Raw genomic sequence first — 72,089 nt, 5'->3', positions numbered from 1 at the left:
ACATCCAGTCCCTACAACCTCATCTGCTTACCCAGATAGCACCGTACCTTTATGTGGTGTAACAGTAGGGGGAGGTACTAGTGCTCTGAGAGGAAGATCACTAGGAATGGCTAGCTCACATGAACCCATATTCACTCACAACACCGAACCACCTATTCCAAACATTCCTAGTAATCTGGTCAGACCTGATTTCATGGAGAGAGGCAGACATAACCAGCACTTTGATCCTTATGGGCTTGAATCAAACCTTCATGCTGGGACTGGTGGTACCTTCATGGACACTGGCCAGATGATCACTCACACCTTAGATAGGAGCTACCACTTGTATGCAGGGAATGGTTCACAACCTTATGCTAAAGAAGTTATTAAGGGGCCAAAACTGGAGTTGCGGTTATTCAATGGGGATCAACCCTTAAGTTGGCTAAAGCACTGTGAAAAATTCTTTGAATTATCTGGGACTCCTTCCTCACAATGGGTCAACCTGGCAACAACACATTTTATAGGGAGAGCTGAATTGTGGTTTGGTGGTATGGGAATCCCATGGCAACATATCAACTGGGGTCAACTGTGCAGAATGATGCTTGATAGGTTCTCTGAAATGGGAACTCATGAAGCAGTCTCAAGGTCTCAGAGTTTGCAGCAGTTGGGCTTTGTGAATCAATATATCGACAAGTTTGAGGAATGCATGGCGTATCTAAAGAGAGATCATCCTTATCTACAGGAGGCATTTTTTTAGCTGCTTTATTGGCGGTCTGAAAACTTCTATTAAACATCAAGTCACTTGTTATCAGCCAAGAAATCTCCTGGAAGCTTTTTGGTACTCCAAACACCTAGAACAATCCATGGCGGCAAAGAGGGTATACCCCACTAATCAGACAAATACATATGGGAGGGGAATTAGCAAAGATTCTCCTACAAAAGAAAAGTCTAACCAGCCTGCTAACAAACACAAGAACAAGTGTTGGTTCTGTCAGGAGCCATGGAGCCCCCAACATAACTGTAGGGTAAGGAAAAGGTTAATGGCATTGGCTTTAGATGAAGGTAGTGATGCTACTGTCAGAGACAAACTGATGTCCCTTGCTCTAGAAGAAGAAAAATGGGATAAAGAGAGTAATCCTAGAGAAGATACACCAGAAGCTGGATATATCACAACACCTGATAGTCCACATAAGCAAGGAGATGCTTCAGCCCAGCTAATGCAAATCTCCCTAAATGTTGTTAATGGGACATCTGATTCTATGACCTTTTCACTAATACTGAAGATTGGGGACAAAAGAGTAGTAACACTAGTTGATGGTGGTAGCACAGATTCCTTTATGGATTATGAGTATGCTTTGAGAAATAATTTCAAACTAAGCTATATTACAGCAAGGAAGGTTACAGTCGCAAGTGGTGGAGAACTTATGACCGATGCGGTAGTATCCAACCTAACTTATGCAGTGGGGGATGTAACTTTTTGCAATACCTTCAGGTTACTAAAACTTAGAAGCTATGACCTTATCTTGGGAGGCGATTGGATATATGAACATAGCCCAATTGGATTAGATTTATAGAAGAAGCTGCTTTCCATCACTAAGGAAGGTAATGTCTATAACTTCCCAGATTTTACTATTCCTAATGGACAGTGTGTAGTGGATGCAAGGAAGCTATCTAAGATGTGTAGGAAAGGAGTTATGGGCTATGTAATTCAAGTCAAGCTAATACAAGATTCTGATGTGGGAAGTAATACATCCCTATCAGCTAAAATTGAAGAACTACTTCAGTAGTATCCTGACTTTTTGAAGAGCCAAAGGGTCTACCACCTAGGAGAAATTGTGACCATGCTATACACTTAAAGTCAGGAGCTGTACCCCCAAACATCAAGCCCTACAGAGTCCCACATCAACAAAGGCAAGCCATGGAAGATATCATTCAGCAGATGCTGAAAACTGAAGAAATTAGGCCCAATCTCAGCCCATATTCTTCACCTTCTGTTTGAGGAAAAAGGATGGATCATGGAGGATGTGTATAGATTATAGGAACTTGAACTCATTGACCATCAAAAATAGGTTCCCTATGCCTGTTATAGATGATATCTTGAATGAGCTACATAGTGCTGCTGTCTTTTCTAAGCTTGATATGAGGTCAGGGTTTCACCAAATCAGGATCTTGGAGGAGGACATACCTAAAACTTCCTTCATGACCCATTTGGGTCACTATGAGTATTTAGTGATGCCGTTTGGGCTCACTAATGCCCCAGCCACATTTCAGTTACTCATGAATCAGGTACTATCTTAATTTATAGGCAAGTACGTCTTAGTATTCTTTGATGATATCCTGGTGTATAGCAAGAATATACATGAGCATGTTGATCATCTGAAAACTATCTTGGATGTCCTAAGGAAAGAGAAGTTGTATATCAAATATAGCAAGTGTGCCTTTGCACAGCCACAAGTGGAGTATCTTAGACATGTCATAGACCAACATGGGGTCTCTACTGATCCTAAGAAAATCTGTGATGTACTGAATTGGCTGAAACCTAAGGATGTCTCACAGCTTAGAGGATTTCTTGGTCTAACATGATACTATAGGAGATTTGTGAAGGACTATGGAAACATTTGCAGGCCACTCTTTGATCTTCTTAAAAAGGATGCATTCAGTTGGGAGGAAATTCATACAAACACTTTTGAGAATCTGAAAAAACTCATGACCACATGCCCCGTGCTTGCATTACCAGATTTCACACAACCATTTGTCTTGAAGACTGATGCAAGTGGTTTAGGACTGGGTGCAGTACTTATGCAAGCTGAAAGACCATTGCTTACCACAGCAAAACTCTCAGCAATAGGGCTATGGCTCAATCAACATATGAGAAAGAGGCAATGGCTATCATTGAAGCCTTAAAGAAGTGGAGACATTATCTTATAGGGAGTCCTATAATTATAAGAACCGACCAAGAGAGTTTGAAGTATATTTCTACTCAAAGGCTGACAGAAAGCATTCAACATAAACTTCTGCTCAAACTGATGGAGTATGATTATAGGGTGGAGTGCAGGAAGGGGAAGGAGAATGTAGCTGCAGATGCCTTATCAAGGATAATCAAGGAAGGGCAAGAGGGAACTTGTATGAACATCACTGCAGTTCAACCTGAGTGGGTACATGATATTGCTAAAAGTTATGAAGGTGACAATCATTTTCAGCATATTTCTGAGGAACTTAATGGAGATCCTGACCCCCTTGGAGTGTATTCCATTGTGGCTGGACTAATGAAGTACAAAGAAAGAATTTATGTAGGACAAGGAAACAATATGAGAGCCAATATACTCACTTCTTTTCACTCATCCCCTATTGGTGGTCATTCTGAGAAAAGAGCCACCTATCACATAATTAAGAAGCTTTTCTACTGGCCCAGGCTGAAATAAGAGGTTGACCAAATGGTTGAAGAGTGCCCTACTTGCCAGGTAACTAAATCTGAAAACATACACATTCCTGGTCTATTGAATCCTTTAGAAGTTCTTGACATGGCCTGGACACACATAAGTACGGACTTTATTGAGGGGCTGCCCAGGGTGAAAGGGAAAGATGTGATCTTGGTTGTTGTGGATAGATTGACCAAATACAGCCACTTTATAGCACTATCACATCCTTACACAATCCAGCAGGTAGTTGAAGTATATATGGACCAGGTGTTCAAGCTACATGGTTTTCCCTTGGTGATTATAATCGATAGGGATATGGTATTTACAAGCAAGCTGTTCCAAGAAGTATTCAAGACAGTGGGAGTTTCATTAAGATTCAGTACTGCTTACCACCCACAAACCAACGAGCAAACTAAAAGAGTTAACCAGTGCTTGGAGAATTACTTGAGAATTATGGTTTTCCAAGAACCCAGAGAATGGCTGAAATGGTTATCCATGGCTGAGTGGTGGTATAATACTTCATATCATACCTCACTTAAAACTTCACCATTCCAGGCCTTGTATGGATACCCACCACCTCAAGGGAACTATCCATTCCCTGTAACATCTCAGAAGAGTCTAGAGTCACTGTTGAGGAGAAAGATAAGATGCTGCAGGAATTGAAGGCCAACCTGTCTCAAGCTCAAGGCAGGATCAAGTACTTTGCTGATAAGAAGAGAACTGAAAGGGTGTTCAAGGAAGGAGATATGGTATATCTTAAGATGCAACCATATAGACTGAATGCCTTTGGATTAAGGGGATTCATCAAGTTGAGATCAAAATTCTATGGACCCTTTAGGGTTTTGCAAAAAATAGGACAAGTGGCATACAAGTTACTATTGCCAGAAGGAGCAGACATACATCCTGTATTCCATGTGAGTCAATTGAAGAAGCATCATGGAACTAATGCATTACCCCTCCCAAACCTACCACTGATAACAGCTGGAGGAAAAATCAAAATGGGGCCTCTGGAGATATTGGAAAGGAGAGTTGTGCCGAGGAACAGTGAAGCAGTGGTACAATGGTTAATTCACTGGGAAAATCTCACAGAGAATGAAGCCACGTGGGAGGATGTTACCTTTATTCAAAAGATATTTTCGAAATTTAATCCTTGTGGACAAGGATTGTCTCAAGGAGGGAAGGTTGTTAGGAATGTGAATATGCAGTTTCATTAGCTAAGTTCAGCTGTTGGAAGACATTCAGAGTTCAGACAGGAGCTCAGTTGCCGAATTGGTATGGAGTGATCTCAGCCGTCTATGCGCCATCCAACGGTGATCTGGGAGGTGGGAGAGTTTCACTGTCAAGGTTTTTGCTGTAGCTCAGCTTTACTCACATGAGCTGTAACTTTTCTTTTCAGTTAATTTTGTAAGAACTTAAGTAACCGGAGTGGTTGAGAAAGGGAAAGAACAGAATCATTTCCAACTTAGCCAGTTAGTTTGAGGGTCTAAATTCTTGCTCTGTCGAAATCCTGCCTCGAGGATTCCTGACATGGAGTCAAGTGTTTGGTCTTCGGAATGCACTCGTCACTTCTGGAGTAATCGCTGCTCGCTCGTAGATGAAGGGCGGCGGGCCACAGGCGTGACGGAGCCGCGGAGTCGAGCGGGCCGAGCGGCTCGATGAGTCGCTGATCAGTGATCAACGAGCTGAAACTGCTTAAAACCAAAAAGTTTGAGCTCACACCAAGCCATCCCAATCCGTTTCCATTGGAAACCCAAACCGAACCAATCCATTAACAACCTCAACCCATTATCAACCAAACCAAAGCTGGCTCAAAATGAAACCAAAAACTTTAAAATCATTTAGGCCCAAACCATTAGCAGGCTTACATACAAGAGACAATGGTTAGATGTATGTATGTATGTATCGTGATATCATAAAATGTATGTAAACGCGTAAACAGTTCGGACAAGATTAAGCATCATGGGTAGGATAAGCTCTATATTTTGAGAGCTCAAGCATATATATACTTTAACATCCCTTTATTGTTTTCTTTGATTTTCTGGTGGGTACGTTTGAGACTTGAGACTACCACCCGGCACTTTGAGTGGAATGGATGATGAGCAGTCTAGCTGGCATGAGTAGCTTAGGTCAATTAGTTAGTAACAAAAAGCATCTCAATCATGTACAATGCATACATATTTCGGTCGGTGCATGCACGCACGTGTGCGCCATTTGTTTTTTCTTTTCTTTCTGTTGGCGTACGAAAGCCCGTGGAAAGAGCAGACAACCATGCTGGCCGGCCGGAGAGCTGGACAGAGAGAGACCCAGAGCATGCGACACCTAGCTCGCTTCAACCTCTTGCTGGTAGTAGTTCCTTCTTGATCCAGCCTCAAGCCAACTGGAGCCTGCAGGCCCGCGTGTAGAACAAAAGAAAGGGTTGTGCTAATTTTCGGTCATCTGAAAATAAGTATCGATTTGATCTTTATTGGATAACTGCCGACCTCCTGGCTGCTGCAGCACTCGTTTCTATGTGCTTTAGCCCCGTTTTCTCGTCGTCCTGCATCCATCATACTAATCTCTCCGTTTTAGAGTTTCCTTACTCTGACCCACTAGCTATCTGTTGTAAGCCTGTGGCCGACGACATCTTCACTGCTTTACCTCTCCGCTCTCATGCTCGCCTCCTTCATCGAGTTATCCTATCTCCTGCAGAACTCTTCTAAATATAAAATGCCTTACCTAAAACTCTAACCTCGCGTGATTAAAATCGAGAAATCAGATGCTGAAGAATAAGAAGGACAGAAAAGAAATGATCTATTTCAACATGTACAATTTTATTCGTAAAGAGACCATACTACACCTCTACGATCACTCTATCGTACTACATCATATATAGAAGGACAACTTGCTCACCAAAAGTCACAACACCACTTGGGCGCTGATGTGTCGAAATCACGTGTATAGTGACATGCCAGATCCAGCGACCGGAGATAACATACGGAAGAAAATTTTATAAGATCCGACCTTTCAAAAATCCACTCTCCTCGCACGACACGTATCCCTTACTCTCTCTTGTATACAGGTGTCAATCATTAGATTAAAAAAAATATTATGAATAAAAATTTCACAAAGATCTTCGTAGTTGTGAGCATCTTATAAAATTTTCTTCACAGCGTACAGCAGCAGGGGCTGCGACAGTGGACGCAGGCAAGGGCAGGCGCCATTAACTGCGGCTGTACGAACAACGCCCCTGCACCGAGACCTCTGACGCGTGGGCCCCACGTGATCGCCGCAGGTCCGCCGCTGTCTCACCATCCCGGGACACCGCCCCTGATCCCGTCGGTGACCCGGCCCTATCGCGCGGCAAGCCAGCGGTGCACCGGGGCCCACGGCCCACGTGTGCGCTGCGCAGCTCGCGAGGAAGCTTCACTGCCGGGTGCGTGCGTGCGCGCGCGCGGCGTCCACCCATCCAGCGAAGGACGACGCTTCCTCCCGCTTTCGCGAGGCGCCGATCGGGTCGTCCATCTCGACTCCGACGGCCCGGGCGAGTCCGTACGCTAGCTTCCGGCTGCAGCTACCCTGCGCAGCCTTCACGGGAGAGCGCGAGCGCCGCGGCCACGTGGCGCGCGGGACTAGCCTGCGCCGGCCTCTATAAAGGCTCGAGTTGGGGTGGACTAGGACGCGTCGATCGTCGCAGTCTCCATCTCTCACATCACGAGCTATCTCGAGCTCGAATTAATCCACCACCTAGCTACTCAAGTTCCAGCTCTAGTCTCGCTTGCCGCTCAGAGAGAGATGGAAGCGTACGCGGCAATGCCGTCGCCACAGACGATAGCCATGGGCGTCGACAAGCTCAGCTACAAGATCTTCTCCCTGCTGGAGAGCAAGTTTCTATTCCGCGCTGGTGGCGGGGGTCTGTCGGGCCCCGGGACTCCGGCACGGGGGTTTCTTGGTGATGGTGGCCGCGTGCGGGTGCTGGCCATCGACGGCTGCGGCGCGGGCGCTGAGGATGCGCTCCTGGCCGCGGCGGCGCTCGCAAGGCTCGAGGCCAGGCTGCGCGAGTGTACGGGTGATCCCGAGGCGCGCGTCGCGGACTTCTTCGACTTGGCGGCCGGCGCCGGTGCTGGAGGCGTGCTCGCAGCGATGCTGTTCCTGAGGGGACCCGAAGGGCGGCCGCGGTACACGGCCGAGGAGGCGCTCGCGTTCGTGGCCGGGAGCGTCGGGAAGGGGAGGGACTGGGGCGGTCGGCGCGGGCGGTGGGCAAAGCTGTTCCGCGGCGCGCGGAGCGGGGAGCGGTCTCTCCGGCGGGTGTTCGGCGACGCAACGCTCAGGGACACCGTCGCGCCGCTGCTCGTGGCGTGCTACGACCTCACCACGGCCGCGCCCTTCATGTTCTCGCGCGCCGACGCCGTCGAGAGCGACAGCTTCAACTTCCGCCTCCGCGACGTCTGCGCCGCCTCCTGCGCCGCGAGCGGCGCGCCCTCAGACGTCAGGTCCGTCGACGGACTCACTACCATCGCGGCGGCGTCCGGGGGAGTGGCGGCCATGGGCAACCCGGCCGCCGCGGCCATCACGCACGTTCTCTACAACAAGCAGGAGTTCCCCCTCGCCACTGGTGTCGACGACATCCTGGTCCTCTCAATTGGCACCGGCACCTCCGCCACCGTCTCCAGCGGGTTGAATACGCCGATGGCCACAAGGTCACCGTCGCCGCGGGACCTGGCACGCGTTACCGCCGAGGGCGTGGCAGACATGGTGGGCGAAGCGGTGGCCATGGCTTTCGGGTACACGTGCGGAAGCAACTACGTCCGCATCCAGGCCGGCAAGGCACCGACCCTCCTCCACGCGGAGTCGGCGGCCGCGGCCGCCGGAGCGATGCTGGCACAGCGGAACGTGGAGTCGGTGCTGTTCCGCGGGCGGAGGCTGTCCGAGCGGACGAACGCCGAGAAGGTGGACGCGCTCGCTGCGGAGCTGGTGAAGGAGCAGGAGCGACGAAGGCGCAGCCCGCTCCCGAACGTGGCCATGAAGCAGGTTGCCACGCCGCGGCTATCGTCTGCGACCACCGCGTCGTCGGTCACGGCCACGGCGAGGACCACGTCGACGATGCCATCGCCGGTGTCATGCGATTCTTCCCGGTAGTTGAGTTTATTAGGATCTTGTGTACATGCATGTCTCTGACATGCAGGCTAGGAGTGATGTGTTCTTTACTTCTTTCCGATAACGAGCCACTGACGCGTGGAGCGCAAGTATGGAAATGGAATTTCGTTTTACGGGAATTGAGCGAGCGTGACTCTTTTCGAACACGAATGCTTCTTTCTCAGTCGACATCCGATATACCCTGCTGTAATTCATGTTACCAGAGGTCAGGACCTCTCCGTCTCTCTCGATAAGGCCGACTTCGGCATCCGCCGGTGTGCCGGCCGCATTTGCGGATCGGCTACCGTATCCTTGAGCAGCTACCGTATATACTGTTATAGTGTTGCGGATAGAGTGATGCAGCTACTTCAAATTTATTAATTATCTTTTCTATATGTATCACTGTATATAGAAAATGGCTATGAATTTAAAGTGAGAGAAAGAGTAATAGAATATAGGAAATATAGTAGCGGTTGGAGATAGAAAAAAAATAAAAATATTGTAATAGTGTTAATGAATGTTATAATAGTATTATTTATAGATAAATTTTTAATGCTAGAGATAACTACAGATACTTAAAAATTCATCTCATATAACATTATTACAGTATCTCTTATTATTATTAAGATACTATCTATATTTTCTATTTTCAGCAGCTATCTATTTCCTACGTTTCATTATTTTTACTCTCCCTTTAATCCCACAATTATCCTTTATAAATAGTGTTACGGAAGCTTCATATTTTCTTACAAATTTGCCGTTATTCCCTCGTCTTGATTCGCGCTTTCAGTAGAAGCCGACTCCACTAGAGCGTTTTTGCGGACCCACGGAGGCGTATTGAGTACTGTAGCACTCAAAAACTGCTTCACTGAAGATGGTCCAAGTGGGTGTGTCTTTCACGTTACACTTTTGTGCAATCTTCATGCCTATGAAATATCTAGTGCTTTCTAAATCTTTCATTTTGAATTCATTATTTAGCTAATAACTAGCTCCTTCAATGTCCTATATAATTCTAATGATATTCAGATCATCCATATAAATAAATATTATGCAAAACCCTTTATCTGATTTTCTAATAACCTTGCTTTATATGGTACCACTTTATATTTATATCGAATTGCTAAGGTACAACTTCCTAGATACTAGAGGGGTCCAGGCCTTTGTAATAATATCCCTGTATGTTGCAGATGGATGGATTTGATCAAACAGTGAATGTGAAGGTTATAAGGGCAACTGACTGGGCAGATACTCTAGATCCTGTCCTGTTGTGTCCAGGTAGACTTGACAAAAAAAAAAAGTGTTCCCTCTTCGTGACCGCCGGTAGAAGAGACTTGTGTTCCAAGTAAGTTCTGTTTTGTGAAAGCTTGTGTGGTATAGAACTGACTGATAGGTATTTTTTTGTTAATAATTTGTCAAGTAACACAGCTTGCGTATTAATTTGATGTAGTAGATTATATTGCAAGTCTGGTATTTGATTCTTATTCATTGACATGTTGTCATTATCAATCTTCAAATGAGTCGCTTCAGCTTAATAAGGCACAACAGAATGTACCATTCCTTCAACAACAACAACAACAATAAAAAAACCCAACAGAATGTACCAATTCTGAGCATTGCATTGCAATTAAGACTTGTGCATAGCTATTAAAGTGCACGATTTTCTTTATTTAGGATTAATTAACCTTTAGAATCATGTCATATACCAAATGCCAACTTGTTCTTCACATATGCACATGCTCACCTTTAGGCTGTCTTCCTCTCTTACACCGTAAAGTAACCGTTGATATATATATATAGACCATATTGTTATATGATCTATCTACGATTTACAATCAGTTCCAATCACTACTACAGAACATGTTTTCACTGCCAGTTTTAGAACTAGCAATACGCAAGCGACAATAATAGTCGATTTGCAATCACTGCCAGCAATTATCGACCGACAGTAATGCTATTTTCTGGAGAGAAAAAAAAACACTGCATCCTCTTGCCCCCGCGCTCGCCACCTTCTCGTCCGACGATTACCACTACGCTACCACCACTGCCGAAGAGATTCACATCCACAGAGAGATTCAAACATTCACATACACGAAGAAATTTACATCCATAGAGAGATTCAAACATTCACATTCAAAGAGAGATTCACATCCATAGAGAGATTCAAACATTCACATTCAAAGAGAGATTCACATCCACAATGAGATTCACATGCATCCACAGAGAAAGAAATCAAATATTCTTGAGGTGCTGTCGTGCCGCCTGGAGCAGCTCATCGAACCTCGATCTTGATGTCACCCGGAACAGCACGGAGGCCATGGCAATGGTCGAGGCCAGCGCGGCATGGCCCCCTCCAATCTGCCTCCCCATGATGCTCCACCCCTTCATGCCCACCTCCCCATGCAGCCTCCTCCTCCTCCTCCCAGATCTGGATCGGAGGATAGATGAGAGAGAGGAGAGATCAAAGAAATGAGAGGAGAGAGCGCGAGAGAGACAAACCGGACATGGAGAGGTAGCAGTCGCGGGACTCAGCGCTCGTGGCCCCACCGTCGCTACCCCCATCGCGGAGCACGCGAATGCGGAGCTAAACGAAGGCGGACGGCGGGAGAGAGGACACAGGCGAGGAGGCCGGCAGTGGGCGGCCATCAGAGGTGAGGTAGTAGAACGAGGACAAGAGGAGAGATTGAGAGAGAGGCAGAGAGATCGAGAAATGAGAGGTTGAGCGTTGTGTGTGAAGAGATAAGGTTTTGAGGATGAACCGCGTGAGGCAAGGCGAATTGGATAAAAATTCTAGATCCGATACTTATATTCACTGCCGGTTGAAAATATGAATCGGCAGTGATAATATCACTGCTAGTTCATAGTTTTCAACCGGCAGTGATGTCCCTATTCTTATGAACTGGTAGTGATACTATTATTATTATCGGATCTATCTGAACCGGCAGTGATGAATCGATATATAAGATATATTTTGTAGTAGTGAATATAATTGTTTTCTTCGTTGCAACTTGCCTTTGTCATATCCATCTATCAGCCATGGTGTTCGATACGGAATTTCTTCATTGCTAGACTTTTTTTTTGCTGGGAATTATACTTTTTTCTCAATTGGTAATTGGCTGCTCATTCACTTCAGGTCTGTACTGCCAAAATGAACTTGAGTGACGAGGTTGATTAGGAAGATTATGTTTCCAGACCGGATAAGATCAGTGCTGCACTGCTGCTGATGTGAGTATCTGCATTTACATTTACGCTATTGGAATGTTGCATTGGCTCATTAGTTGTATGTTCCCTCAGTACCTCTTATCTGTAATATGTTGTTTATGCGGTTTCTGCTGCGTAGCCTAACACACGTTAGAATATAGCTCAACACACTAAACACTTAGGGAATCCTTCTTTTGGGACATAGAAAAGTAAAAACCTATGCTCCTTATGACCTTCTGGTCATGCAATGCAATTGTTGGGATAATTCTTGATAATAAATTCGGGTGTATCGAACGACGGATACGTGCTATAAGTTTCTTGTGGTAAGATTGTTTGGACACAAGAACACTGAGATTTTATTCAGATTCAGGCATCCCATGAAATAATAGCCCTACGTCATGTCTATTTTTTTATAAGTTGGATGCACTTGTTACAGAATGTGTTCCCTTCTCTCTTCTCGAACTCCCCTTCTCTCTTTATATAGTAGGGAAAAGAGAAATATATACAAACATACTGTGCCAAATACCGCGACAGACCTATCACTGACAAAGCCAACTACCTCTAGCCTATCATGACATTGGATTAGCATGTCTGCTCTGCTCTGATCGTCATGCACGTCCTATCCCATCATCGAATGCCGTCAAACTCATCGGCTAGGCCATAAATGCTACGAGATGTATTACTACTTCACCACGTCTGCACACGACTTCGCTCGCCGAAAGGGAGTGCTTGGGGAAGGAAAACACTCGAGTGGATAGTATTAAATGCATCCTGACACATTAGGTGAATATCTGTCATGTGACCAGGGTGTAGAGTTTCCATCTGCGACCAGGCGCTAATCGCACGAGCCCCACCCTGTTCGCATGATGCATTCGTGGTCTTAAAAATATCTACTACCAGCTGACATTTGATAGTGTGGAGCCTGCCTTGTGGGGCATCCCCTTATCTATTACACCGATAGTAGCCCCCAAGCTCCATCACGGATGGGACGAATTGAGTGGTTTACAATAGTAGAACGCGGTCGCTGCACGATTAGTGGTCGTGGTCGGGCCTGGTCACGTCACCTGGATCCTAGGTGAACACATGTTCTTCCTGGGAAGTGGTCGTTGATGCAGCTCGCTTTCATGGTTGACTTAGAAAATTTCATCCCGATGGGAGGTTAAATGTCCGATAAGAGAGAGAGAGAGAGAGAGAGAGAGAGAGAGAGAGAGAGAGAGAGAGAGAGATTAATTGCCACCGGACATAAGGGAATTTCAATTCCCCACGCATAGCCGCGAATTTCAAGCGAACCGGACTCCACGGCGGTTGAGATACCATGGCAGCCCCTTAAATTGAAGCGTCTATGGTTCCCCACGAGAACTCGAAGGACCCAGGTCCGCAGAGGAAGGTTGCATCGACCCACTGTTGGCGTAGAAGTGGTCACCGACACCAATAAAGGTTGGCTGGACACTGTGATGCCATAGCGGGGGGTCACTTGTTCTGGAAAAGGAATGCCTATCCCAGGTGCCACTATAGTGCGGGTCACTGGCCCTGGAGAAGCATTGCCTCGTCGATGCGCCATGGTAGTAGGGGTCAGAAGTCAGGGTGGAAGACGGACTCGACGGCTCGGTGATGAAGGTCGGACATACCGGTGGGTGCGGCAGCTTGGTGAACGTGGGCGATGGGCGTGGCTAGAAAGGAGCTGATACTCGTGGTCCCATTGTAACGTCTGATGATGACTTGTAGCTGAGCGACCTGATGACCTTGTTCACCTGTTGAATAATTTGACCTAACGCGGAGCTCACCTCGACCCTGAGGACCTCAAGTCCAATGTCGATCCGCACCTTGATTGCATGTGTCTCAACCTTAACCTGGTGCAGCATGTCCCTCTATAAAGAAAAGTTTTATTTGATAGATAATTTTTGTACCAACAATTGTAGTAAATGAGGAGACATGTACTGCTCTACGTACCTCAAGCAAACGCGCCTAGTCCCTGTGCGTCGGATACGTGTCGCGCATGTTCGGCACGTGCCACGAAGCTCGATCGGTGTGTACGTGACCCAGATCCGCGTCTGAGCCATGAACCAGGACATGTACTCCGCATACGCCTCCTCATAGTAGGCCGATCCTTGTCCACGACGTCCTTAACAGATTTATCTTATTTCTTAACCCATGTGTGCACAAATGTGCTTGTGATATAAGCTTCCTTGCGTGTCAACCTAGAAAAACATAAGCACATGAAAAAGGTGCAGCAATGTCTCCAATGAAAAGGTAATTACAATGTTACACACATGTGTATGTTACTAGGCACCATCCTAGTGAGAGGGAGCGGGAACGTCTGCAACTTCCCGAACTGCTGCATCACGCGGTGGAGAGTACTCCTTGATGTAGATGTCACACACAAGGGTGCATTGCGTGAGCCAGTACTCCCAGTCCCGTAAGAACAACACCAAAAGTCCAAGCGGAGTGCGTTGAAGTACCTCCTCCTCCGTGTACGACCTCTAGCGGACGTCATTCACCGTCAGCTCATCGAACTGGTGAACGAAGTCCAGGTAAGCACGGTGTGTCTACACACTAGACCAAGTCTGCTATGCAACTAAACTAAGTTAGAGAAACAAAAAAGAAGGTAATGAACAAATACATGCTAAGTTCATAGCTCTACCCTACGTTTGCACCATAAATTCCGAAACCATAGACCTTATGGTTCTATGTGTTGAACATAGCTTTCTATTTGAAGTAGTCAGAGACGTACCTCCGAGTCCTCATCCCCATCACAACACACATGATAATCACATGTGAGTATGGCCTGTCCAGTAGCATCTGGTTGTAGTATCTACAAATGCACCTATCATCGAAGATGGTGCACTATTGGATAATTCTCTCACACTTGCCCCGCTCCTTCCTTTGTCCTTGCATAGAAATTTATATCTATGCCATGTAGTTCCCTGTGCATCTTTGCTTTCTCCATCTTGTCTTCCATGTACTTGGTCATCTTCGTCCTATAAATCAAACGAGCATCATCTAGAATCAGGTTGTGCCATTGCATAGCACTCCCTAAAATACTTACAGATCCCTTGAAATATGAACTCTACAATCCCCACTAATGTTAACCTCCTCACACCTTTCATTATCTAGTTGCAAACCTCTTCTAAATTATCTAGTCCCGTTTATGTCGCAGAGCAGAGCCCACTTCTTCTTTAGTTCATTCTCAATCCACTCGATGATGCTACTAGAAAAGTGTACGTGTCTGTTGATTTGTGTACTATAATTTGTTCGAAACATTGTAATCTTGGTCGGTTTGTTATTAAAAGGCAAAGAAAAATTTGCTTTGCGGGTCCCTAAACTTGCACCGAAATTTAAGGTACACCGAAATTCAAGAATTCCCATAATGCTATCGTCTGTTCCATTCTACAGATCCTGAATGGCCTCAGGATCTGTAGTAGGTCTTGTACATATATCTTCCAATAATGCTATCGTCAGCTCATCCAATATCTTCCAAAGAGTATCAGAATTCTGCTGCTAGTTCTGATCGCACAACATCTTGAACATGCTCGTGAGGTTCTTGTTCTTGATTTGGCAGAAGAAGTTTGCACCCAAATACCTCATGCATCACCTACTTTGCAGATCTGGCCACACAGGTCCCATAATGCTATCGTCTATTCCATTCTACAGATCCTGAATGGCCTTGAGCAACCTTGCATGCCAGTCATATATAAGGCGCACATTCATTCGAGCATCCATAATTATCATCCTGATATGGTACAAGAACCAATGCATAAATTAGTATGTAGAAAACAAACACTCTTGTGCATAGTATCTATATGTGTTGTTTATATGACTTCTCATGACTAATTGTTAAATAAAAAGGACACACTTTTAGGACACTAGCTTCCCACTAGTTCATATTTGTTGGTTTAGCTCTTAAATATCGTGCCTAGCTTTTTTCTTTATGAAGAAACTAACTCATTCTCTATCTTTTTTAACTACCCTGTCATCTCGTCTCTTTTGCCCTACTGCCAACTACTACCTCATCTTTTTTTCTACTTGAACATCTAATTAATAGATAAGAAATTAACACTGAGAGTGTCCTTATTTTAGTTGTGTGACCGGAAGTTTGTTTATGGATCATTATTACAGGAGATATTATGACCAAGGTGCAATTGTTTAGAGTTGTGTCTTCTTCAAGGAATATTCAGAAAAATAGAAACAAGTAATTAAGAAAGGTATTTTCTACATCTAAAGTAAGGAAATAGATCACTCAGAAGATCCAACACATTAGACGAATAGGAATCGAAGCCAAAATAATCTCCCCGACATACGAGGAGCATAAAAGGCAGGAAATCAATTTGTAAACCAAAAAGAAACTGAGAAACATGGAGCGGGGTAGTTCGTCCAATGCCAAGGCGCTCCTGCCGCATCCTGCGTCTGATACTTGTCCCCTTAAAAACCTCACTATTGCAAACAACCCCACTGACGTATGGGTCCCATAACTCTCTGGACCCCACAGTCTATGTCCGGGGTGAGAGACGCGTGTGGTGCGCCGTGCATTTTTTTATTTTTGGTCTAAGTTGCAACGGCTACTAAAGCCGGGGCGACCTAAAAGATGTGCTGGGGTCGGCGACACTACCCGTTGGGCTCGCCCGGCGCCGTCTTCCCCTCCCTCTCCGCCACACCCCCCTCCTCTCAACCCACGAACACAGCAGAGCATAAAAAGGGCAGCTTTCGCACGCGCCGCACCCTCTCTCTCCATCACCAAATCTGCAACGCGAGAGAGCACAGGGAGGCGTGATCTACTCTGGTCCCCGTCGCGAGCGGTTCGTCTCCCGTGCGACCCGGCAGCCATGAACATGTTCAAGAAGAAGGTCGACCCCAAAGGTGCGCATAGCCCCGGGCCCGGTTCTTGGATTCGTTGTTGCGGGCGGGTGGCGCTCTAGCGGGTTCGAGAAATATGGGCGGTTTTCGCCGTCGATTTGGTGCGATCCTCTGTTCGGCTTGGTGATTTGGGTTGGCTGTCTCGTGCCGGTCGTTCGGGGGTGAGATCTTCCATGGATTTCTGCCTCCTCGGACCGGGAGGGAGGGTTTCTTGGTGGGGGTAGGGTTTTAGGACGACTTGTGCATTTTTGGAGGGGGGAGGAATCGATCAATCGGGAGTTCCTCTGGACTTTGCAGTCGTTCTCCCTAAATTCGTGGGTGAACATGTGGCAGATCACAAGTTTGGTGTGTTGAACTTATAATGATGCTGTGATGTTGTCATTTGCAGAGGCTCTCAGGACTAGCAAACGAGAGATGGCGGTCGCCACGCGGGGTGAGAACAGTTCTTCCCTCCACTTTCTGTTTACATTGTTCTCGAATAGTTTTTACCGTAGCAGCCCTTTAGTTAGTATTGCTCTCCAAGGATGCTAAAAAATTCTGAATTGTCGCCACATTTTCTATTCTACCTATGTTATATCGAATCAAACCATCACAAGTTCACGAATTTGGGAAATCGTTGGTTATTTTATAATTTCTCTTGTTACAGAATTGCACAAATTAGCTTACAGCAGACCTTCAATTTCAAATAGAGTGAAGCTTAGGCAGCAGCCATTCGACAAAATGGAGTTGGCAACGTGCTAAATTTTCTGACATTAATTCTCCATTTTTCATATTTTAGGAGTTGAGCGGGAGATTGGCTCCCTGCAAATGGAGGTATGGCGTTCTTGAAACATTTAGAAAATTAAAGTACAATATGAATAAAGGCAAAACAGCGGCCACATTTCGTTTGCAAATTTGCTTGTCTTTGTTAAATCTACCTTTCTTGAAAACCATGAGTACTTTTGTGTTAGTTCAAGATACAACTTTACTACCATATGCCGTGCTCTTGGAATGAATATTGCCATTAACTCTGGTCTGACACAATATAACGGTTGCCAAGTTCTAGCCACACTCTAGAGGCAAGTCCGAATTGATATTATTTGGTAGCGCTCCAAGTGTGTGAAGAAGATGAGATCACTCTATCATGGTTTTGGCATGAGATGCAATGGCTAGAGGTGTTCCAAGTTAAAGTTAATAGTATGCTCTGATTCTTTGTGTAGCAGGCCTGATTTGCCGTCCCAGCAGAAAGTGCAATAATATTGTGATTTATGTTGAAACATGCCTGATATTTTTTTAGATTTTGTTAAACCACTATTCATTATCCCATTTTGAACTCTTATAGAATCAAAAGGTTAGATTTTTTACTGATTTATGAATCTTTTCAAACCTAGCTGGGATCTTTTTATTGAATTGCACTAGCAAGGTGGACCGCACAAATTGTGTGGCTAGACCATTATAATTGCCATAGCTGTACTTTTCAAGATGAGTTTTTTCAAAATAATTCTAGAAATTATGCTCTTTACTATTAACCAGGTGTTGGGGGTCGTTGTTAAGGACCCCCGACGGCCTCTTAGCTCAGCTAGCCCATGCCCATAGACCCACGCCTCCCGAAGGCCGCTTTCGGACTTCCGGGCTTCGAAGTAATCATCTCCCAGAGCCATGTCTCCCGAAGCCTCCATCTCCTGGAGCCATGCCTCCCGAAACCTACATCTTTCGGAGCCATACCTCCAAGAAACCGCTATCTCCCGGAGCAGGCCTCCTGAAGCCTCCACCTACCGGAGCCATGCCCTCTTGGAGCCTCCGTCTCCGAGACTCGGACAGGCTTCCCAAAGGCTACAGGGTGAGTCATCAAGCCTCAAGAAAGATCTGCTAGAAGAGAAACGTCGGTCATCCTTTGCCTGTAAGGAAGTGACCGGTATTAAGTACCTAGCCTAGTGGATGCTGTCCTGATATCCCAGTACAATGGAGGTTATCCTGACACCCCTAGCAGCGTGGTGTCGGGCTGCAATTGGCGACCGGTTTATCCCTCAGGGTGCAAGCATCACAATAGTTATCATGGTAGATATTTATCTTATATGTAGGGTAAAAAGTAATTATCCAGGATAAGTCCATGTAACTCGGCCGGGTCCTGTATATTTTGTACATAGCGATAACTTGTACGTTAAGCTATGTATAACCCTATAAATAGGAGGCTATGGTTGTCTAGGAGAGGATATAGCAACACACAGGATATAGAGGTGCACAAACACAAAGTCACGTTGTGATACTCCTATGCCGATCCATTTTTTCTACTATCAATACATTTGTGGTGTTTCTTTCTCTCAAACTTCGTCTCCAAGTTTGAGTCTCCTCTTTAGAAGAAACTCTCGCCGTACTTGCTGGGGCAAAACGATCTCTTGCTCCAACAGCGCGCCGTTCGTAGGGATTTCGAGCATATAAGTGCTAAGAGAGGTAAGATGCCACCCAAGCAGACCACCAAGGCCGCGCCAACGATGGCCCCCAACCAGGGGGAACGAGGGCCTTACGACTACCGCCGACCCAGCCATGATCATAGCTGTGGCCGGCAACTAAGGGCTCTCTACCCCGGAGACCTAGCAGCAACAGCAGCAGCAAGGCGAGGCCCCCGCCGCGCCCCTAGGGGTTGCAGTCAGCGCCACCGCCGAAAACACCATTCCACCCGAGCGTCAATCACATTTGGCGGCACTCCTGACCCATATAGAGGAACTGCAAACGGCCCTGCGGGTTGAGCAGCAAGCTACCCGCATGACCACCGCTGCCCCCGTGACAACTGGTGCTGTTTCGACACGAGCTCTACGGGCCGATGAACTCATTGACACCAGGACCCTACACGTTCAGCCTCCGAAGCCTCGGAGCTGGAGTTGCGAGGATCCCTTGCAAGATTACGACTCTCCCCTGCAGGCCAATATGCAGGCTACGCCCTTCCTGAAGGGCTTTTGGATCCCAAAGCTACCTAAGTTCAAGGGCGATTCGGACCCTGATGAGTTCGTCTGTTCCTACGTCCTCGCCATAGAGACCAGCAGAGGTGGATTGGCCACCATGGCTAAATGCTTCCTTCTCGCCTTGGAAGGGGTGGCCATACGTTGGTTCTGGGCACTGGATCCTGGCGCCATTCACGCCTGGTCCCAACTCTGGGACCTCTTCCGCAGCAACTTTTAGGCACCTTTGTCGAGCCAGTAACCTCCGGAAGCCTGTTCACTATTAGGCAGGAGCCGGACGAAACCCTCCGTGATTACTTCCGAAGGTTCTCCCAGACCAAGGCCCAGATTAGGGGCATATCGGACTCTTCGGTCATCGATGCCGCAACCCAGGGCCTGGCTAAAGGCCCTCTATACGATCGGCTGAACCGACGTCCAATACACACGGTGGAAGTCCTCATGAGCAAGTTCGAGGAATATGCGCGGGCAGAGGAGGAAAAACACCATCGAAGGCGCTCGCGAGCTATTGAGACTTCCCGTGTCAACCCCGAGAAATCACTCTCGCAGGTGTTAGTCGCTGAATCCTTACTCTTGGTAGTAGCTGAATTCTTACTCTCATCGAGAGAAGATGACACTAGGAGTTGGGGCAATTTTTCTGGGTTATTTCTCACACAAATGCCATGCCAACCTGAGGGGTTGGGGATACATATTTATAGGCTGCTAGCTAGCCAAGCATATGCTAAGATGCTGTCCTAGATGCTGTCCTAGATACTAATATGCTGTCCTAAATGCTGTAGCCCTAGAAAGGACCACAAAGACCAGCCAAGGACCATCTGAAGCAGCCCCACAAAGACCATATGCAGCACAGAGACGCAGTACAGAGACGCAGCACAGAGACTTATCCCATCATTCTCCCCCTAAGTCTTGTGCGTCGTCTTGTGGGAAAGTTAAACCATCCCGGTCCTGGAGCAGAGCTCAAGGAACTTGATCCTCCCAAGAGGCTTGGTAAGCAGGTCCGCGAGCTGGTCCTTGGTGTTGATGTAGCTCGCCTTGATGCTCCCTTCCTCCAAACAGCCTCGGATGAAGTGGTACCTCACCCGGATGTGCTTACTCCGTTCATGGAAAATGGGGTTCTTGGCCAGGGCCAGAGCGGACTTGCTGTCCATCCTGAGCTCCACCGCTCTAGTGTCTCTGCCGAGGAGATCACCAAGCAGTCGAGCGAGCCAGAGCGCCTGAGTTGAAGCGGTGGAGGCCGCTATGTACTCGGCCTCGTAGCTGGACAGGGCCACCACCTGCTGCTTGACCGACTGCCAGCTAACGAGGCACTTGCCGAGGAGGAAGAGGATCCCGCTCGTGCTCTTGCTGGTGTCGATGTCGCCGGCGTGGTCACTGTCGCTGTACCCGACGAAGTGTGCCGCCCCAGGGCACCTAGGGTAGTAGAGGCCATGGTCGAGAGTCCCCGCAACGTAGCGGATGATTCTCTTCACAGCCTGCTGGTGCTCCGTCGTCGGTCGCTGCATGAACCGACTGACGTAGCCGATGGAGAATGCCAAGTCCGGCCGTGTGTGGGCGAGGTAGCGAAGGCTCCCCACAAGACGCCGGTACTGCGTAGCGTCCACCTCCTCCGTCGTGCTGTCGCGGCTCAGCTTCAGCCTCTCCTCCATCGGAGTGAGAGCTGGGTTGCAGTCGGTGAGCCCAGCTAGCTCAACGACGCGCTTGGCGTAGGCGGTCTGTCGAAGCGTGATCCCGGAGTCATCCTGGTGCACCTCGATTCCCAGGTAGAAGGAGAGAGGCCCCAGGTCACTCATCTGGAAAGTGGCCTTCATCTCTTCCTTGAATGCCGCCACCTCCGCATCCTTGGTGCCGGTGATCACCAAGTCGTCGACGTAGACACCCACCAGCAGAGCATTTCCTCCACTGCCCCGTCGGTAGATGGCCGCCTCGTGCGGGCTTTGCTCGAAGCCCATCCCCTTTAGCGTGGAATCCAACTTGGCATTCCACGCCCTCGGCGCCTGCCGCAAGCCGTAGAGGGCCTTGCGCAGGCGGAGCACCTTGCCCTCCTTGCCGGGGATCGCAAATCCCGGCGGCTGGTGCACGTAGACCTCCTCCTTCAAGTCGCCGTTAAGGAACGCCGACTTGACGTCCATGTGATGGACACGCCAGCCCTCCTGGGCAGCTAGCGCAAGGAGGAGTCGCACGGACTCCATCCGTGCCACGGGAGCGAAGGCGTCGTCGAAGTCGACCCCCTCCTGTTGCACGAAGCCTCGTGCCACCAAGCGAGCCTTGTGCTTGACGATGGTGCCGGCTTCATCCCTCTTCAGCTTGTACACCCACTTAAGGGTGATCGCGCGGTGACCACGAGGAAGGTCAGCAAGCTCCTAGGTGCGGTTCTTCTCAACCGCATTCATCTCTAACTGCATCGCGGCGCGCCATGCCGCGTGTCTCTCGGCCTCTGCAAACGACCGAGGCTCGCCGTTGTCACACGCAAGATGCAACTGCGCCTCCAGGTCGTGAGGCACCAGTCCCGGCACCGGATGGTCGCCGAGAAGGTTCTCTATCGTACGGTACCGTAACGGCTCGCCGTCGTGGTACGCGTCGATGCGCTCCTCGTCGTGAGAGAGCGGAGTAGCGAGCTCAACCGGGCTGTGCTCGACACGAGCTGGTGTTGGAGTAGACGTGCCCGGAGAGGTGCATGTCGGTGCTGGTGCCAGCTGTGGTGGAGCCAGCGAAGAACTCATCGCAGCCGAGGTCCTGGCTGGAGAGTGTGGTGCTGTCGGAGTAGCAGGCGCCGGGGTCGGTGAAGGCTCGGGGACTGGGGTAGATGTGCTCGTCGAAGAAGAGCTGCCTACTCCCCCAGCTTCCTCGAAGTGGACGTACTCGACAGTGAAGTCGTCGTACGTTGGAGCAGAGCCGTCGTCCACCGCCTTGTCCCACGCCCATCCTCGCCCTTCGTTGAACACAACGTCGCGCGCCGTGCGCACACGCTGTGTCTTCGGGTCGAGGATGCGGTAGGCCTTCGAGCCCTCCGCGTAGCCGATGAACACTCCCGGAGTGCTCCTGTCGTCGAGCTTGCTGATGTGGCCAAGCTCCTTGGCGAACGCGAGGCAGCCGAAGACTCGCAAGTGGGAGACCGCCGGCTTGCGCCCATGCCAAGCCTCGTACGGCGTCCTGCCGTCGAGCGCCTTGGTAGGCGAGCGGTTGAGGATGTAGACGGCCGACACCACCGCCTCTCCCCAGAAGACAGCCGGCATCCCCCTCTGTTTGAGAAGGGCCCGAGCCATCCCCACAACCGTCTGGTTGCGTCGCTCGACGACGCCGTTCTGCTGCGGGCTGTACGGCGCGGAGTAGTGGCGCTGAATGCCCTTATCAGCGCAGTACGACGCGAATTCAGCCGCCGTGAATTCGCCGCCGTTGTCGGTGCGCAGCATGCGCAGCTTGCGGCCGCACTCCGCCTCTGCAGCAGCCTGCGCACGCCTGATGGCGTCCGCAGCCTCTCCCTTGCTGCCGAGGACCATCACCCACATGTAGCGGGAGAGGTCGTCGACAAGCAGCAGGAAGTAGCGTCGTCCTCCCGGTGTGGCCGGTGTCACCGGACCACACAAGTCCCCGTGCACAAGCTCGAGCCTCTCCTTGGGTCGAAAGCTCGCCCGCTGGGGAAAGGGGAGTCGCCTCTGCTTCGTCAATACGCAGACGTCGCAGAGCTGCTCCACATGGTCGAGGCACGGCAGGCCTCGCACCATCTCCGTGGCACTGAGCCGCTTCAGGGCCTCGAAGTGAAGGTGCCCGAAGCGCTCGTGCCACTGCCACGCCTCGTCATCCCGACGAGTAGCGAGACAGAGGGGTTGTGCCACCTGCACGTTAAGGATGTAGAGTCAATTTGCGCTTCTGGTTACCTTGGCAAGAAGGCGACGACGGCGATCCCAAATCCTCATGACTCCATCCTTAACCACCACGCGCGAATCGTTCTCATCCAGCTGTCCCAAGCTGATGATAGAGTTCCTCAACGCGGGGATGTAGTAGACTCCGGTGAGCAGCCTGTGCTCACCAGACACGGCGGTGAAGATGACGGAGCCGACGCCCTTGATCTCCACGCCGGAGGCATCCCCAAACTTTACGGAGCCTCGGACGCTAGTGTCAAGCTCGGTGAAGAACTCCCGTCGACCGGTCATGTGATGGGTGGCGCCGGTGTCGAGGCACCACCCGTCAGTCTTGTCGTTGCCGGAGCTGTCGCCGAGGAGGGCGTGTGCTTTTGGCTCGTCAAGGTGGAGGAGAGCCGCTGCGGTCGGTGTCGCTGGAGGTAGCTCGATGCTTGCATGTGCCATGAACAGAGCCGGCTCCTCCTCCTCCGCCTGTGCGACATGGGCCTGGCCGCGTCGTGGCTGTCGACAGTCCTTGGCCCAATGGCCAAGCTGGCCGCAGTTGCGGCAGGTGTCGTCTCGTGCTGGCTTGTACTTGCCAGCGGCGCCGCCCTGGGCGCCTCCGCGGGCATCACCCTCGGCACGTCCTCGCGCCCCGGCCTGGGCGTCTCTGCGCGCCTTGCGCGGCTTGCCACGCTTGCGGCCGCCTGTCGTGGAAGAAGGCTCCCCCTTCTTCCGGTCACCTTGGCAGGCAGCCCACTGCTCCCGAGTGAGAAGGAGCTTCCCGCCAGTGGTGATGGGCCCCGAGAGAGACTGTGGCTCATCGCTGTCGACGACCTTGAGTCGACCTATCGCCTCCTCGATCGACATCGTGGAGAGATCCAGCAGGGACTCGATCGAGCGAGCCATCTGCTTGTACTTCTCGGGGACGCAACGGAAGAGCTTTTCGACAGCTCTCTCCTCGCCGTAGGTGTCATCGCCGAACTGCACCATCTTCTGCAACAGAGTGTTGAGACGGAGAGCAAAGTCATCAACGTCCTCACCTGGCTTGAAGGCCAGGTTCTCCCACTCCTTGCGAAGTGCCTGCAGTGTGGACTTGCGGGCGCGGTCGCTGCCGATGCGTGCCGCAGCGATGGCGTCCCAAGCCTCCTTGGCAGTCCGCTTATTGGTAAGCGAGAACTGCATCTCGGACGGGACTGCAGCGATGAGGCCATCCAGCGCCCGTCGATCCTGGTCGTAGTCGACGTCGCCGTACCGGACTGCCTCCCACATGTGCCGCACCTGGAGCTTTACCCTCATCACCGCAGCCCACTCGACATAGTTGGTCTTAGTGAGGGTAGGCCACCCACCGCCGGGGCCGACGTCCCTGACAACAGCCTGGAGCCCGTGGTAACCACGGTACCGATCCGGGGAGAGAGAGTCACGCTGCCTGTGAAGGCCGCGCTCTCCATCGGCCCGTCCGCCACCGTTGCCATGCTCGCCCCCTCCAGGAGCGCCACCACCGTGCTCGCCTCCTCCAGGAGCGCCACCGCCGTGCGCGCCTCCTCCAGGAGCGCCACCGCCGTGCGCGCCTCCTCCAGGAGCGCCACCGCCGTGCGCGCCTCCTCCAGGAGCGCCGCCGGCGCGTCCGCGTCTGTCTGGGCTGCCGCCGCGCTCGTGGGCGTGCGCGGCTGCCCACTGCGCCGCCCGCGCTCGCGCTGCCTCCCTCCCCAGCAACTCGAGGTCCGCGTCGGCGCTGTCGTCAGCAGAAACGGAGCTGCTGATGCTGCCGCGCAGAGCCTCGACCTCTGCTGCCGCCGCACGCGCTGCATCCGCCGCCGCCGTTGCTTCCGCCTCCGCTCTGACTGCTGCCAGCTCCGCCGCTGCCAGCCTCGACGCCCTTGCCGCCGCCGCAGCGGTCTCTGCCGCCGCTCGCTCGCGTTCCTCTGCCGCGGCAAGTTTGGCCTCCTGCCGACGCCGCGTGCTCGAGGCGACCGAGCGCTGAGACTACCCTGCGGACATGACGCGCTACCCGGGGGCTACTGTGTGGGGAGAGGGCTGCTTCAGACGAGCTGCTGCTCGTCTGCGCAGAGGGAGAGAAGTGAGCAGGAGCGGCCGGAGCTGCTGCTGCTCCCAGCTGGGGCTGTTGCGCGGCTGGGAAAGGAGGTGAGCAGGAGATGCTCAGGCTACAGGATACTACGGCTCTGATACCACTTGTTAGTCGCTGAATCCTTACTCTTGGTAGTAGCTGAATTCTTACTCTCATCGAGAGAGGATGACACTAAGAGTTGGGGCAATTTTTCTGGTTTATTTCTCACACAAATGCCATGCCAACCTGAGGGGTTGGGGATACATATTTATAGGCTACTAGCCAGCCAAGCATATGCTAAGATGCTGTCCTAGATGCTGTCCTAGCTGCTAAGATGCTGTCTTAGATGCTGTCTTAGCTGTCCTAGATGCTAAGATGCTGTAGCCCTAGAAAGGACCACAAAGACCAGCCAAGGACCATCTGAAGCAGCCCCACAAAGACCATATGCAGCACAGAGACGCAGTACAGAGACGTAGCACAGAGACTTATCCCATCAGCAGGTGGGATCGTCACACGCCCCCTCTCCCCCAGCGAAGAGGGGCTTCGAGGAGGCTCATACCTTCGGGTCCAAAGGGGGCGACAGTGACAATGCCGAAATATCAACAACATCAGCCCAGGCCACGGGCTCCAAACTAAAACCACCCCAGGGGATGCGGCCGGGGACGCCCTAGAGGCCTCCCGGAACAAAGCCGCGCTCCGAACCGGTGTTCTGAGGAGGAATCCTGGTGCACTCTACATGGCGCAGGATGAGGACATAACACCGACAACTGCCGGATCCTCACCACCTTCCGAGAAGAGTACATCGGGAGGCAGACAACCTTAGCCTCGACTGAGGGGGCCACTAAAGAGCAGTCCGAAGATCGCAGGCCACTGGTCGGCCAGCGGGTTGATCATTTGGCCTTGCGGAACCCTTCGCAGCTGGCCTTACCTTCTCCGCCTCGATCATTCGTAGAGCGGTACAACGACGAAGGAGCATGGGGCAAACAGATCGTCCTCACTATAACTAGCGAAGGGAGCTCCAGCTGCACTTCGAAATGACAGCGGCGAGACTACGCACGCGGGGTACACCACATCGGAGCAACCAGCATCCATCGGCAGGCCCACGAATGGGCCGACGCCCCAGTGACATTCACCATCAACGATTCCGAGGGGGTGAAATTTTCCCACCCCGATGCCCTGGTCATCTCAGCCAACATTGCCGAAGTCAAGGTCCAGAGAATACTGGTCGACGGAGGTAGCTCGGCGGACCTCCTATTCATACACGCCTTCAACCAGCTCCAAATCCCGCGGAGCCAGCTCTCACCAGGCCACAGAGCCCTCCAGGGATTCAATGGGCCCTCCCTCGACGCCCTAGGCCAGATAGAGCTCTCGATCATCTTCGGCGAGGGCTCCGTAGCACGGACCGAAGTAATCACCTTCGATGTTATGGACGACGCCTACAACGTCATTTTGGGATGAGGAACTCTGAACAGATTCAGGGTTGTACCCCATCACAATTACCTCTGCTTGAAGATGCCTGAACCCTAGGGGCTGATAACCATCCATGGCGACCAAGACCTAGCTAGGCGCATTGAGTACGGGCAACATGCTCCGCTCCCCGGTATCCACGCCGTGACCCAGGAGGGCTCTGAGGACCCGGGCACTACTGCCCTTCGAGGCCACAACCGGAGAGGGACATAAAGCGTGTTCCCATACATCCAAATCAACCCAACCGAACCTTCCAAATAAGGGCAGACCTCACCTCCGGGCAGGAAGCCCAATTTCTGGTCGTCCTACAGGGTAACCTCGACACCTTCGCATGGTCTCCTGTAGGACCTCTCGAGAGTCGATCGCTGCATTGTCGAACACTCTTCAGGTTGATCCGAAGGCCAGGCCCGTACGCTAGGGGCTTCTCAAGCTCTCCCTAGAGCGGGCAGAAGCCGCAAAATAGGAGGTCCAGAAGCTACGAAAGGCCGGTGTTATCCAAGAGGTCATCCACTCCGATTGGCTCTCCAACATCGTCCTGGTCAAGAAATACAGCGGAAAGTGGCGTATGTGCATCGATTTCACATCGTTGAACAAAATATGACCTCGGGATTCGTACCCCCTCCCTCGCATCGACCAGCTAGTGGATTCCATCGCCGGCTGCGAGTTGCTAAGCTTCCTGGAAGCCTACTCCGGGTATCACCAGGTGTGGATGGTGATAGAGGATGAGAGCAAAACCAGCTTCATTACCCCTTTCGGCCTTTCGGGGTATATTGTTACGTCCAGATGCCCTTCGGTCTTCGGAATGCTAGGGTCACCTTCTCTTGCCTAGTGCACAAGATACTACAGCAGCAACTGGGCCGCAAAGTCAAAGCCTACGTAGATGATATCGTGGTAAAAAGCCGGCTCGAAGCAAACCACGTTGCCAACCTATAAGAAATATTTGATAGCCTCCGGGCTGCAGGCGTGCGGTTGAACCCGAAGAAGTGCGTATTCAGTGCTAAGGCTAGAAAGATGCTGGGATATCTCGTCTCCCGAAGAGGCATCGAGGCCAACCCTGGTAAGATTCGTGCCATCATAGAAATATCACCTCCCACCAATCCAAAGGAAGTCAATGCCTAGCTGGTCGCCTCGCAACCCTCAGTCGCTTCCTCGTGAAATCTGCCGAGCATAGCTTCCCCTTCTTCAAAACGCTGAGGGGCTCCGAACCATTCAACTAGATTCCGGGGTGCTAGGCGGCATTCGAGGCCCTTAAGGCCCACCTTTTCTACCTCGAAACACTCGTGATGCCCCTCCCCGGCGAAGGCCTACTCTATACATGTCTGCCTCTGCCTCTGCTGCCAGTGCCGCCCTAGTACGGGAGGAGAAAAGTGACAGTCGCTCTGCTCAAAGGGTTGTATACTATGTCTCGGAGGCCTTAGCTGGGCCAAGACACGCTATACTGAAAGTGCATCTAGACCCCCTAAGTGGGTTTTGGCTTATTGATGACAAAACGATTAAGGAACTAATATGTTTATTAAAGTTATGAACATGCTTTAGTCTTATTGATGAAGACTCACGATGATTGACGTCCCTGGAAAAGAAAAGAGAAGCGGTGTGTAGTACTCAATAGGATTTAAATTGTTCTATCTTGAAATTGAGTCTAGGATAGCCGTACTATTAAGACGGTTGCAATTGTTTGCTTTTATGGTGTCTCAATGCTCAAAATAACCTATTAGAATCAACAGTTGAGAGACACATTTACCTACGGACATCGAGAAAAATAGGCAGTGTGTACTGAGTCTGGATACTCCGGTACTCAGTGTTTTAGGCTGGAGTCTTCGAGAAAGATTCCGCCAGAGAGCCTCGGTTTCGAATATTTTTAATTGTCCAGAGACTCCTGTGCTCATCGGATACTCCGGTAGTTGGTGAATTTTTTGCCAGAGTCTTCAAGAAAGTCTCCGACAGAGAGCCTCAGTTAAGCTTTTATTCACCGGAGACTCAGGGAAAAAGTTTTTGGCCGGAGTCTCTCTTCTCCGCCAGAGAGCCTCGGTTAGTATTTAATTTAAATGACCGGAGTATCCGGTACCTGGAGAGGCCGGAGAGTCCGGCAAGTCTCCGGACTGTTTCTTCGTGGTGACTAAGTCTGGCCCGGAGACTCCAGATACTCCGGGCAGTTCAACAGAACCGCAACGGCTAGTTCTGACACTGTTCTAAGCCCGTTTTGGATTTCAGGCCGGAGACTCCGGTGTTCATAGGATACTTCGGGGTAGGTTTGTCAGAATAGTAACGGCTAGTTTTTGAAGGTGAGCTATATATACCCCCACACCCTCTAGCATTTATTGCTTGCTGTTGCTGCTGAGCTCCACCTTCACAAAGCTTCCAAGAGCATTTAAAAGCCCTCCAAACATCTCTAGTGCTTAGTTTTGCGCCAAATTTGAGAGATTGTGTTTGGAAATGAATTTGAGTCGTTGAGCATTGAATTCATCATCGAGCATACATTTGTGATCATTTCTCTTGGAGCCTTGTGCTCTTAGATAGAAATGCGTCGTCTGTAGAGCACCCAATCATTATGGAGTGCTACGGGAAGTTTGTAATCGACATTGACTTGAGTAAGAAAATCTAGCTTGATCTTTGTGGTCGCTAGAAGAGGATAGAGTTAGAAAAGATCCGGCTCTTTATGAGCTTCTCAACGGAGACGTAGGTGATGGGATAAGTCTCTGTGCTGCGTCTCTGTGCTGCATATGGTCTTTGTGGGGCTGCTTCAGATGGTCCTTGGCTGGTCTTTGTGGTCCTTTCTAGGGCTACAGTATCTAGGACAGCATCTTAGCATCTAGGACAGCTAGGACAGCATCTAGGACAGCATCTTAGCATCTAGGACAGCTAGGACAGCATCTAGGACAGCATCTTAGCATCGTCAAGCACAAGGCTCGCTTGGTGGCACGAGGCTTCGTGCAACAGGAGGGGGTCGACTTCGACGACGCCTTCGCTCCCGTGGCACGGATGGAGTCCGTGCGACTCCTCCTTGCGCTAGCTGCCCAGGAGGGCTGGCGTGTCCATCACATGGACGTCAAGTCGGCGTTCCTTAACGGCGACTTGAAGGAGGAGGTCTACGTGCACCAGCCGCCGGGATTTGCGATCCCCGGCAAGGAGGGCAAGGTGCTCCGCCTGCGCAAGGCCCTCTACGGCTTGCGGCAGGCGCCGAGGGCGTGGAATGCCAAGTTGGATTCCACGCTAAAGGGGATGGGCTTCGAGCAAAGCCCGCACGAGGCGGCCATCTACCGACGGGGCAGTGGAGGAAATGCTCTGCTGGTGGGTGTCTACGTCGACGACTTGGTGATCACCGGCACCAAGGATGCGGAGGTGGCGGCATTCAAGGAAGAGATGAAGGCCACTTTCCAGATGAGTGACCTGGGGCCTCTCTCCTTCTACCTGGGAATCGAGGTGCACCAGGATGACTCCGGGATCACGCTTCGACAGACCGCCTACGCCAAGCGCGTCGTTGAGCTAGCTGGGCTCACCGACTGCAACCCAGCTCTCACTCCGATGGAGGAGAGGCTGAAGCTGAGCCGCGACAGCACGACGGAGGAGGTGGACGCTACGCAGTACCGGCGTCTTGTGGGGAGCCTTCGCTACCTCGCCCACACACGGCCGGACTTGGCATTCTCCATCGGCTACGTCAGTCGGTTCATGCAGCGACCGACGACGGAGCACCAGCAGGCTGTGAAGAGAATCATCCGCTACGTTGCGGGGACTCTCGACCATGGCCTCTACTACCCTAGGTGCCCTGGGGCGGCACACTTCGTCGGGTACAGCGACAGTGACCACGCCGGCGACATCGACACCAGCAAGAGCACGAGCGGGATCCTCTTCCTCCTCGGCAAGTGCCTCATTAGCTGGCAGTCGGTCAAGCAGCAGGTGGTGGCCCTGTCCAGCTACGAGGCCGAGTACATAGCGGCCTCCACCGCTTCAACTCAGGCGCTTTGGCTCGCTCGACTGCTTGGTGATCTCCTCGGCAGAGACACTAGAGCGGTGGAGCTCAGGATGGACAGCAAGTCCGCTCTGGCCCTGGCAAAGAACCCCGTTTTCCATGAACGGAGTAAGCACATCCGGGTGAGGTACCACTTCATCCGAGGCTGTTTGGAGGAAGGGAGCATCAAGGCGAGCTACATCAACACCAAGGACCAGCTCGCGGACCTGCTTACCAAGCCTCTTGGGAGGATCAAGTTCCTTGAGCTCTGCTCCAGGACCGGGATGGTTCAACTTTCCCACAAGACGACGCACAAGACTTAGGGGGAGAATGATGGGATAAGTCTCTGTGCTGCGTCTCTGTACTGCGTCTCTGTGCTGCATATGGTCTTTGTGGGGCTGCTTCAGATGGTCCTTGGCTGGTCTTTGTGGTCCTTTCTAGGGCTACAGCATCTAGGACAGCATATTAGTATCTAGGACAGCATCTAGGACAGCATCTTAGCATATGCTTGGCTAGCTAGCAGCCTATAAATATGTATCTCCAACCCCTCAGGTTGGCATGGCATTTGTGTGAGAAATAACCCAGAAAAATTGCCCCAACTCCTAGTGTCATCTTCTCTCGATGAGAGTAAGAATTCAGCTACTACCAAGAGTAAGGATTCAGCGACTAACACCTGCGAGAGTGATTTCTCGGGGTTGACACGGGAAGTCTCAATAGCTTGCGAGCGCCTTCGATGGTGTTTTTCCTCCTCTGCCCGCGCATATTCCTCGAACTTGCTCATGAGGACTTCCACCGTGTGTATTGGACGTCGGTTCAGCCGATCGTATAGAGGGCCTTTAGCCAGGCCCTGGGTTGCGGCATCGATGACCGAAGAGTCCGATATGCCCCTAATCTGGGCCTTGGTCTGGGAGAACCTTCGGAAGTAATCACGGAGGGTTTCGTCCGGCTCCTGCCTAATAGTGAACAGGCTTCCGGAGGTTACTGGCTCGACGAAGGTGCCTAAAAGTTGCTGCGGAAGAGGTCCCAGAGTTGGGACCAGGCGTGAATGGCGCCAGGGTCCAGTGCCCAGAACCAACGTATGGCCACCCCTTCCAAGGCGAGAAGGAAGCATTTAGCCATGGTGGCCAATCCACCCCTGCTGGTCTCTATGGCGAGGACGTAGGAACAGACGAACTCATCAGGGTCCGAATCGCCCTTGAACTTAGGTAGCTTTGGGATCCAAAAGCCCTTCAGGAAGGGCGTAGCCTGCATATTGGCCTGCAGGGGAGAGTCGTAATCTTGCAAGGGATCCTCGCAACTCCAGCTCCGAGGCTTCGGAGGCTGAACGTGTAGGGTCCTGGTGTCAATGAGTTCATCGGCCCGTAGAGCTCGTGTCGAAACAGCACCAGTTGTCACGGGGGCAGCGGTGGTCATGCGGGTAGCTTGCTGCTCAACCCGCAGGGCCGTTTGCAGTTCCTCTATATGGGTCAGGAGTGCCGCCAAATGTGATTGACGCTCGGGTGGAATGGTGTTTTCGGCGGTGGCGCTGACTGCAGCCCCTAGGGGCGCGGCGGGGGCCTCGCTTTGCTGCTGCTGTTGCTGCTAGGTCTCCGGGGTAGAGAGCCCTTAGTTGCCGGCCACAGCTATGATCATGGCTGGGTCGGCGGTAGTCGTAAGGCCCTCGTTCCCCCTGGTTGGGGGCCATCGTTGGCGCGGCCTTGGTGGTCTGCTTGGGTGGCATCCTACCTCTCTTAGCACTTATATGCTCGAAATCCCTACGAACGGCGCGCTGTTGGAGCAAGAGATCGTTTTGCCCCAGCAAGTACGGCGAGAGTTTCTTCTAAAGAGGAGACTCAAACTTGGAGACGAAGTTTGAGAGAAAGAAACACCACAAATGTATTGATAGTAGAAAAAATGGATCGGCATAGGAGTATCACAACGTGACTTTGTGTTTGTGCACCTCTATATCCTGTGTGTTTGTGCATCTAGGACAGCATTTTAGCATATGTTTGGCTGGCTAGCAGCCTATAAATATGTATCCCCAACCCCTCAGGTTGGCATGGCATTTTGTGTGAGAAATAAACCAGAAAAATTGCCCCAACTCCTAGTGTCATCCTCTCTCGATGAGAGTAAGAATTCAGCTACTACCAAGAGTAAGGATTCAGCGACTAACAGTAGGCACTTCTTTGTGAGGTGGTCGAACTCTGGGATAATTTCTTGTCTCATCACTTGTGCAAGTTTTACTAGTTGTGTAGTTTTGGGATTTTTCCCATATATTAGTTTTTGTAATCATCTTGCTATTAACTCTTGTTGTTTAAAGCTTTGTACTGATACTTGCACTAGTGTTATCTTTTAGTCCTTAGTTATGCGTTCCGTAGCCGAGAGGTGGCGGGACGCATCAGCAAATGGGCAGTAGAACTACCTCCCTTCGTGGTAAGGTTCGTGGCCCGCACCGCCATCAAATTCCAAATTTTGGCAGACTTCATCACCAAATGGACTCCGGCGCCCGCTGAACCCGTCACTACCCCTCCCCAAGACATCTGGACTATCTACACCAATGGAGCATACAACTCCATGGACGCTGGAGCCGGTGCGGTCCTCATCTCTCCCCTACAGGCCAGTAAGTCTAATTCGCTGCTCGCCTGGATTTCAAGATGACCAACAACATACCCAAATACGAAGTCGTCCTCTTGGACCTCCGACAGGCCCGAGCCTTGGGGGCAGCCAGAGTCATCATTCGGACCGACTCTCAGATCTTCGCCGGCCACGTCAACAAGATACCTCGAAGCCATCCGCAAGGCCGAAGCACACTTCCACGGCATATCAATACGGAGCATACCGCAAACGTACAACAGCTAGGCAGACGCCCTTGCATAAGTTGCTGCCACAGGCAAAGACCCATCGTTGGGCACCTTCCTCGAGACTCTACACTAGCTGACTGCTAATACTCTTGACGAGACGGTCGCCACCATCCTCCCCCCATCGAAACCACCGACTAAAGAGATCCCCTCTTATCCTTCGTTAGCGGAACAGAAGAGCTGGAAGACCCGATTACGCTCTGCCGCATTCAACATCTCGCCATGGGCTACTGTCTCATAGAAGGTGTACTTTACAAGACAAGTGTCTGCGCTCCCTTCCTTCGCTACATTACCAGACAAGAAGGGGCCAACCTCCTCTGAGAGATACATGAAGGCCTTTGCGGTAACCATTTGGCGCCTCGTGCCCTAGCCGGCAAGGCACTTTGTCAGGAGCTCCATTGGCCTACAATCATGTCCGATATAGAAAACCTCGTTTGCACCTGCTAAGGATGCCAATAGATAGGACGCCGAAGCCACTGGCTCCCAGCTCCCCTACAGCCAATCGCTCCCGTCTGGCCCCTGGCTTGTTGGGGCATGGACATCATCGGACCATTCCCCTGTGCCAAAGTCAACCTTCAGTATATGGTTGTCGGTGGATGAACACCGCGAGCTGGTCCTGGAACTACCTCGTACGTGGGGTTAATGCTTGTGGGACTTAGGCAGGATGGATCGTTGTCAACTAGTAGTAATGAATGCACCAAGGATTTAGACAGGTTCAGGCCACACGGAGGTGTAATACCCTACTCCTGTGTGTCTAGTATGTTATCAATGCTCTTCGGATGTCTGTCTTTCTCTGAATCTCTTTCGATCTCCGGATCCTTTTTTCTATCTCGAGCTGATCTATCTGTTACAAGGTGCTCCCTCCCCCTTTTATCCACCGGGGGGAGGCCCTTCAGGAAGTGCCAAGAACGAGGGCACAAGTTTTCGTAAACAATAAATGGAAAGTGACCATCATTGGTCTACAGTTGATGTTACAGAGGTTTGAAAAAATATCCCTCGAACGGTTCTATTGGTCTTCGTGTTCCAGTTTTAGCAGGCGTAGGGGCGCCCACCAGCCAGCCTCTGAGTACCCTCTAATACCCTTTTGGGCAGAGTAGGTCTGCCACGGTCTGATGTGACAGGTTGATAAGCCTCGTGCCTATCAAAGATATCTTCAAACCGCCGCATTAATTGTGCCCACGCCTTCCTGCTAGGTGGCGGCAGGGACTGGCGTATTCAGTACGGCAGGCGTGGGGGGAAAGTGGCTGGATGTGACTGTCCACGCTCCCCATTAAATGCGGTATCGGGCCTCCCACCGACCGACACCTCATCGTGGAGTCCCTGCGGGGTCCACCGGCATGGGGCTTGTCGGGTGCTCGGGGCTTTCTGGGTGCTCGGGGACCGACTGCTCTTGGTGTTCCTTACTCTTAAACTTACTTAGAAGAAACTCTCGTCGTACTTGCTAGGGCAAAACAATCTCTTGCTCCAACACCAGGCATGTGGCATCTTTGTGTTGCCGCTCGACCTCAGCTCGCTCTCCTTTGTCCTTGTCTACATGGACCGCTTTCTCTCCACCTGTTCACCTGCACACATCTTCCTCATCCACAACCAATCCTCGATTTGATCACTTTCAATTGATTGAGCACTTTGCAAGCCTACCTGATAATTCGTCCGTCACCGGACATGAAATATCTCAACATTTCAATTAACTCCTTGCAAATCCGTTTTTGCTGGGCACTACATTTTAAATGCTTCTTATTCCCGTGTTTGATCTTATCCATCTTTGCCCCACTTCCATGTGGGCAGAGACCATGGAAGATTTATTGATCGACGTTCCGGAATGCTTCCTTGCTTCCTTCCTCATTGAGTCACTAGCTGGTCTTGATTGCCCAAGACCCCAGTAAGAATAACTAGTAATGATTCCCAGCAGAGCAACTAGGTCACTAAGAGGTCCTCTACAAAGCAAGTTCTTGCCTCTCACCTAGGCGTGCCCGCAGCAATGAAAGTTGATCCAAAACGTGAGGCTTCCTTCCGATTGCCATGCATTGATCATGCGGCAACAAGATCCACAATCCTAACTATCAATCTCTAGGCAACAAGGAAGCCGCCAAGTCGCCCGTATGCTCGCCATAAAGCTGTTGCCGAGTTTACCTCTTATCCTTTTGTTGTCCCGCTCGCCATAAAGCTGTTGTCTATCTGCATGGCGAAGTATGAGTTTTGTTCGTCGTGGCTCATTGAGAGCTTGCTTCACCCATAATTGCGATTGCTCTCCATTAAAAATTCACTCTCGTTCTTCTTGATTATCTCCAGAAATTGATTTCAGCATCTTGTTCCTCACCATCTCTCAATTTTGTAGGTTTGTATCCCTCGCCGAGCTTTCACAATAATTGCTAGTGCCATGCCTCTGCATTGGGACTTCCAACCCAACACTCGTATCCTCCAAAGCCCTAGTTATGCACTTTTCAGTTCTACCATTGTGGCTCTCTCCATGCTAGCCTAAACCACCGCCACTGGTCATCAGTATCCTCCTCGCCGCATGGGGAGCCCCAAAAGCGTGTTGCCTTACTCACGAGCACTTCATGTTCACTGTTAAGCCTCCACTATTGGAGCCCTTTCCCTGCTGTCGCTGGGAGCGGTGGTCCACATGAGTCTGCCGATTGGAAAACGGAGCATTGCTTCGAGATTTACATGCCACGTTCTCTCTACCTAACATCCAATCAATTTCATTTTTCAATCGAAAATATATTCATTATGGTCTCTAGCACATATTCAACTAACAATATGCCCACCAAAATCAACAGCGTAGATATTTCTCTTTTTTCATCAATTAATATGGTAATTTTAAGGCCTTGAGAGGGAACTTTGCTTTACTAAGATAATAGATACAAATCAAGTAAACAACATAGCAACATGTGAGTGGTTTACAAAGAGCTCTCGACCCATCCAACCACCAAAGGACCCTCGCCTAAGGTTCTCCTCCATCGTTGTTGGCCGTCATGTCGTCATAGGAGTTCTCCCCATCCTCCTCCCTGTTATGAATAGCTCTTGTAGTAGCCCCATGGTGGCAATATATGAACTAAATGAGTGTAAATTAAAAGAATAGGACTCTACTAATGAATACGTAAAGGATTTTATATTCCGAGCACCCTCTCAATTACAAGGCGTATGCAATAGTGTTACATTTGAAAGAGTGGACACTAAGTACTAAACTTAGACATAATATAAAATTGATACATCCAAAATATGTCTCTTCAAAGCTGTAGTGGAGCAGAGCCATGTTAATCTGTCGAATCAAGTTGAAGAAGTGCAAAACAAACCACATGAGTAGAGTTGTGGCGATGACAAAAAAAAAAAGAAGAAGAATGCCCTTGGTCAAAAATTGCAAAACAAAGCAATGACGAGTAGCAAGACGACAAATGAAGTTATAACAAAGTTACGAAAAGACCTAGATAATCACGGGAAAAAATTAGACAAACAAAGATGAAGTCTTGCTCACCACGAAAGAATTTGTGGACTTGCACTGTTGCATCAATTATGGACTTGACGGACACAATGGAAGCAAATGAATTAGACTCAAAAGAAGCAAGCAGCAACACAAAAGCTAGTTTTAGCTCGGAGAAGCCAAGCAGTAGCCCAACAGGTAGTAGCAACAGGAGCAGCACCAAAGTTGTGCCACCACAGGCCCAAAAGAGAACACGTGTATAGGCCATGGTCAAGTAGAAAACAACACCAACAAGTAGAAATTAGATGATCGCGGCGGTGTGAAAAAGTCGGGGATGGTGGCGGCTGCGATAACGTGTAGATCCGCACCAAAGAGACCAGACTGTGGCAGTGTGAATAACCTGCTACAGAGACAACCTGAAGAGTTGGCGGCGACATCGACGTGCAGATCCGCGCTAAAGGGATCGATCCCATGGACAATACTTCGTTAACTACCCGTCGTGATGAGCGGGATCCGATGAAGGAGAGTCGTGGCGTTGACGACGAGGGTCAACAGCAGCAGCTAAATTTTTAATCCGCTGTGAAGTTTTAATTTTTAGGAAACTAAGAACACCTAAACAAGTCTAATTGAATCTAAGGGTTACCACAGGTTTCAAAGGAAGCTTAGAGACATTTTCACCAACCACCTGCAGCTACAAACTCGCAAACAAATAGATCGGACAAATTGCCTCAAAGATGAACTAGAACGAGAGAGTATGCAAGAAAGTAAAGGATACAAGAATTTGTTTCCTAAAGTTTGGATCAAACGATCCTACGTCTCCATTGAGGTGCTCACAAAGATCCAGGTCTTCTTTTAACCCTTATCCTCACCAAGTGACCATGAAGATCGAGTTTGGGCTTACTCAAAGTTTTTTCTTCCCTTGCGGATGCGAGGTTGACCTTCACAAACTTCACGGGGCACTCCAAGAGTAACGAACGCGAATTGACGGCTTGACGACGAACTCAAGTGCTCAAAAGATGCTCACTAGCATTCAATCTCATTTTCCCAACTCAACTCTCAAAATCTTGCAAGATTTGATGCACTAGATGAATTAGAAGGGCTATAAATGTGTTTGTCTCGAGTTGGTTAAGCAACAACAGCATTTTAAAGAAGAGGATGAGGGGGTATATATACTCTCCCTTAAAAAAACTAGCCGTTATAGTGATTTTTATACTGACCCAGGATATCCGGAATAACCCGGAGACTCCAGGTTGACACTTAAATGCGTAACCGAGAGCTGTTTGGAACCCAACTCTGAGGGTCTGGATGACTGACAGAACCGGAGTATTCGGGTCAATCTGTAGACTTCGGGTAAAAAAAAACTTAACAGAGCACTCCTGTTGGAGCTAAACTCGGAGTATCCGGATAAGTCCAGAGACTTTGGGTCTAGACTAAGACATTTAACTTTTCGGTGTTCGTGAGGTGATTTGTCTGTCTTCTTTGGTTTAGATGGGTACTTTGAGCACTGAGACATCTTCAAGTCAATCTATACGCAGCTCTCTTGATAGAACGGTATACCTATACTCAAATTCAAAAATAAAATCAATTTAAATCTATTGAGTGACTACATGTCGCTTCTTTTTTCTTTTTGAGGGACGCTAACGTCATTTAACTTCTTTGATGGGACTAAAACTTGTTCATAACTTTGATAATAAACTCATTAGTCTCTTAATCGTTTGTCATCAATTATCCAAAACCCACATAGGGTCTAGATGTACTTTCAATCCCTCCTTGGTAATTGATGACAACACGATTAAAACTTACGAAAGATAATTGAATTAAAGATTTTAAATTCTAAGATATATGTGAGCTCCTCCTAAATGTGATATTTAAAGGAATTTTTTGCGAGGGCTGACTCATCTTAGCATTCGTGGGGTGCAAAAAGTGTGAGTGAACATGATAATCCGTGATGCATATGACATGATATATCACATAATAAAAAAAAGAAAGAAACAAACATTACACCATAGAATGTCATAAAGATCCCAATTTAAAAATCGACAACTATCACACCACCGTATAGTAAACACATTATTACAATAAGTCTTACATGTCTAACATAAATGATAAAAATTTCAACAGATAAAAGAGACAGGATGTTCCGGGATCAGGGCATCAAAGCAAGCACAAAAAAGAAAAGAGAAGCAAAGATAAAGATATAGTCGCTGCCCTCATCATAGTCCTCATCTCTATTTTTATCCCTACTGCCACTACCATCATCATCATCATCTTAGGAGCTTTCCTCAGCACCACCCAAATCCTCTTTCTCGGTCTCTTCCTCCTCAACCTCTTGAGCATGAGATGCTTCCGCACCCTCTGCAGCAGTTTGAGCCTCATCATATCAAGCCTATGGATTTTCAAAAGTTTCAGGCTCGCTTACTTCTTTTTCGGAGGCAATCGAAGAGCAAGAAGGTTCAATCCTCAAATATGTAGTAATAGTTTTTGCATCTCCTCAATCTTCCTTAACTTCAAATGAGTCTTGTCGTTATGCTCCTTTATCTTCACAGTATTATAAATGCAAACATTGAATATGGCTTTTAGAGCACTCTTGATAAAAGATGGATAGTCACATGAGGAAGATGCACGCCTCACTGCTGCCATTTGTTCTACACTAGGAGTTGACCTCGAAGGAGAAGGTGGTATAGATAAAGATGATTTTGAACCCACCAACTTTACCCTATAAGGCTCATACTTAACTTTTTTGAAGAAATTCTTCTTTGCGACATTCTCGATCATAAACATGATATATCTCATAGACACAACTCCTGCTAGGTGTGTGAGATGTAGTGTATATCTCTTCCTAAAGAATGTCCATCACACTAAAAGGATCATCCTAATTAGACATCCTAGTGAGTTCCTTGTGTTCCCTTAAACATTAGTGGAATCACCACTTTTTGGAGCTAAGGTGACACGGAGCAAAGAGTTTAGACATTTGTGAGGCAAGCCTTTTGTAGTGCCAAAAGTCACTTCGTCTCGATCCTCATACATGAAATCTATTTTTTCAGATGAGAGTTATGGCTCATTATGAATCTTGTCTTGCTTGTGTCTCGGATATCAAATCCAAATAAATGAGCAAAAGACCGGTATTTGATCTACGGCAACATACTCGGCTTCGGCGGTGGCAAGCCCCAGAGATACTCTTTCTATCCACTTTGCAACAGGCATAATCGGAATTCAAATAGCTGATAAGGTCAAAGATTGAACCTTTAGGATACCATAAGCCAAGATAAATGATATGAACCAAATATCTAATAATTCTCTTAATGACCACTAAATGACACTATTTTGAAGCGGCTTGAAATCTTACACACATGTACACACTAAGTATAATATCGAGTTTTGATGTATAAAGTAAAGAATCAACCATGGAGCGAGATGTCCATTTGATTGAATAGGAGTCTTGATGGACTTGGTATTCTCCATATCAAATTTCTTGAGCATCTCTTTGATGTACTTGATTTGACATATGAATGTGCCTTCCTTGAATTGTTTAATTTGAAATCCTAAAAAGAACTTCAACTCTCTTATCATTGATATCTCGAACCTTTTGTTCGTGATTTTACAAAATCCAAACCTTCTTTTTGCATGAAATCTTAAGCAACCAACCTTACCTTTTTATCTGGTCACGATCTCGTTCTCATCTTGTTTGTTGCGGAAGACCCATTTGATCTCAATCACATTTTGATTGGGTATTTTCACCAATGACCAAACTTTATTTCTCTTCAAATTATTGAGCTCTTCTTGCATGGCCATCACCCAATCCGAATTTCCAAGTACATCTTGTACCTTTAAAGGGTTTCAAAGAGGAAACAAAAAGTGGTTACCCTTGGGATTGTTGTGGTTTTGTTGAAAATCAGGTGATCTCTTTGGATACTTTAATTCACTCTTGGATATGACATTTGTGATCGTGGTTGGGTATCATCCACTTCATCATCATCATCAAGGTATTTGTTCTTGATCTTGATCTTGGCTTTTGGTCTTGATCAAAGTTGATGTTGGTGGCTCCACTTGAGTTGATGAAGATTATTAGCCACTTGTTGCTCTTGGTAGCTCTTTAGGCTTAATTTCATCAATTGTTATCTTCTTGATTGTCTCACTTGGGATCGTGGTTGTATATCATCCACTTCATCATCAAGGAATTTGTTCTTGATCTTGATCTTGGCTTTTGGTCTTGATCAAAGTTGATGTTGGTGGCTCCACTTGAGTTGATGAAGATTATTAGCCACTTGTTGCTCTTGAGACTCTTTAGGCTTAACTTCACCAATTGTCATCTTCTTGATTGTCTCACTTAAAATTTTTTCATCACCTAAAATAATATGATCAACTTGCTTCACTTGGGAGCTGTTAAATTCATCAAATTTTACGTCACGTGCGATTTTAACACAACCGGTGGTTTTGTTGAAAACACAGTAAGCCTGTATTTGATTCATAATCAAGCAAAAAACCTTGGCCTTAGGAGCAAACTTAGAATTTTTTGTCTTCTTGTTTAGAATAAAGTATTTACTACCAAAACTCTAAAGTAAGATACATTAGGCTTGTTACCGATTAGAAGTTCGTAGGAGGTCTTCTTCAAAATCTTGTGAAGATATAACCGGTTGATGGCATAGTATACGGTGTTGACGGGCTCTGTTCAAAATTGATCTAAGATCTTTTACTAATCAAGTATGTTCTTTGCCGACTCTGAGAGTCATATTGTCTCTCTCGACAACCCTATTTTATTGAGAGGAGTAGAGTGCCGAGAATTCATGTTTGATCCTTTCTTCATAAAAAAACTCTTCAATTTGTGTATTCAATTTGTTTTCGTTGTTGCTTCTCACCCTTTTTACCTTCATATCGAATTTATTTTAGGTTCTTCTCACAAATTTCTTGACTATGGCTTATGTTTCACTCTTTATCATATACAAAAATACCCAAGTGAAACGAATAACATTTGTTACCGCCAATGTGAAAAAGCTCTAATGGTCTTGTGGTCGTCATCACATTCTTGGCGGGATGAGGAGCTTCAATTTATTAATCCTAGAATGTACTCCTCCTTTAAAAGTTTAGACAAGTTTCAACATGGGCTAGTTGGCGGTAACATAACCAACCCATACTAGATTTAGCAATTAAACAAGTTTAAGGTCTTACCTTCATCTGTTGAAAAGTTAACAAGATAAAATTTATCCTTCAAACGATCGGTGAAAGCTATTGAGCAGTCTTTACTTCTAAAAACGGTCACACTTCATTAGTAAAAAGACAATTATAGTCTATTTCACAAAATTGTGATACGGACAACAAGTTGTATATAAGAGATTTGACTAACAACATATTTGAGATAGAATGATCATTGGAGATGATAGCAATTTTACCTAAAGTGTCTCTCCTTTCCCATCATAAAAAGAACGATCTCTATTTTCTTCAAATGATGAAAACATTCCATTCTCTCCGGTCATATCATTTGTGCATCTACTATCAAACACCCATATATTCCTTGGATTGCTTGACTTGTGTGGTGAGATCATTTTGTTTGCCTTTCTTGATGAACTTGAGGCACTCTTTGTCATTTATCATCACACGCTCACTTAGTTTGCTTATATGCATATCAAATCTAAGGTCTCTCTTTTGCTTATTGTCATTACTCTCAATGGTCTTGTATAATGCATACTTGGATTTGTATCTCATTCTCCTTTTGTAATCCTTGCAACGATTGAACATTAGTAGCACAAGTAACTAGTGGAAGTATTAGAGAGTAAGATTGCTTCATTAGAGAGAGAAAAGCTATTCCTAAGAGCATCAATTTGCACTTCAAGAGTTTTATGAGTTTCATCCGAACACTTAATTTCTCTTGAAGGAATTGCTACCCTCTAGACTAGTAATTGAGAAATTGATCAAATATCTTAATTTGGCCAATTTCTCAACTCTTAGTTTGCAAGGAGCTCCTCGAGTTTTAAGGTTTCTATCTTTTTAAGGATGAGCAAATCCTCTTACTTTTTGAGAATCTTCTTTTGACTATTATTTTCATTAGCTCGTTTATCTTAGACATGATATTTTTACTTAAACCTTTAAGCAAAGATTCACAATCAATATCACTACTATTACTAAGAGTTTGGATTGTGATTTTACCTTGCACCCTTTTACCATGAGACACTTGATAGTGTCATCGTCGTCGCTCATGTCACCAAAAAGTGATTTTGTCGGTGTAGAGGAGCGGATGACGATGGTGGTGACTCCTTCATCATCGGAGTGAGAGTCAGAGTTGGAGTCCCACTCCTCGCCAATATGAGCTTGACCTGAATATTTCTTCTTGTGAGTCTGTCATTCTTAAAAGACTTGTTCTTCTTTTCCCTCCTTGTCCTTTCTCTTCTTTTTGTTTGGACATTCGGTGATAAAGTGGCTAATTTCGCCACACTCATACAATGAAATCAATCTCTTCATCATTGGAGCTCTCATCTTCTCTTGAGCTCTCTTCTTGTGAGGCAAGCGCCTTGAATGATACTTCTTTGTTTTTTGAGGTTGAGCTTTGCTTGACTAGGTTGACTTCATTGGCTTCCTCATGAGCAAAAATTCTACCGAGCACATCACTTGGTGTGAGTCTCTTGTAGTCTCTTCTTTCTCAAATGAGAGTAAACAAGGTAGGTTTCTTGGTGTAAAAGATCTTAGCAATCTTTGCACCACTTTATAATCATATAGCTCTTCACTTTCAAGCTTTCTAATTTTGTTCACAAGCACCATCATACGGTCATACATTATTGCTTAGGGGGTTTCTTCATCTTCCATAACAAATCTTCCCAATTTGCCTTTAAGCAATTCTATCTTGGACTCTCTCACGCTTGCGGTGCTTTCATGTACGACTTGATGTGTATCCCATATCATTTTGGCTTTCTCAAGTCCATCCACTTTGTTGAATTCTTCGGGGCTCAAGACGCCAAGCAATACACTTGCAGCTTGTGCATTGCGGTGAAGATTTTGTTCTTACTCAGAAGTAAGCTCTTCTTCCTCATCTGATAGCTCAAGACATGTGTAAACAATCTTTCAAATACTTGGATGAAGAGATTAGATGCAATTTCATTTTATGTCTCCAAGCGGTATAGTGTGCTATCAAAATATAGCGCACGTTCGGACTGCACGGAAATTTAGGAGTTAGAAGTACTCAATTTATCATAATTGAATTCAATTGCAACTCCCCTGCCTTTATCATCGCCCGACTTTGAAGCGTCATCTTTTGGACTCTTCGGGCTTCTCGGACCTTTCGGAGTCTTCTCCTCGGATGTCGACATCTTTAACTCTCCAAGCGGCCTTTAGGCTCTCATACCAATTGAATGTACATGATGCCGCCTAGATGGGGTGAATAGGCGTTTCCTGAAAATTAAAACATCACAGCGGATTACAGATTCTGGATACTCCAGGTCAATCCGGAAACTCCGGGGTCCGGAGGTTCCGAGCTCAACTCGGATAGTTCGGATGGAACAGGAAATAAAAAAACTAAGAACAGCTTAAAGACATTTTCACCAACCACCTACAACTACAAACTCACAAACAAATAGATCGGACAAATTGCTCCAAAGATCAACTAGAATGAGAAAGTATGCAAGAAAGTACAGAAGACAAGAATTTATTTCCCAAAGTTAGGATCAAATGATCCCTATGTCTCCGTTGATGTGCTTAAAGAGTCGGGTCTCTTTCAACCCTTATCCTCACCAAGCGACCACGAAGATCGAGATTGGACTTACTCAAACCTTCTTAAACTTCCCGTGATACTCCACAAGCTTGGGTGTTCTTCGAACGACGCCTAGTCATCTAGAAGCTCCAAGCTACAAGAGTAACAAACGTGAATCGACGGCTTGATGACAAACTCAAGTGCTTAAAAGATGGATAAAGCTCACTAGCACTCAATCTCACTTTCCCAACCCAACTCTCAAAATCCTGCAAGATTTGATGCACTAGATGAGTTAGGAGGGTTATTAAATAGTTATAAATGTGTTTGTCTTGAGTTGGTTCAGCAACAATAGCATTTTAAAGAAGAGGGTGAGGGGTAGGTAATACTCTCCCCTAAAAAAACTAGTCATTACAGTGAGTTAGCACTTAAATATGTAACCGAGAGCCTTGTCTGGAACCCAACTTGGAGGGTCAACCCAGAGCACTCATGCTGGAGTTGAACTCGTAGACTCCGGCTGACACTAGAATCTGGAGTATCCGGGTCAGCTCGGAGACTCTGGGTCCAGACTAAGACATTTTAACTTCTTAGTGTTTGAGGGGTGATTTGTGTCTATATTCTTTCTAGATAGGTACTTTGAGCACTGAGATATCTTCAAGTCAATCTATATGCATCCCTCTTGATAGAACGACATACTTATACTCAAATTCGAAAATAAACCAATTTAACTTCTTTGATGGGACTAAAAACTGTTCATAATTTTGATAAACTCATTAGTCCCTTAATAATTTTGTCATCAATTATCGCCTAGATGCACTTTCAGTAGCCCTCAAGCAGACAACAGGATCCTCGTGCAGACAGTTGGCGACTTCTATACGTCGAAGGCAGGAGCAAAACAGATATGGTGGTGGGTGGCAAGTGGAAGAGCTCTGGTATCATGTTATGAATAGCACCTGTATAAAACAATAGCTCCATGGGGGTACATAAGTGCGTAACGCAAAAAGAAAATGACTCTACTAATGAATACATAAAGGATTCTATATTCCTAACACTCCCCATGGTCATCGTCACCTCGCGGTGCCTTGCTTGACCAACACGGTCACCACCAACCGCCAACCCACCCACCGTATTTTCTAGACGCTACTTAGATCCGGTCGCCCTCTGCGACGCCTGAGCTCCTTCATTCGCCACCCACTGGAGCGCCACCACGGCCTCCGTGTTCGAAGGTGAACATCGCCTGAATCCCCACCACACCACCACCTTTCACCGGCGTCCCCGCCAACACTGCCACCAGGCGCTCTTCGATGACCCCCAACCCGGTATTGTCCTCATAGCCCAAAGCCATCAGTAGCCCCTCCACTGGATCCTGCCTCCTCACCGGCCACTATCCCCTTCGCCGCATTCTCCCACGCCAGGCATGGCCAGCCTTACCTTCTCCATCGGCCATTGTTGCCCCAACATCCTCCTCCGCTAGATCTCGTCTCCCCACTAGCTGCCATCCCCTCCGCTCGGCCCCCGAAGGCTCTACGAGCCATCCTAGTCCTCCTCTGTTGTCTCTCCTGAGTCATCGATGCTTGTCGTGCCGCCGATGTGGCAAGCGCCCATGCTCCCCTCTCGACCACGGGTCTCCGTCATGCATTCCAATCTCGTCGCATGTGTCAGTCGTGGGGCCGTTTTCTTAGGCCATGGTGCTGTCGGTGGCCGTATATGCACCACCATCATCGGGTGCTCCAGGGAGTTCAAACCGCAAGGGGGACAAAGTCTAGAAAAAGTAAACAAAGTGTGGTTGTCCAACAGTTGCCATAGTGGCTTTGGGTCAAGGAACCTGTGCAAGTGCCCAATACACCTTTGGCATATGAGATGCCGTTCTGGGTGTCTCAGCAACAGTCCAAGTTCAGGAGCAAGATGGTTGCCAATCAGAGGAAGAGTAATCCTTTATCGTTGAGTAGGTAGCTGTCCGATGTTCTATCGTCGAGGCCGTCTAGTGTTTTGTGTAAATTTCCTTTTTTGTAATTTCAGGCCACTAACATGCTTGTTAGTCAGTGAGTTGTAAGCAGTTGCACTTTTTTTCCTCTCTTAATGAAATACGTGCATTGCACGCTCTAGAGAAAAAAAGTAGATTTTGGTGCTCCGACAGGTTTCTCTTTTTCGTGAGTCTGAAAATAACGCACAAAAACAGCCATAAATGAATTGTTTGTTACATCTCCTTACAAAATCAGCAGTAGCCCCATTGCATTTACAATCGGAGGATGAACAACAAAGACCAACAATCGGAGGATGAACAACAAAAACAGCAGTACTCTTTTTGGCATATGTTGGAGAGGTATAGCAAGGCCACCATTCGAATTAAGATTTCCACTGAAAAATTGCTATTTGAATTATAGTGCTCATGAGGATTCTTCTTCCTTTTCAAGATTGCTAGTTCGGTTTTGAAGCTGCTTCATTCATCTGCTAGGACATCAATAGCAGATAACAACTTGTGATAACCATTACATATCTTTATCATCAGTTTATTGAATGCCATCCTTAGCTCTCCCACATAATCATTCTCACTTCCCAAGATGCTCTGCAGCTAGCCTTATTGCTTAGAAAATCTCTCCATTATATGCCTTCCATCGCTTTGTAGCTAGCCCTATTGCTGGTGACTACATGCATGGCATTGTCTTCCCTGATGCCCTTACTTTGTTCTCGAGTAAACCCGACTAACGTTGTCACATCATGACTCATGTGAGATGCATCAATCGATTCTAAGAAAAAAGTCTCCTTCAGACTATCAACAAGGAAATTTACCAAATGCTTCTGCTTCTCACTCTTATCTGGCCATGCATCTGACATAAGTGTGCATGTATTGTTCGTCTAAGCCATCTCATGCTTTTTTAACTAAAGATCTGCCTGCAAGAATGGGGCATACTCATCTCATGAAAAGTAACTGGATCAATTGTGCAATTTTATCTGGTTTAGTGATGATGTCACTTGTAATATTGCAGGAGAAGAAGCTGGTTGCAGAGATAAAGAAGACAGCCAAGACTGGAAATGAGGTGAGTCTGTTAGGATGTTGTGGAAGATTCGCAATCTAAAATTTTCTTTATCCTAATTTATGACATAGATGAACTGGATTTCTCTAGGCGGCAACAAAAATATTAGCTAGGCAACTTGTTAGGCTGAGGCAACAAATCGTCAATTTGCAAGGCACACGGTCACAGATCCGTGGAGTAGCTACTCACACACAGGTATGACCACCTTCCTGTTTGATTTTTGGGATTGCTGTTCTGATTGAAAACTTGCTGTTAACGCATCCATTCTTTATTCAGGCAATGTATGCGGGTACTTCAATCTCTGCTGGAATGAAAGGTGCAAGCAAAGCTATGGCAGCAATGAATAAGGTATCATGAAAGACAGCCATGTTAGCTGGTGTTAAAGCGTCGACACATCCTCTGAAGAAATTTTGCTTTTGAACTTTTTTGACAATCTTCTAAGTGATCTTCTGTGTTTTACCGCACATTTTAGCAAATGGAACCTGCAAAACAGATAAAGGTCGTGAGAGAATTCCAGAAGCAATCAACTCAGTTGGACATGACGGTAATAACATTGAGAATATGCTGGCTTGTTTTCTTCAATTCAAAGTTCTGGAATTCTTATGTCATATTAGTACATGCAAAGCCTACCTAGTTGCTTGCTTACTTCCTATGCATACGGATGAACTAGATCAGAGTGGCATATGGCATGCGATAGCATGGGCTTCGATAGTGCCACAGAATTATTCAATAGAGCACTGCAAAATCCTGACCGAGTCTCACGTGTTTCAATTTTTGGAGCTCACGATCCTGACTTAGAACAGTTGGTCGTTCATAAGCTAGAAGAACTTCTTAGCATCCTTAATGTTAAATGTTGCCTTTTCATGTCATTTTACAATAGTTGCAACTTGTTAGTGTGCTTAACTCTAACGTAAAATATGGTTGCAAGTGGTTAATCTTTTCTGGGAGATAACACGAGTTTTTAGTGCAATTTCAGACCTGTTGTTACACAGTTAGAAGAAAGTGTTGCAGGCTTGTAGCTATCTCACTTTTAAATGGCTGTTTCTATGCAGCTCGAAATGATGTCTGATGCCATTGATGAAACGCTCGACAAAGATGAGGCTGAAGAGGAAACAGAAGAGCTTACAAGCCAGGTAACCTACCGCCTCTGCTCTCAGCTACCAGCTTCTGAGGACTTGTGCTTTGATTTCTACTAGATCATGAAAATTTCACCCATGGTATGCTTGCTCATGTTATCAACACATCCCTCTGCCTACTACTCAGGTCCTTGATGAGATTGGTGTTGATGTGGCTTCTCAGGTATGCTTTCGATACATGACTGTAGTCCGTGCAGATATCGAGTCTCAATTCTGACTTGCTGAATTCCAATGCTTTCGTGGAAACGCAGCTGTCGTCAGCTCCTAAAGGTCGCATCGGAACAACCAACAAGAAAGTCGACAACAGCCAAGCACGGTATGCAAATGATTTTTCAACTCCTGAAATCACGCTGTTCCAATTTGGGTCTAGCTCACTTTTCTTGTGTTGTGTTGCTCTTTTTTTTTTTTCTGATTGAGGCGTTGTTCCTGCAGGAATGGCGCAGTTCCTGCAAGAAACGTTGTTGCACCGCCTGAATCCTCTGCTGAAGTTGATGATCTGGAGAGCCGATTGGCGTCTCTTCGCCGACTCTGAGCTGCTGGGGGAAAAAATGCTATAGTCATGCATCTATATGTAAATTTGTTTAGTGATGACATGGTTTGTTGACAAATGTGATGGTAACTTAATGTTTGTAAGCAAACAATTCAAACTGCACATGATATGATTGAACCTCGTCTTATCTTCCTTTCTGAAATTCTTTCTTTCCTTTTGAATTGTCGGCACACTCAATCTGGTTGTCCACAGTTTTTCGGTGTCTGGCATAGATCAGAGGCACACCTGACATGGCTACACAACAAGCACTGGAGCCAACCATTCCACAGGCTCGTCAGTGCAACAGAATTGACGAGTTCTTGAACCATGCCAGCCAAGGTGACCTTGCCTTTTTCCGTTGGATGCTAAGTTCAGCGGCCATGGTCATGTGGAGTCTTAACATCCGAAACTTTGACAGCGAAGACATAGCAATGATTCCCCAACTCAAGGATATATACACGTTTTATCGTCATCCAGGTAGGTTATCATGGCACTAGGTGGCAGCCATATAAGTCACGCTTTTAATAACATCCACCCTAAGTACATATACAACAAGCAAGCAGAAGGCGTTCTCTTTTCTTCTGAGGACAAAATTTTGATTCCCATTGACCAAGTGATGGGTGTTGTTCCTCGTAAGTCTTAAAATGAGAACTACAAATTGCATTCTGTTTCACCCATTTAGGTTCAAATCAGAGTAGTCAAACACACAAACTAAAAGTATTATTAAAGAAAGAAGTGCAGAACACAATGACAAGTTGTATTTGATTCCTGGTGAACTGGTTCACACTTCAGAAGAACAATCAGCTCAAGGAAATGAGATTCATAGTCATCTGAAACAGAGCCACATTTTTTTTGGGACGGAATACAGTAGGGGTTCATTATAAATAAGCAAAGATAAAAGGCAAGAGAGAGGAATCTAAACAACATTAGTGAGCTAAGAGAGATTGAGGCTGAGGGAGGAGTTCATTCTATGTAAGCGTAAATTTAAAAAAACTCAATCCAAGGGGAGAGACATCTCGAAGGCCAATTAAGGTCGAGAAAAAGCTTTGAAAACTGGCTATAACCCACATGCTATCGCTGAGCGACCGTGCCACAACCACGGGGAACATATAAAGAGGAGCCTTTTTTACGAGCACTAGGGTTTGAGCTCTGGTCGGTAGCCTCACACCTGGAGGTCTTATCACAAAATAAAGAATATTTCCACTGCTAGAAGAAGGGTCTTGTTTGCTTCAAGATAAGCCCAATTCTCTTTGCTTCTAAATTTCCCAAGCTGCAATTGTGAATGCCTCCATGAAGAAGGGATTTCGGAAATCAGTTCTGGCCTGCTGAATCATCACAAAGAAGCTTACAGAGTCATCCCACGTCACACCAAGAAAGTTCCAGCATCTGATACTGAAGGGACAACCAAAGAACAGGTGATATGTTGTCTCCTCTGCACTACGGTTACACATGACAGTTGTATTACTCACTTCAAAATGTTTCTTGTGTTGAGTCTGTCCATGAATAAGAGCCAGGTGAAAAATTTGAGTCTTTTACAACAGCACTTCAAAATGTTTCTTGTTTTCAGTCTTGAAAGAGTAGGAAACTGGGAGAATACTCGGCTTGATTATTCTCAGATAGCCCTTGGGCTTATATAGTGTATATGTACATGGTGTTTAAACAGGGTTAGAATCTATCTATAAGATTACAGAGTTTATCTCCAAGTCAGATGTTATCTCTAAGTCAGAGTCTTATCTATAAGACGGTTAAACACCCTTTGATACCAGCTGGACTCCAGGAGGATCACAATGAACTTGGTGTTGGTGGGTGAACAGTAGAACATAGTACCATACATGAACAGTAGCATAGGATCTGGGCTTGGTGTCGGCTGGATAGGAAGATATTCCAATTGTTGAGACTGGAGTGAAAATCTTAGAACACTGCAACCGACAGACCTTTGGTGAAGACGTCCGCGTACTGGAGAGTTGTAGGGACATGTAGGACGTGAACTTCACCTAGAGCAACCCTTTCACGAATGAAGTGTACGTTGATCTTCACATGTTTGTTCCGTTGATGCTGGACCGAGTTGGTGGAGAGGTACATCGCACTGATGTTGTCGTAGTAGACAAGGGTCGCCTTGGTCAGCGACAATGGAGCTCGGCGAGGAACTAGCACAACCAATAAGCTTTGGTGACAGCGTTGGCAACTCCGTGGTACTTAGCTTCAGCACTAGATCAAGAGATAGTGTGTTGTCGCTTGGAAGACCAGGAGATTAAGTTGTCGTCGAGGAAGACGTAGTAGTCAAACGTAGACTTGCGAGTTTCGAGGCAACCGACCTAGTCGGCATCAGAGTAGACGACCAGGTCATGAGACAAACTGCGAGAGAGCTGTAGACCATGCCCCAGGGTGCCTTTGACTAATCTCATAATGTGCTTAATCAATTGGAAGTGTTGCTCGCAGGGATCATACATGTGGAGGCACACTTGCTGAACAACATGTTGAATGTCAGAGCAGATGAACATGAGGTATTGGAGAGCACCGCCAAGACTCCTATACAGCATCGGGATGGAGACTGGATCACCTATGGTGGCAGGCAGCTTGGAGCAAGCTTCGATGGGCGTAGCCCAGGGGTTGCATGTAGACATGTTGGCCCGTTGCATAATCTCAGTGGCGTATTTCTCTTAAGAGAGAAAAATACCATTGGGGGTGCATCGCGCTGAAACGCCAAGGAAGTAGTGGAGGGAGCCAAAGTCAGTCATCTTAAACTCGTGGCAGAGGGCGGTGATGATCCATTGAAGCATGCCCACACTGGATGTTGTAAGCAGGATGTCATCGAGGTACAATAGCAAGTAGGCGATGTCAGCTCCATTGTTGTAGATGAAGAGGGAGGAATCCGACTTGCAGCCACAAAACCCAATGGAGACGACGAAGGTTTGAAACCGGCTATACCACCACCACTACAAAATCAGTGAAAGTAGACAGAGTGTTACAGACTGTTTCTTAGGATCTGTCACTAACAAAATACTCACAGATGGTTGCTAAGACTGACATGTCTGTAACATGACCGTCGTCTGGGTGTGCCAGAACTCACAAACAATTTTTACAAATTCATCTATTTCTATAATACAAACATAGATGAAGTTTAGAAAAACTCGTATGTGATATTGTCACAGACGGTTTCTTGTAAGACCCGTCTATGTCTATATGATACACAGATGAATTTTTTGAAAACCCGTATGTAATAAAGACATGGGTACTGTTTTAAATTTGACTCCCTATATGTAATAGCCCAAATTCTTAAAACCAAGAAAATTTTACAAAAAATCACAGAAAATAAAAGAGTTTTACAAAAATTAAATAAAAATCCTAAGTGTGTATGTGTGCTTTATACATATACACATATATGTGAGTATGTGTGCTATATGTATAAATACATATATACATTAAGGGCTATTTTTTCTATAAGAGAATATTCATATATGAATATATGTGTTACTTGATTATTTGATTGATTGGTTGTTGATTGATTTTGTTAGCTAATATATTATATAAATATGTGGTATATATGTTGTATTTATAAATATAGATGTGTATCTACGAGAAGAAATAGAAGAGGGAAAAGGAAAAGGTTGAAGCACATCTCTCTTCCGGCCCGCCCACCCTTCCCCACTTTTCCCTCTCCTCCCCTCAGCATGGCCCAGCTCAAGCCACTACCGCTCGTCTCTCTTCCACATGGGCCAGCCCGAGCCAGCCGTTGCGTTCGCCTCTCTCTAGGCTGCGCTCGTGCGTGCCTCAGTTCGAGGGCGCCTCCTGCCTCTCTGTTTTGCCACCGCGCCACTGATGCCTAGGTTCTGCTTATCATGCCCTTCTCCCACCTCGTGCCGGAGTCCACCACCAACATGAGGCTGAGCCGACCGTGCGAATCTATGGGAGACCATCTAGAAGCTCTCCGATTCGAATCCTTGTGAACCTCGCAACCTATTACCAGCCCTATCTCTAAGCCTATACATTTAACCGAGAGATCGAGTTCAGATTTGAGCCACCGCCGCTCTTTCCAAATCCAAGTAGATATAGAGATAAGGGAGCCACCCGCCTATATGTATGCGACCCTATGCCTCCTCAGAGCACGCCGCACCTTTTGCCCAACAAATCAGCTAGTTTTCGCTCTCGGGAAGACCTCTCCAATGAGATCCACAAGCTGCCACCTTTTCTCGCCGCTAGCCCAACTTGCCGCCTCCTCGAAGACACTGGCGCCCTAGGTGAGTTCATTTCTCTCCTGTGATGCTTTCCGCTGCTCACTGTCGTCGCTGGCGAGCTGGAGCTCAAATCCAGCAAGATTTCGGTCGTGCGCCGCAGTGCTTGAGTTCCCTCCGTCGTACCTACTGTCAGCTCCGTCCACCTAACCCTCTCAGTCGTCTGATCTTCTTCCAATGGTCCTAATTAGAAGATCTACATAACCCTTCGCTAGCCAACCCAGAGCCGACTCGTGTTCAACTTAAACCCAGTCAGCACCAAAGACACATCATCATGCCACCTCAACCTGCCACATCAGCTAAGTTGTTGACGTGTCCACCACGTTAGCGTTAGCTGCAGAGTCAGCAAGCCGAGTCAGCTTTTCCTTTCTTTTTAATTGTTTAATTACTGTGTTGACATCATAATCGGTGTATACTAAGCAATAAACAGTTTTCTAGTGTAAAAATAATTCTAAAAATAGTAATAAATAGGAAATTAATTTCTAATAATGTTTATAGGTTTATTTTATTCTATTTAATTTTGTATATGGTTTAAATGATGTTTTATAGAATAAAAATAATTATATAAATAGGATAAAAATTGAAATAGTTTCAGTAATGTTTCTATAATGTTATTTAATTATGTTTAATGTTTTATATGGATTAATAATTAAAGTAAATGCTAATAAATTCTAGAAAATTCTTAGCAACATAATTTCATCGGTAGATAATCTTTTTAGTCATGTTTTAATCTTTAGAAAATCATAAATTTTAACTGTAGCTCCGTTTTGACACGTTCTTTCGCCGGATTGTCCAGAAAAGCGTGATCTTATATGTGATGATGTTTGTTGTGTGATATTTGGTTCTTTTTAGATCTTGGTCTTTATGTGTTGCCTTTTTGCTTTTTTCGCGAGTAGACGCCAACGTTTTGAAGGAGCTATAAGGACTTCAAGATCAAGACTTCGCTAAAGACCTAACTGAGTCAAAGTGAAGGCAAGTTTTGTTCTTGATCATTTTTATCCCTGTTTTACAACTGTTTTGTTTTACTGGGAATCCCAAGTATTAGGTTTTACCCTAGTTTTCCCTTATTATCCTTGCCGTCTTAGTATGGTTTTGGGTTATCAAAGGGTAAAAGATGCTTAGCATTTCTTTGAGATGGTAATCATGATAATTGTTCCATGAATTTGATAATGGTCCTATGCAACAATATTAAAATATTGATGGAATAATTTTTGTAGCAACATGATATAGGGATTTGAGCATGTGCTATGATGAGATGTATGATTGGGAAAGCGGTAGTCTTGCTCAAATCTAAGGATCAATTCGTGTGGTGACTTTTTTATATTTACAGTACAACTACAAACCTTGTATAGGATGGATCTAGCTAAGTAATTTGCTTACTCTTAGCATAATGTAGACCAAGCAGAAGAGCGATGAATGAACGATATCTTGGGATCCGAAAGGTGCAAGAGGGGGCTTCCATTGTTGAGGTGGAACCACACAGCAGTGAAACCTTAGCGGGTAGACATGTGCTCATAGGGGGCATTGTAAAGGCTTTATAGTGATCTGCTGGACACACACCTTAGGTAGTGCTTGCAAATGAAGACCCAACTCTTATAAAGTTGTAAATATCATTCCACTGCAACAAATGTCACGAGGCACTACAAAGCAACACTATCAGTGTCCATCTGCCAACGATTCTAAGTAGTAGAATGGAACATATGGAATCAATGGTAGCAAATAGTTTGACCCAAGATTTTTTATAGCATGCACTTCCTCATGATGAATGTCATATGCCATGAGTGTTTTCTCCCGGCTAGCAACATAGAGAATCATATTGCAATCTGGATGAACTGCGACCACATGGAACTCGAATGTCACACCCGGTTTTAAGACCAAACCGAATGTAAACTACATATATACCAGGATCAAGTCACATACACATAGTGACGTCATAAGCGAGTAGCAGACAAAGTAGCGGAAATTAAACTCAACGCGAAACCCAAACTCCATAGGAAGTCGACCGAAAAGCCGCCTGCCTAGAACTTTGCTCCATCATCAGGGAAGTCCTCGTAGTCTTCAGCTTCTGAGCCGCGACATCAATAAGGGGGAAGCGTGAGTACATAGAATACTCAGCAAGCGAGGGAAAAACTATGATGTGGGGCTAAAATCAAGGTATGCTTAACTCAAAAGGTTTATTGGCATAAATGCTATTTTATTTGTAAATAGTTGAAAAGGCGAACTACTTCTATGTGAATAATTTCTCTAAGGCAAGAGCCAAGGTTCCCACCATCTTGCTCCTCAACCGAGGTTCCATCCACCTCTAAACAAAGCTAACTGGAATCACAGTTCCCACCACTGTGATCCGCCAATTCCAACCCAAGTCTAACCCGAAGAACCACCCGACTAATCATGTGAGGAGTCCATGCCGCTCATGACCGTGAGCACGGTTGAATATTCAGTTTTCACTCTGCAGAGGTCGTACACTTTACCCACAAGACGTGTACTCATTTTTGCCTGTGTTGATCAAACACTTACACACTTCCGAGGTGTGCGGCCAGGATTCCACTACAAAGCCTTTCCGACGCCTCTCTCAACACGTGATGACCCGCTGAGGTTTCACCACCGTACATAAGTGAAGTACACCCTCCACCCTAGAAGCCCCCTTTTGCGCCTTACGAGTCTAGGAAGTACACCCTTCCGTCCACATACCACCAAGTGATCATCACAATGTTGAGAGAAAAACAAATTAGTGGGCTAGGCCCGTCCCATACCGGGCTTGTGGTTGTACAGTTTTTATGGGTGGTCGCTCCACGAACTGGCCCTTAATATGGTCTGGGCAAGACCGCCATCAACCCACACAAGGAGATAACCAATATCTGACAAAGGCCACAATCTACCTGGAACACATTCACAGGCCAGCAATCAAGCCAAACTTACCCAGACCCTAACTTCCATGAGTCTAAGCATCTTTACCAAGGATATCATCAATATCAACATAATTTAACTATGCTACCCATGAGTAAGCATCACTAAGCACATTCTACCCAACATGAAAACCCCATCTACGGTTACAAGGAAGATTGAAGAAAAACTAGTAAACCCTAACAATGGGATAACATGTTGATGAGCATGCAATTTGTCAATCAAAACTTCATAAAAGTAGACGCAGAATGTTCAAGGACACTTGCCTTCTCCGAAGAGTTGCTCGAAATCTCCGAAGTCTTGATCCTAGACGTTCTCGAACGCTTCCGGAACAAACTCCTCTACAAGAGAGCAAATAAGCACCACTAAGAACAGACACTAAACAATTAAACACATAAAACGAACACTGGAACAAGCTAGGGCTCACAAACAGGAAGGTTTGGGCACAAGAACTGCCCAAATCGGAGCAATGAAGTGAAAACTACAGCCAAACGAAATTCTATACGATTAAAAACGACAAAAACTATTTTTTGGAATTAAACCTAATTTTTAAAAGGCCTAAAACACTTATTTATAATTTTTTAGAATTATTTTATAGCATATAAATGATTAAAACAATTTTATGGAATTTATTTGCATTTTCTAGGAATAAACTATTTTTATATGCATAATAAAAATTAAAGAATTTATTCTATTAAAGGAATTATTTCTAAATATTATCATAATTAATGTACATTTTCTAAATCATTCTTCCAATTTATAAATTTATTCTACTATTTTTCACTAATTTTTAGATTAGAAAATCATTAAATAATCATTTACAGAATTAAAAATAGAGCTAAAACATTTATAAATATTTATCTAAACTATTTTCTATTTTCTGGAATTTTCTATTAAAGAAAACCTATTTTTGGAATATTCGAATTATCACGAATTATTTTCTAACGAGAAAATCAAATTATTGCGCAATCACTAACGTCACTACTGACTAGGCTACTGACTCGGCTAAAAACTATGTCTAGGCTGCTGACTCAGCTCGACTGGTTGATTGGACAGCCACGTCGGACAAAACGATGACGTGGCCGCACACGTGGCAGGGTGACTAGACAATAGGGGTGACGAGGCACTACAATAAATCAGAGCCGCACGATTCTAAACGGACGGCTGAGATCTACTCGAGGCGAAGGGGTAAGCTACTTCTAATCCGAACCGCACGAATGTGATCGTACGGCGAAGGAGTGGCCTACCTTGGATCCGGCGTGGGAAGGCAACAGCGACGAGCAGGAGCGGCGAAGGGTGGCCGGAGACAAACGGAGATAAAGTTGTGGTGGTCTGTAGTCGACGGCGAGAGGCGGACCATGGCCAGACGAGGGCGAACTCGTTTGAGGGGGTTGTGGGCGTTGGGGAAGACCGGAGCTGCTCGACGACGGCGGGCTTCAATGTAGGAGGTTTGGCGGCGAAGGAAGCTCGGTGGCAGTGATGGAACTCGACAATGAATGGTCGGGGATGATGAGATGCGGACAGAGAATGGCGCCGCATACTCGGACAGTGACGGGGAGGTGCAGAGTGACTCGGCGACGGTGGTGGGGAGCGGAAGAAGTCCGGCAACGGCGCGGGAGTGCTCTGGTGAAAGGAACTCAACAATTTTTTTTCTGAGGGCTTGGGTGTGATGCGGAGCGAGGAAGCTTGGCCGGGGATGGAATTCAAGTTTTATAGAGGGAGGAGCGATAATTGGGCTCAACAGCGGAGATTGATGGCGGTGGCGAAAAAATTAGGCTCGGTTTCCCTTTACCTCGCGCGATTTCATTCACGAGCGGTCTCCTCTTGATGGCAGTCATCAACACCATCATCAGTTACCAAAGAACGTGGCCTCCTTCCTTAACTTGAGCGTGGATTTGACGGTTTAAAACAGGCAGCTCGTGCGAGAGAAGAGGAAGCGGAAGATTCGGTGAGAGAGAGGAAGAGCTGACAGATGGGACCTACAAGGCAGAGAGAGAGAGACACAGAGAGAGAGAGAGAGATCAAGGGAAGGGAGAGACGGGTGTGACATCGAATCTGCCTTTGGATGGACTAAATCTCTTTCCACGCAACTGCTTAATGTTCACGTGATGCTTCCATTTCCACTCATCTGCAGCGTAGCCCTCAATAACCCAGATTGATAGGTCATTGTCATACTCATTTATGTAACACAATTGCCCTTGGTTTTAGATAAAGGAAGATTTTATTGAACTCAGACAATTATATCAAGGTGATATAATCGAACTGTGAATACTCCCGGCCTCTGCATAACCAAGATGCACACAATGCAAAAGGAAAAGATAAAACATAAAAGATGATTACAAAGGTGAAAACAGGGGATGCTAAGGCGCTCCAATCCTCCGACTAGGCCGCCACCTATAGACCTAGGTAAAACACTCCCTGACCACCCTCTCCAAATGCTGACATGCCACTGTAACCGTATTCCGTGAATCCGGCTTCTGTAATATAGCCCAGGTACGGAGCCAGTGAGTACAAAGGTCGATAACCTACAAAGAAGATAAAATATTTCTTTTATCAAACACCATATCGTTCCTGCATAGCCAAAGCGACCAGCAAGTAGCAGACGCCCCCAACAGGACTTTCTATTTCAATTCTCTCCTAATACCCCGTAACCAAGTATCGAACATATGTGATACACTACGAGGCCGGTAGAGGCCCGAGGCCGCTTGTATGATAGACCACACGGCACGGGCAAAACGACATTCAAAGAAAAGATGTTTAATTGTCTCTTCATGGTGACAAAATAAACATTTCGTACACCCTTGCCAATTGCGCTTAGCCAAGTTATCCTTTGTGAACACTACACCTTGGCGAAGGTACCAAAGGAAGATTCTGACTTTGAGGGGCACCTTCGGTTTCCAAATGCGTTTATTACGATTGGGAACATCATTGTGTACTAAGGCAAGATAGTGAGATTTCACCAAGAACTGCCCATTTAGAGTTAAGTTCTAGTGGAACTTATCTTGCTCCTGATTAAGCACAATATTAGCGATTCGAGGAAGCAAGGTATTCCACGCAATTAATTTTGGCCCTATAAGATACCTTCTAAAAGAAACATTTGGAGGAAAAGTTCGGAGGACTTCTGCAACCATATCCTGTTTGCTCATTACTATATTGTAAAGGCATGGATATTGTTCTCGCAGAGGTGTATTTCCCAACCACTGATCTTCCTAAAAACGGATCTGGGTACCATCTTTGATAGTGAAGGTTCCGAAGCGTAGAAAATCTCGCTTCACCTTCATAAGGCTGGCCCAGAAATGCGAATCTCCAGCTTTCCACTGGACATGCAATAAGGGTTTAGAGCCTAAGTACTTATTGTGAATCAGTTGTTGCCATATTCCATTAGACATGAGCAACTTAAAAAGCCATTTGCTAAGTAAGGAAATATTCTTCATATCAAGATCCTGAATCCCTAGACCCCCTTGATCTCTGGGTCGGCACAAAATGTTCCATTTTGCAAGCCGGTATTTTTCTTTTGATCGTCGCTTTGCCAGTAGAACCTGGAGCAAAAATAGTCAAGCTTTTTAAGCACCCCCCTTAGAATAGCAAAAAAAGACATCATGTACATGGGCAAACTGCTAAGCACTGAATTAATTAATGTCAGTCGCCCACCCATGGAAAGGTGCTTTCCTTTCCAACTACTGAGTCTCTTCTCCAACCGTTCCTCGACCCCTTTCCAATCAGCATTCCTTAATTTTCTAAAATGAATAGGAATGCCTAAGTATCGCAAAGGGAATTCACCCGTACCGCAGCCGAAAAGCTCAGTGTATTGCTCGGTCATGGCTTGGGTGTCACCAAAGCAGAACAGTTCGCTCTTATGAAAATTAATCTTAAGACCCGATATTTGCTCAAAAGCACAAAGTAGTAACTTCATGTTGCGAGCTTTTCCAAGGTCATGATCCATAAAGGGTATCGTATCATCGGCATATTGTAGAATAGAAATACCATCATCTATAAGATGAGGCACTACTCCACCTATTAGCCCATCTGCTTTGGCCCTTTTGATAAGAACAGCAAGCATGTCAGCCAATATTGAACAACATCGGTGAAAGTGGGTCTCCCTACCGGAGTTTTTTTTTTGTTTGAAAGAAAGGTACGACGTCATCGTTCACTTTGATGGCTACACTACCTCCCGAGATGAAAGTTTCAATCCAAGTGATCCACTTGGACGAGAATCCTTTCATCCAAAGAGTCTGTAGTAGGAAGGGCCATTTGACCTTATCATAGGCTTTCTCAAAATCTACCTTAAAAATAACACCACTCGATTTCTTTCTATCTAATTCATAGATAGTTTCATGTAAGATGACGACTCCCTCTAGGATGTTTCGTCCTCACATGAATGCAGTTTGAGTTGGACTAACCACATGGTATGCAACTGAATTTATTTGATTTGTCGCCACCTTTGTGAAGATCATGAAACTGACATTCAGCAAGCAAATAGGTCTATACTGCTGAATCTGGTTTGCCTCTTTAATTTTTGCTAGCAGAGTTATCACCCCAAAATTTAGGCTAAATAATGGCAGTTCGCCCACATATAATCCCTGGAATAAATTCATCAAGTCAAACTTGATAACATCCCAGAACTTTTGGTAAATTCTACCGGAAAACCATCAAGACCGGGTGCCTTATTGTGTTCCATATCGAACACAACATCCCAAATTTCCTTCTCTAAAAATGGTGCCGTGAGGAAATGATTCTCCGCCTCTGAGACCTGAGGGACGTCCTCTTTCCTGGACTCATCAAGAGAGAAAGAATTTTCCTCAGGCAGTCCAAACAAAGACTTATAATATTTAGTTATGTAGGCCTTTAGAGCAGTGTCTCCTTCGATTTTACCTTCCTCTTAATCTAGGTAAAAGATTTTTTTCTTCCTATGTTTCCCATTGACAACCATCTGGAAATACTTGGTATTATTATCACCAAGTAAGACGTCCGTCACCTTCGCCCGCTGGTACAACTTGAGTTCTTCGTCACGAAGAAGTCTGGCCAACCGATCTCTAGATTGAGCAAACTGCTCTTTCTCAATGTCGGTCAGTCCGCGTACTTCGGTGGCAATGTCCAATTCATCTATGATGGTTGCTCTTTTCTTGTTTGTATGTGCCACTGGTGTGGGCCACCCAACCCTAGAGATGTCTGCGCAAGGCGCTCATCTTGTTATTCCAACGTTGGGTGTGGTTACATCCTTTTACCGGCTTACTCTAGATTTCCAACACTCGATCATGAAAATCACCTCGAGTTAACCAGCTAAGTTCTAATCTAAAATGTTTCTGGTTCCCTGGAAAAGTCATCGGTCCAGTGTCCAGCAACAGTGGTGTGTGGTCTGAAACACCTCTATCCAGAGCATGTACAGAAACCAATGGATACTTGGACTCCCATTCCATAGTCATAAGGACTCTGTCTACCTTTTCATATGTTGGATTAGGAAGGAAGTTTTCCCATGTAAATTGTCGACCCGTTAAATCAATTTCTCTAAGATCAAAGCTATCAATGACAGCATTGAACAAAAAAGGCCAACGGTCATTATACATGTTGTTATTCTTCTCGGTACTATTTCTCAAGATATTGAAATCACCGCCAACCAAGGTAGGTAAGTTGTTCTGGTAGCAGGACCGCACTAGCTCAGCTAGGAAGCTAGATTTGAAATCGTCATGCGCCGGCTTGTAGACCACCATAAGAATCGACTTAAATTTGTCTATCTTGCTGCTTAGATGAAATTTGACAAAAAAAAATTCCCCTTCTGCAATCAGAGACAAATCTAAAGTGGCTGCATTAATCCTGAGGAGAATGCCACCTGACCTGCCGCGAGGAGGAAGGCAATGCCAAACAAAAGCAGCACCACCTAAAAAGCGAGCCTGATTTGTTCTTTACAAATCATTCTTCCCTATCTCTGATAAGGCTACAAAATCCAAATTATGTTCCCGAATGCCATCAACAATGTACCGATATTTAGCCAAGTCGGAGAGATCTCTACTATTCCAGAAGATGCCTTTCATTGGGAAACATTTTTTTGTTTTCTTGCCGCTATTCGGGACCTTTCATCCTTTTGTCTTAGATGATGATTTGGATTTTCTAGCAGTAGCCATAAGGTCACAGATTTTTGTGCCTAGCTCCGCCCCATCCCAATCGACCTCCGACACATCCTTAACCAAGTGAGCGAGTAGAGCACCATCAGGTTCAGCGTCCTCGTCATCACTTCTGTCAAAACGGTTAAAATCTTTTGAAAGACTATGATTTGGCAATTTATTCGTTTCTTTGGAATTGGTAGCCACCTTCATTCTATCTACTTGTACATGTTTCAGAGCATGGATGGATAACTTTATTTCATTGCTACAACTACCTAAAGAAACACCTAATTTACCCAAAAGAGAAGTAAATTTGTCATTAGGTAAAGAAGCAATAGAAAAGCCATAAGTAGATTATGGCACCTGATTTAGAATCTTGAGGGGTGGTAGTCGATCGTGGTGACTTGGAGAAGTCCGTCACCGTCGCAGCCCTTGCTGGAGAGTCCAAATTACGGACAGCGGCCCGCTTCATAGCCTTGATCATTAAATCTTCATCTTCCTCCGCGATGCCGTCAAGTGCGAAAGGCGCATTGAGATGGACACTTCGGCGAGGACCTTCCTGGGCCATCATTTTGGCCGTGATGGCAACCTGAGGATCATCTGAGCTTGAGAGTGCTAGAGGACCTCGCCCAGACCCCATAGCCGGTGCAAGCATCGGAGGAGGATTATCCTTCTGTGTTAGAACATTTGTTTTCTTGCTCGCTGCCATGCTTGACGTCACATCCACCTGAAGAAGCACATCATCTTTAGCTGGCGCCTCCACAAGAGGCAGTGCAGCAGCCCCAACGCACTCAGTATTAGCTCACGGCCACTGGGGATGTTAGCCGTTGCGGCAGCATGCGTCTCCACCAAAGGCAGTGCAGCAGCCCCAGGCGAAAGCAGCACTGGCTCACGGCCACGAGAGATGGCAGCCATCGCAGCAGCAGGCGAGAAGAAGACCGATAGAGTGCCGGCCAGCAGCTGTCGTCCAAAGTGAGACGCTAAGCTGCCATCAATGGTGACGAGACCGAATTAGCAAGAAGTGACCGAGGTGCTGATTGTCCAGCAGCACGACCTGGCAGAGACACCATCCGGACATCAGCAATTGGAGGAGAAAATGAGCTGTCTATAGCGACCACCAGCAAATGATCGCCGGTACCATGCATTGCAGCCTGCATGCCCACACCTTGCACCCCCTGAGTAGCTCCAAGCTGCAGCGTTAGCGAAGTTTCCTGCAGGGAACATGTGGCACTAGTTGTTGCAACCACCAGTGGGCGGCCATCTTCCAAAAGGTCAGAAGAAGGTGATTTCCGGGTCATGTGATGGCAGGACACAACCTTCTTTTTGGAAGGAGTAACTGCGATGAACTTTGGCACAAATGAGCCAAACAGAATGTTCTTATGCGCAGCCCCATCCACATTCATTGGGACTGCAGATTGGTTATTGTTGGTAACCTGAGAAGAATTACCTTTAGCTTTCTTTTTTGCTTGGTCCTGAGATGCTACGTCGTCATCATCAAGCAAATCATCCTCATCACCATTAAATTAAGAGTCAGAAGGATTAGACTTTAGGCCATCATTTATGACAAAGCCCTAGTCTTTGAGAGTGAATGTGATTTCATAGCCCGCATGGCCAAGAACCACATCAGACTTAGTGGGTAACAAATTAGAATCCATACGATCAATCTAGACTCGAACAATGCCTTGACTCCTTAAACATTGCATGTCAATTTCCAACGGTGCACCTAGCACCGTCGCTATAGCCCAGATTGTCGTATAGTGTCTGAAAGTTAGGGGAATGCCTGCTATATGCACCCACACCGATTCGAGATGAAACAGTGGTCTTGGCTCATCAGATGACTTCCATTCAACAATAGAAATAGTAGCCCCTTGAGCTTTGAGATGAAACTCGTCATCCACCATCTTGCTCAGCTCATCCGAATTCAGAAAAGCCACAAGATAGCTATCTGCTCCCTATGAAACTGCATCCCAGTTCCAGTCGGAGCAGATCCTTCGCCGGAGTTCATTCTGAATGGTTTCAGCTGTTAAGTGGTTGCTTTAACCTTGATCAACGCAGTTGGTGTTGAATTTTGATCATTACCAACATGAACAAATTGAGCCACTTGAAAAAAGCCCATCTTATCAGCCCCAAAACCAAGCATCGCTGCATTCGGCTTCGGTAGTTTTAAAATCTGGCACTTAGTGGAAATGTGATCGTCATGTTTGTCACAGATGACACAGTAGAGAACTGTGTCACACACCTCCATCGAGTGGCCCTTCGTCTTGCACCGAAAGTAGAAAATTTTCTTTTGCCTCTACTTGCCTTCCTTTGCATCGGTGCCCTAAGGCAAAGATCCAGGCAACGCAGCCGGACCTGGCTTGCCGGCCTCCTGCATCCTCGGGAAGCCGAGCGCTTGTCCATTGCCCCGTCCTTGACCTCCAACCCAAGCACCAAAGCCATGGCGTCCCCCTAAAGGAGGATGGTGGGCCGAAGGGCCAGCCCTGAATGTGAATTGCCCTCTGAGGCCGAGCCCAGGGCCAGCCTATCCCCCGAAGCCGTCGAGTGCACTAGCCGACTGGGCATCGGATAGGGAATTGAAGATGGGAGCAGAAGAGAGTGCCAGCAAGTTCCGGTCATGGCCGCCGAAGGCCCTGGAAAGACCTACACCAGGTCGCCCAGAACCTCTAACCGAGGTACCTGCTCCCTTTCCAGCATCGTCAACATCATGCCCCCGGCCGGAGTACCAGTCTTCCCCCAGCCCTGAGCATCACCCGGCACCTGAGAGGAACCAGGACCAACACCTACCATTACTACTTGAGCATAGGATAGAGATAAAGAGGAGGGAGAGAAAGAGTTGTTCGTATGTTTGAGCTGAGGATATGTGCCGATCGGAGGAGCCCTGCATATGGTAGTAGATTGAGCATAAAAGGAAGCATGCCGTCTCCAATATGTGCGAAAAACTTCCTGCCTACTGTGGCCATGCTGAAAAGGCTCTCCTTCCGTCGAAAAATTGGAAGCCTGCGAGACAATCGCCGGAGATTGGTCAGCCAAATTACTGGAGATCTTACCAAATTTCTCTGATATTTCTTCCTGGGTGAAATACCCTAGGACCACCAAGGGCTCTGTCCGCCGATTGGGGAGAGGACCATGCCACGATCACATCAACCATCCTCTTCTCTTCCCTTGCCGGAGCCTTTTTGCAGGTGTATGAGAAGATCATGCAGGCTTTGGCAAGGAGTTATCCGCGACATGAACACCGAGCTGTAGAGCCACAGGTTTAATTAAGCGCGAGACCAACTCAGGTGTAGCTTTGCCATCGACCAGGCTCTCCTCCGCGCGCGGTATCTCTTCGTCAGTAAACCCGGCCAGTTGAGCTGCCTGGATAGTCTCCAATGCCGAAGGAGTGCGCAGCTCGCCATAGACCTTCACAGTGTCAACCAATGGTGATATTCCATCCATGCAATTGACCAGTCGAGGGATCTAGAGTGCATGGAAGGCGTGGCCCAGGCAGGCCATCGCTTCCTGCCTCTAGAGAACGCTTGGGGGAGAAGCCCGGGGATCCTCGGTAGGCACAAGCGTCGACCGATCGCCACCGGAACAGATCCAGGAACGCCACCAAAAGCACCTCCGAAATCGCCTTTGAAAAAACCGCCTCCTCTTTCTTGTGCATTCATGTACCTATTTTGCCTTCACACAATTGCCCTTGGTATCGGGCAAGAAAACCCCAGCATCGCGTCCAGAAATTCTCCAAAAAATCTAGCACATACAACATCCACCACGTCTCCCCCTCCACGTCCACAACCGCTATCTCAAACCCAGCGGTGACAAGATGCAGAAAACCATTGAAGAAGACAGATCTTGTATCAAGAGGTAACCTAGTAGCTAAGTCCCATTCACTTTCCTTATAGCTCCATGCTCCAGTTTTGTACGAATAGATTTGCACCCCCGCCACATACTCGTCTTCATTCTGGACAAGCTCAAACACATGGAAGTATAATGAAACAGTGGGATCAAAACCCAAATGAGCGGTGCACCACTCTACCACAGCCGGAATCAGGCAAGACAACCCAACTCGCGCGCTGTAGCTGGATTGCACATGACGTAGCGAAAGGGTGCATCTGGTGAAGAGCTCTCAGATCAACTCTAGAGAAGAAGGCCATTGCAGCTGTCCATAATGAGGTTGATGCATCCATATCCGGGCAAGAAAGAAAGAGAGGATGAGAATAGAGAAGATAGCCAACTCGCCCTGTGTCATAACTACATTATCCGACGGTTGAGGATCGCTATTGATCAACGGTTGTCATTGCTCGTTGTTGTGTCCAGCTAAGCTATAGCTGTGTAAAGTCTGTGCCGGATTAGCATAGTTAAGAATGTTTTAGCTTTTCCGTTTAAGTAGGTAATCATTAGTTGAACTAGTTTAATTAGTGCTTTAGTGATAGAATTGTAATCCAGACCAGGGGTGTTGTAACCAGGTGGGGCCAGAGAGAAAGGTTTATGCCATTATTGTAAAGATGATCAGAACTCGTATAGGGTGAGAACCAATACAATAGTTCAACACTCTTCCCCAAATTCCTCTCAGTTTCTTCTCGTATGCTTCTAGTCCATTCAAATCGTAGCTAGGTTGTGACAATTGGTATCAGATTCGACGATCCTTGGCCAAATCGGCAGCGAAATCGACTCCAGCGAGGGTTGCTAGGCAATTGTCTAGGTGTAAAATTCCGAGAGCTGTGATCGATTTGGAGTCCACGGTGGTGATGGAGGTGGATTGGACTCTAGCTTGGGTTGTTCAACTTGTCTGGACGTAAAATCCCTTGGCTGGATTCCCCCAATCCTGGCAGCAGTAGATCGAAGAACAGGCTGCTCTGGGGAGGTGCTTCACCAAACTGTTATGTTCTGCCTAGAAGGATGACGCACAACACAAAGACGGTGATGGCTACGGCGGCTTCGGTAGCAGCAACAGCGGCAACTTCGCTGACTGGTGTGGTGAGTATGGAGGAACTAAAATCCAGAATGGGGAATGTCGAGGTCCGGATGGGGAATGTCGAGATGCTCCTTACTCACATGCAGGATCAGGTATCTACATTGTTGGAGATCGCTAGAGGACCCAAATCAGCTAGTGCTTCAATTCATGAGGAAGCAAGGGGATCTCAAAAGGATAAGGGTAAGCTGCTGGCAGATGAAGGCATTGGTAAGACTTCCGATGAAGGTAACATTCCTGCTACTGAATTACTAACTCCTAGACAAGTACCCACCTATAGAGCAGTGTTCACTGAGTTACCTAGCAGGTCAATTCCATTTGTTCCTGAGAATGAAGGCTCCCATGATAAGTCAATGCAAATACATTCACACACTCAGGCTAGATCCAGTAACTCACAGTCATATGTACCACCACATGCTAGAGGTTTTGAAGCCAACCGATTTGCTCCATAGCATTCTCATGACATATAGGCACCAAAGTCTACTAAAAATACATTTGCTCTGTCCATTTCTAGGCCTAAGCTGGATTTTCCTCTCTTCTGTGGAGATAATCCAATTGGCTAGACAAGACAATGTGAGAAGTACTTTGACCTTGCAGATGTTCCTCATGACATGTGGGTTTCTATGGCTACCTTGCACTGCAATGGTAGGGCTGAACATTGGTGGTCTGGACTTAGGCTCACTTCTAGACAAGTGAAATGGTCACAATTTTGTACCATGGTCTGCAATAGGTTTGCTGAGCATAGCTTCTATGATGTGGTGGAAATGTTTCATTCATTGACTCGGGAAGCTGGTGTATATGCCTATATCGATAAATTTGAATAGTTGATAGCTGGCATGCAAAGACAACATCTAGGTCTTCAAGAGGATTACTATGTGAGGTGTTGTGTGAGAGGTCTTAAGGAACAAATCAAACATTACATGAGGCCTCATAAACCAAGGACATTGGAAGATGCTAAGGACTTGGAAAAAGCTATGATGTACAAGAAGCCTAGTACTGCATTTAGTTTAATTCCTGGTAAAACTTCTTCTCAGATGGGGGCACAGCAGAAAACTATTAACCAACTACCAATTCCACAGAAAATGGAGTTAGTACAGAAACTAGAGAAGCTGCCCAATGTAGTTGTTAAGGCTAAGAAGCCTGGAACTTGCTGCAAGTGCAGCGCTCCTTGGACTCCAAAGCACAAACAGAAGTGCAAATTCTATCAGAATTTCACTCACACTATGACACTGGAGCCTGAAGAACTTCAATATGCAGAGGATGATCATGAAGAGTTGTAGGTGATTGAGGCCGAGGGAAATAACATATAGTCTCCACATCTAATGCAAATTTCAAAACAAGCAAGGAGTACCAAATGTTACCACTTTTTGTCTTCCACTAATAGTAGGAGGCAAAAGGGTTGTTGCCTTGGTAGATAGTGGTAGTACCTACAATTACATGGATGCAACTTTTGCCAGTAAAGCTAAGTGCCAAATTCAACAAAATCCAATGCAAAGGGTGAAGGTTGCTGGTGGTGGAGAATTGATGTCAGGTGGACATGTCCCTTGCTGCAGTTACTATATCCTTAAGGAAATGTTCAAGAATTCCTTTCAGCTACTAGACTTGCAGAGCTATGACATAATTCTTAGTTGTGACTAGATATATTCACATAGTCCAATCAGCATATATTTGAAGAGGAGGCTCCTTACCATTACCAAGGAAGGAAAACAACAAGTGAAATTCTTGGATTGTGCTTTTACTGGTCAATGCTCTCTAATGGAGGCACACAAGTTTGACAAATTGTTGTTAAAGGGAGTAAGAGGTTACATCCTCTAGATAAAGGATACCTAACAGTTTTGACTCAGGGTGGATTGGAAGGGTCCATTCAGTCACTGTTGGATAAACATGCTAATGTATTCTCTGAACCGATAGGATTACCTCCAAAAAGAAGGTGTGTTCACTCAATACCCTTAAAGCCTCTTAGTGTGCCACCATTCCTTAGGCCAGATAGAATGCCTCACAATCAAAAAGATGAAGTAGAGAAACTCGTAAAACAAATGCTAGAGCAAGGTATCATATAGCCAAGTGCGAGTTCATATCCATCACCTACAATACTTGCAAAGAAGAAGGATGGGAGTTGGAGGTTGTGCATCGATTATAGACAACTCAATGAGCTGACTACCAAGAACAATTTCCAATCTCAGTCATAGATGACCTTTTTGATGAACTGAATGAGGCTAGATACTTCTAAAAACTGGATTTGAGGTCAGGTTTTCATCAAGTTCTAATGGATGAAAGAGATATCCATAAGACTGCCTTCATGACACACTTTGGGCATTTTGAATTTCTGGTCATGCCTTTTGGGCTGACCAATGCTCCAGCTACTTTTCAATCAATGTTGAATACTATATTTGCTTATCATCTTAGAAAGTTTGTCCTCATATTCTTTGATGATATCTTAGTCTATAGTAAAAGCTTGCAAGAACATTGTGATCACCTTGAGATTGTCTTGCAAACACTAAAGGACAATTGTCTAACTGCTAAGAGGAGTAAATGTATATTTACAGTGTAGCAAATAGAATACCTGGGATATATTATTGATGCAAATGGGATGTCAACTGATCCTCTAAGATAAGGAAGTAAGGAACTGGCCTGCTCCCAAGAACATAACACAACTGAGAAGTTTTCTAGGCTTAGCCAGTTATTACAGGAGGTTTGTTAAGCATTTTGGGATTATATGTAGACCACTACATGATATGCTTAAGAAGAATGCCTTTAATTGGGGTGTTGATCAAACAAAAACTTTCAAGGAGATCAAGCAAATACTCATAACTGCTCCTGTACTGGTACTACCAGATTTCACTCAGTCTTTTATCTTGGAGACTGATGCTTGTGGTGTGGGAATTGGTGCTGTTCTGATGCAAGCTGGACAACTATATTACAGCAAATCTTTAAGTCAGAAGGCTCAAGCTCAGTCCACTTATGCTAAGGAGGCCATAGCCATTCTTAAGGCATTGAAGAAGTGGAGGCATTACTTCTTGGGCTCCAAATTGATAATAAGAACATATCAACAAAGCCTTAAATTTATTGCAGAGCAAAGGATAACTGAAGGCTTACAACATAAGCTGATGTTAAAGATGATGCAACTGGACTACAAGATTGAATATAAAAAAGGGAAGGACAATATTGTGACAGATGCCTTATCAAGGGTGGATCAAGGATGCATGGCCATATCAACTGCTCAACCATTATGGATGCTGAGGTGTTGAAGAGTTACAGCAATGATGCATTTTGTCTGCAAACCATTGCACAACTTGCTCTGGTGCAAAATCCTAATTCACACTACACCTTGCATTCAGAAGTGTTGAGATATAAGGGCAGGATACATGTGGGCCAAGACAAAGGTATCCAAGAACAGATTGTGGCAGCCTTGCACTCATCTGCTTCGGGTGGACATTCTGGAGTTTCTGCTACATATCAGAGAGTAAAAAGGTTGTTCCACTGGAATGGAATGAAGAAAACAATAGAAAGCTTTGTGACCACTTGCCCAATATATCAAAGAGCAAAAGGTGAACATTGTCATTATCCTGGGTTACTCAAACCATTGCCAATACCTGATATGGCATGGTCCCAAATCTCTATGGATTTCATTAAGGGGTTACCAAAGTCAAATGGAAAAGACATAATTTTGGTGGTTGTAGATAGATTGACCAAATACTCTCATTTCATTCCTTTATCACACCCAATCACTATGGCTGAAGTAGCTCAAAGCTTTATGGATAACATAGTAAAGCTTCATGGACTTCCAACTGCAATTGTTTCTGACTGGGATAGAATATTCACAAGTGAGCTTTGGCAATCCATGTTCAAGTCACTTAAGATCTCTCTAAAATTCAGCTCAGCATGTCATCCCCAAAGTGATGGACAAACGGAAAGAGTTAATCAATGTTTGGAAAATTACTTGAGGTGCATGACTTTTGCGGAACCTAGAAGATGGTACTTTTGGCTACCTTTGGTTGAGTGGTGGTACAACACTAACTACCATACTTCACTCAAATGTACACCATTTGAGGCTCTCTATGGTTATCCTCCTTCTATGATTAGTGAAGTAGTCATTCCTGGCCCTGAATCTTTGGCCAATTCATTTATGTTAGAAAAACAGCACATGATTGAAAGGTTGAAGGAAAATCTGAATCAAGCACAGCTTCGCATGAAGAAGTATGCAGACCTTAAGAGATCTGAGAGGGTTTTTCAAGTGGGAGATATGGTTTACTCAAAGATGCAATCGTATATACTTGCAGCTTTTGGTTTGAGAAATCCGTTGAAGCTCACTACCAAATATTATGGCCCTTTCCTGATTCTGCAAAAAGTTGGAGCGGTGGCTTATAAACTTCAGCTGCCGAGTGGTACTCAAATTCATCCGGTATTCCACGTGAGTCAACTGAAGAAACACATTAGCAATCGTGCTGTTCCAAGT

At 46.6% G+C, this 72,089-nt stretch overlaps 2 protein-coding genes across 2 annotated transcripts; both read left to right on the top strand.

Annotated features, from left to right (window-relative positions):
* The first annotated feature begins 7,043 nt into the window (after nt 1–7,043).
* Nucleotides 7,044–8,905, top strand: LOC133915818 (patatin-like protein 3). The gene has a single exon (XM_062359148.1). The coding sequence runs from the start codon at nt 7,170–7,172 to the stop codon at nt 8,511–8,513; it is 1,344 nt and encodes a 447-aa protein (XP_062215132.1). The 5' UTR covers nt 7,044–7,169; the 3' UTR covers nt 8,514–8,905.
* A 7,398-nt stretch (nt 8,906–16,303) lies between these two features.
* On the top strand, nt 16,304–49,605 carry LOC133915817 (vacuolar protein sorting-associated protein 2 homolog 2-like). Its single transcript, XM_062359147.1, has 11 exons — nt 16,304–16,562; nt 16,948–16,992; nt 17,338–17,372; nt 47,730–47,780; nt 47,868–47,972; nt 48,054–48,125; nt 48,250–48,321; nt 48,830–48,910; nt 49,041–49,076; nt 49,165–49,229; nt 49,346–49,605. Exons 1-11 carry the CDS (start codon nt 16,529–16,531, stop codon nt 49,443–49,445), a joined length of 696 nt encoding a protein of 231 aa, XP_062215131.1. The 5' UTR covers nt 16,304–16,528; the 3' UTR covers nt 49,446–49,605.
* The last annotated feature ends 22,484 nt before the right edge of the window (nt 49,606–72,089 follow it).

Source organism: Phragmites australis, chromosome 4 (assembly GCF_958298935.1).
Source record: "Phragmites australis chromosome 4, lpPhrAust1.1, whole genome shotgun sequence".
NCBI lineage: Eukaryota > Viridiplantae > Streptophyta > Magnoliopsida > Poales > Poaceae > Phragmites > Phragmites australis.
Note: the sequence above shows the minus strand (reverse complement) of the source record. Positions and strands in the feature narration are given on the sequence as shown.

Excerpts from the sequence above, each read along its gene's own strand:
- LOC133915818 (XM_062359148.1), top strand. The coding sequence starts at position 7,170 with ATGGAAGCGTACGCGGCAATGCCGTCGCCACAGACGATAGCCATGGGC.
- LOC133915817 (XM_062359147.1), top strand. The coding sequence starts at position 16,529 with ATGAACATGTTCAAGAAGAAGGTCGACCCCAAAG. Across the intron at positions 47,781-47,867 it reads CAGCCAAGACTGGAAATGAG|GCGGCAACAAAAATATTAGC; the intron begins GTGAGTCTGTTA and ends GGATTTCTCTAG. Across the intron at positions 48,126-48,249 it reads CTATGGCAGCAATGAATAAG|CAAATGGAACCTGCAAAACA; the intron begins GTATCATGAAAG and ends CGCACATTTTAG.